This window comes from Dipodomys ordii, unplaced genomic scaffold (assembly GCF_000151885.1).
Source record: "Dipodomys ordii isolate 6190 unplaced genomic scaffold, Dord_2.0 Scaffold17, whole genome shotgun sequence".
Taxonomy (NCBI): Eukaryota; Metazoa; Chordata; class Mammalia; order Rodentia; family Heteromyidae; genus Dipodomys; species Dipodomys ordii.
The window spans coordinates 314,263-386,351 of record NW_012267233.1 but is presented as its reverse complement, the minus strand read 5'-3'; positions in this window follow the sequence as shown (position 1 = coordinate 386,351).

Sequence of the window (72,089 nt, the reverse complement as noted above, 5' to 3'; positions counted from 1 at the left end):
TGAATCCAAGTTTCAAATGTTCCATGGAGAATGTTGAAAGAGGTGACATTGATCAAGAGGCATTATATTCATAAACTGCTTTGGTAAATGACAACTCCTTTGTACAACTACTTGAAGACTAAAAGAAAAACAAGTGTTCCATAGAGTCTACCTTCCTTTTTCCCTACTTCCTTCCTTCTTTCTTTCTTTCATTCCCTTCTTCCATACTTTCCTTCCCTCCCACTTATTCCTTCCTTTCTTCCTTCCTTCCTTCCTTCCTACCTTCACTCTTTCCTGCCTACCTTCACTCTTTACTTCCTTCCCTCTTTCCTTCCTTTCTTTCCTTCCTCCCACCCTTCCTTTCTTCTCTCTTATTTTTATTCTTTCTTTATTCCTTCTTTCCATCTTTCTTTATGTCTTTCTTCTTCATTTCTTTCTTCCTTTCTAATCTTTTTTTAAAAAATACACATGGGCTGATGCATCATGTGTCAATTGGAGCTCCTGGGTGGTCTTCATCTCTGCAGCATATTTTTGGCAAGGAATCAGAGGAGATGTTTGTCTTCCTCTGAAATATTGTCCTCATTATCATTAAGTTTTGGTTCATAATTCCATGCTGCTCTAAAAATAGTGAGTTTAATGATTTTCAACTAGATCCTAGGCCTTAAAGCATTGGAGTGGAGAAAATGAGGTCAAAAGCTGAAAATTGTTAGATGAGTAAGGATTATTTGCAGTTTTAGATGCCAAAATGTAAGTTAGGAAAGTTATAAAAGTGATGTAGGGGTAAACACACTCTTTAAACAGTCTTCTGTGTTGTTTGACGTTAAAATATTGAGTCATTTTAGCATGAGAGATTTATTTTAGCACAATGGACTCACTAGTCTATTGATCACAATTAAGTTGTACAGATGTTCAATTACCAAAAGCTCATGTTAGATTTAATTAATTATATACCTTCAAATTTCTAGGTTCTAACAAGGAATATATTTCAGGAGACCTTGTGAATCCAATGGAAGCATATGTGTGAGCATACTCTCAGGAGAACATATGTGTACATGTGTTTAGGAGTTTGCCATCATCTTGAAAATGGAGATGTTGGTTTCATTAGAATTCTGTCTTGGTGTTCACGCAGTGGGCTTATCCTTGGTGCGTGTAGGACTATTTGAAAGGATTGGCATACATTCAGCCACATAGACACAGATAACTGACAAAAGAATAAGCATCATTTGCTATTTTCTCTCCAAACATTGCTTACTAGTTAACTACAGAGTGATTGGAAGCTGTTAGCTTCTGGAAGGAAGCCACTCTCCACATTCTCCTTGTGTTTTGTGTCAAGAGAGCAGAAGCATTACAACCATTGACTCCCTTGCTCTCTGGGTGCTGGTATGTTTTGATTCATGAAATCTTTAGATCAGAGAATGAGAAATGTCAGTGTGCTTATCCCCTGGCTACCTTCTGCCAGCAAACCTCTCTGACGTGTCTGTACATCCACAGGCTTCTAGTAAAAAGAGGCTTTTTGCAATCTTGGTGCTAAGGGGAGCAGCTCCTTATGGCTATTGCTAGGGTTTGAGTGTTTTGCCATCTCTCATGGTTTCCTTTACCTTGTACAGGTCTATAACATGACTTTTCATTAAACTTTGTTCAGTTACTCCTTAGGCTATGCCTTGTGTTCTTTTCTATGACACTAGTGGATACAGAAGCTCTCGTGATAATATCAGCTTTAGATCCTGGGGTATATAGCACAGCTTTTAATAATTCAGCAACGTTCAACAATTGCGTAGTGAGGAACTACTATGTGGCAGATACTATGTTAGTTGTTAGTTACTCCAGTGGCAAGTGAACTGACTCAACAATTAAGATAGGAACTATTTTAGATATTTTTAATACAGACATATGATACTCACCTACTAATGAATGTGAATCTCTATAGAAGCAAACCAAGACTGCAATTTTAATAAACACATTATATGATGCTGTATTTACTAAAGTATAACAATGATCTTGTGACAAAAGTAAAAAGGTTCAAAAGTTAAAAAGAGGGAGAGAGAGATAGAATGTCTGCCAATCAAGCCCAAGGCCCTGAGTATAAACCTCAGAACCTCACCCCCCCCCCAAAAAAAGATTACAAGGTTGGACTTTGATAAATGTCCATTGAATGAATACATGCAGGCATGATTTTAAAAGGGTACTTAAAGCAGAGAGAAAGAGTTTATTAACAGTGATTCACCGTGTTTAGGCGACTAGAGTTACTGCTTTTTTACGGGGCAACCTAAGTTGAGAATACAAGATTCTTTACAAACTGTATTAATTATTTTTTGACAACTGTGCTCTGTCGTGTTAACTCATAGCCCCCTCGTTTATACTCTGTAGCAGCAAACCCAGCTGCTGGGTTTCCCCAGCAGAGCAGAGCCCTGGGCAATTGTTCCAATTTGCTCCAGTCTAGACTCTGGAGATAGCTCTGTCTGGAAAGAGAAGTACGGACATTCATAGTTCAAAGCTAATTAAGTCAGCAAGATAAACAAGGTAAGTCCCCTGAGTATAAGGGGAATTTCTTGAGCCTCAAGAAATTCACAAATTAGAGATTGAGAGCATCGATGATATATCTGAGACTTTTAAGTGTATGTTTGATCCTTGCCAAGAATATGCGAAGCTTTCAGATAAGAAGTATGCCAATGCCTGTCGATGACAGCCACACAATCATCTAATTAAGTCCTTATTAAATGAAATATTGATTACTTTTTTCAGTCTTAGACTTCAGTTTTAGATACCACTGCTGATTTTTTGCCCAAACAGGAACTCCTTTTTAAAAGCAGTCCTGAGTAAGATCTGTGAACTAACTACTCATGTCCAATTGCACAACGAGACATGAGACATAGAATTGTACCTCATACACATATATATGTGTGTACTCATGTGTATATGCACACCTTTAAATCAAAATGCATCTCTTATCAGGTCTCTCAATTACAAAGGCACACGAGCATGCATCTCTTATCATGTCTCTTGATTACAAAAGCATATGAGCAAATGAAGAAGGCAATATATTTGCAGCTCATAGAATCCTAGCGTAAACTTAATGTGCTTCGAGTCAAATTTTAGTTCATTTAAAAAGATAAGCCATCTCATATCTTCATCTTATTCTAGATGAATAAAGGCAATTCTACTTTTAGATAACAAAGCAGAAAAATGAATAACAAGGTAGCTATATAAAAACTACTCATTGTGTGAGATTCATTTGAGCAGTTTCTGTAGATTATTACATGGGATACATTATAAAATTAGGCAGAAATCAGTGATAGTTGATGACTCTGCAGTCTGCTCTTCTATGTAGTATACATTATTCAGTAGACACTGTGACTTACAGTGTCATTAGACAAAAAGTAAATTTTGCTCAATGTTAAATGCACATGCAGTATGAAACAGTATTGCAGGAGTAGAGGGTCAGGCTGTGGACCATTCTGCCTTATTTTTACAACTACAGTCTACTCTGCAAGGTTCATATTTCTTAACCTCATTTTTGACAGAGTTTATTTTCTCATTCAGAATATCATAAGAGCAAAATTATGTAATTTTTTTCACTGAAGTCATGGAGAAATTTAGCTCTTCCTGCTGTGCTTCAGGACTCCAGCTTCAAAGTCTCCATAGGAAAGACTGTCTTAGAGGACACGGGTCATCCAAAGGCTTATGAAAGCATAAGATTATGTAACACGGACTTTATATTGCAAGGTAGACTCCTCCTCTAATTTTATAAGCAAAACTAAAAAGCCAAGGCTTTGGAAGACTGCAATATCAAGGACAAACCTAAGCAACAATAATGGCTAACATTTACCCAGTACTTGATATACTCTAAGTACTGCACAGATTTTACTTCATTTAATCTTAATAAGCACTGTGAAATACACATCTCTACTGTCTTTTTTTAAAAGGAAATCAAGCTACAGTAATATAGCCAAAATCACAAATGCAGACCAAAAGTCTAAATCCCTTCATCTAGAGGATGAAAACCAAATTGAAGTGTCCGTGTGTGTGTGTGTGTGTGTGTGTGTGTGTGTGTGTGTGTGTCCAGTTGTTGTGAACATTTGCTGCGTCTTAGCTACTGACATCTATTATCTGCCCCTTGGTAGTAGCCAACTGGTTTCCCTCTTGGGAATAGTCCTAGAAAAAATACTTAAAATGACCATTGCTAGAAAAGTAGGCATTGTATTCTTGTCTAACCAATTAGATTCAGAATTCTGACAGAGCCAGAGACAAGGACAATTTGAGGAGTAACTAGATAGAAAACTCAAATCTTTTATCCTATTGCACTTGTACCTGAAACAGTTAAGGCTGAAGCTCTTGTAACTACTTTGGTTTTTTACAGTCACTGAAATTTTGTGTTAATGTTGAGAAGGGGCAGAGCTAAGGAAAAAAGACAAATTCTAGGTACTACAATGTTGTGTGGATTCCTGAATAGCACGACACTCAAGTCAACTGAATTTTCCAGTTATATACTCCTGTTTATGTTCAAGACTGTATGAACTGGTATAAAATAGAATTCAAATGAGCCAGGTATGGAGGGATGTTACTATAATCCCCGTTTTATGGGAAACTGAAACAGAAAGATCACTTGTCCCTTAGAGTTCAAGGCTAGCTTAGACATAAGGTATCACCTGACCAAAACATACACAACAAAAACACTTTAAGTTAGTGTTAATGATTGGATAAGTATTGATCTGACAAACCACAACCTGATAGAACTGTTAGAAACACATACTTTGAAGACAAGTTGAAGTAGCTCAGACATATTAGATTGTCATCTTTATCTGAAATTACATTGAATACATTGGCTACCAATCTTACCATATCTAAAAGATAAATTCCAATAACTGCTGTGAATAATAGTAATATCTTTGGAAATTTGTGCTGTGTTATCAGTTTTTGTAGTACTTAGGTAGTAATACTGAATGTACAGTGTTATGATGCCCTATCTATATTGGAATGTAGCTTTGCTAGAATTGATTACCTGTTTACCTGATTACCCACTGTGTTTATACAGCACAAATAAAATAGGATTCTCATATAACACTGAATGAAATGTTCAAGCAAAATAGATACATGAGATAAATCTGAAAACAAAGCATTGAAACTCATAAAATATTTGTATTATACTGACTTTCTAGTCTATATTATCCAATATATCCACTGACAAAGTTTACAACAATAAAACTACAAGGAAGCAAAATAACTTCATCATACTGTAAGAAAAATAAAATCAAATAATATTAGATATGACTTTAATATTTTTATCCAACTCTGGCTTCTATAACAGAACAATTGCAAGATTAATGACAATAAAAAGAGTAATAGTAAAACAATTGCAATTATAGAACATAAAAGTAATATTTATTTTTAATATTTTTAGAAGAGTTTTGCCCTAAAACAAGGAAAAGTGATCATTGTAAGTGGTCTTGGGCCTTAGTTTGTTATCCAATTCTCGGTGATGTTTTCCTTAATTTATAGATTTTGAGCAAAGCATCAGAAATCATACGGTTAACATGTTCTAAGCCTAGATTTGTGGTGGAGGCTTGGTTCCTTCACTAGCAAACCAGAGAGCCTAACAATTTTGGAGCATGTTTCATGATCCTGTGTGGCATACACCTCTACTCAAACGCTTTCTGATAGCTTTCTGCAGTGTTAAACACCAAACCAAAGCCATCACTATAACTCAAGAACAATCCTACCACTACCCTCACTTACCTCTAAGTTAGTTTATTATTCCTCTCACTTTTTTTCAGTCCATATAAGCCATTGGTATTCTTGCAAGCCATTAAGTATGAAAAGCTATTACTTTCTCAACACCTTTACTTACTCTCCTCCCTTCCTGGAACCCTCTTCCCATGAATGTCCCATAACTGCCTCCCTCATCACATTCACTTTCTTTACTTAGAAGTCAGTTTCTCCACGAGGCCTTCTCTGGGCACTCAATTTAACATATTAATCACTATTCTACATTTCATATTCATTTCTATTTTATTTCTATTTGGTGTATATCAGTATATATCTATATATACTGATATGCAATATATATATATAGGTATATATATATATATATATATAGAGAGAGAGAGAGAGAGAGAGAGAGAGAGTGTTTCCTTTACTTGATTTTCTGCCTCCCTAACTCAGTCACAAAGTTCCTAAGTGTAGGGTTTTTGTTTTGTTGGTTTATTGCTATATACTTGATAGGTCCACATAAATAGATGCTTGATTAATTATGATTTGTTATATAATTCATTTGATTTGTTATATCATTCAGGCATAGTTCCTTAGATTGAAATGTTGTAACCAAAAATGATTTACAATGAAAATAAGATCTATTATAATGTCACTATTGTACCTCTCAGCCTACCCTCTTGGAATATTTTATCTTTCCACTCAATTTTTTTTCTTGGCACCCATGATACTAGGGATTTTTTAAATTTTATTTATAAAATCTATTTCATATCACCATCTGCTAAGTTTTATTCAGCTTTCCAGAACAAGCTAGTGCTCAACTAGCTGCCAGTTGACTCTGAGTGATTAAATGTTCCATTCGTCAAATATTTACTGAACACCTACTATGTATAAAGTCATAGAAAATAGAAAGCAATTCAACACCAATCATAACCTTTCTCTCATTAATGTCAAAATCTTATGGAGAAAGGGGCTATTATAATATTCAAGTGGGAGATTACAATAATGTTAAAAGAGAGAAAGAGAAAAACAACAGAGAAATCGTGAGAGCTAATTGATAGGTATTCCTGGTGGAATGTATGTGAGAAATTAGACAAAAGAAATCCAGAATGCTTTCAAATATGCTGACTTAAAAATAGGCTAGTGACAGTGCCATTCAGTAGGGTGAAAAGGTGAAGGAAGAATCATGTTTCAGAGGATAAATATGTTATTCAAGATGGCAGTGGAAGTTTAAAATACAAGTCTAGAACTCAGTGTCACGTGTATACTCATGACTCGCATGTACACCATGACTTCTCTGTATACACATACATATACATTTCTCCAGAAAACAAATGGCATTATAAGCCACGGAAATGTATCATGTTTTGGAAAAATTACAGGAAAAAATGAGCACAGAGGAGTGAGATTGCAGAGGTCAACAAGGGCAATTATAAAGATACAATCAAGCCAGACATTGCCTGTGGCTCACACCTGAAATCTTAGCTACTCAGAAGGCTGACATCGCAAGATCACAGTTCAAAGCCAGCCCAGGCAGGAATGTCCATGAAACTCTTATGTCCAATAAACCACCAGAAAACCGGAAGTGGTGCTTGGCTCAAGTGGTAGAGTGCTAGCCTTGAGCTGAAGAACCTAGTGACAGCTTCTAGACCCAGAGTTCAAGACCTAGGACCAACTTAAAAAAAAAGAAAAAAGATACAATCAATATGAAGTAAGCAAAAAAAAGAGAGAATGAACTATTTTAAGAGATGAAAGAAAAAGAGTAAGATGTAGAGTTAAATGAGGTGGATTTCATGGCTGTAGGCAATCCCAGAGTCTCACTATATTCTTGTAGAGGATGAGGGTTGAAGTCATATGGAGAAAACTGAATTCTCAATCAGGACATCATGCACAGTGACAACTCTTAGGATATTTGCCAATTAAAGGGACAAAGACAGAGTTCCTGTAAGTGTTGGTGAGGGCATGCCAGTCTTTTTTCCTGCCTTTTTTTTTTTTTTCGTCAGTCATAGGGCTTGAACTCTGGGCCAGGGTGCTGTCCCTCAGCTCTTTAGCTCAAGGAGAGCGCTCTACTGCTTGAGCCATAGCACCACTTCCAGCTTTTTCTGTTTATGTGGTGCTGAGGAATCGAACTCAAGGCCTCATGCATGTGAGGCAAGCACTCTACCACTGAGCCACCTTCCCAGGTAGGCAGGTAGGAAGCCAAGGATCCTGAGTATCAGCCAGTGTCCTCAATTGTGAGCTGATTTGGTGATTGAAAAGAAATCTATTATAGAGTACATGGCAGCTCAGAGTCCATGAAATATCTAGAAAGGAAATTCAGGTTTTAGCTCCCCAAAGCCAAAACTACTTTCAGAACTCCACTGACACTTTAGACCCCAGAAATTTGTCCATGTATCCTCCATCATTATTCTTACTACTGATTAAGAGAATAAGAATGTTTTCCCTTACTTCTTCTTATGGTAAGATCTCCTTGTTAACATCTGGACCTAGGGTATCTGGTGGTAAAGGCTGTGTCTTAGTTTGAGGATGCTGACAAATCTCACACGCCTAGTTTCATAAGAGGAAGAAGCTTTCCTTTACTTCTTGTAATGTTCCATAAAATGAAAATTAGATTAATTGAGAAGCATCTGGTAAATATGGTCTAGGATGGGTAAATTATACTAATTAAAAAAAAATCTAAAGGCAAGCATAGTGGCTTATACTTGTAATCCCATCACTTGAGAGGCTCAAAGAGGAGGGTTGTGGGGTTGAGCCCTATATAAGTAAGAGCTGTCTTAAAAGAAAATCTCAATAATAAAAATTTGTTCAAAATTATTTGTTAACTCGTATTATCACATAATATAAAACATGAAAGTTGAGCCGGGTGCCGATGGCTCACCCCTGTAATCCTAGCTATGCAGGAGGCTGAGTTCTGAGGATCATGGTTCAAAGCCAGTCCAGAGAGGAAAGTCCATGAGACTCTTATCTCCAATAAAGCACCCAGAAAACTGGAAGTGGTGCTGTGGCTCAAGTGGTAGAGTGCTAGCCTTGAGCTGAAGAGCTGAGGGACAGTGCCCAGACCCAGAGTTCAAGCCCCATGACTGACAAAAACAAACAAAAAACAAAAACAGAAAACAAAAACATGAAAGTCATCTAGCTTCAAGAATCAGTGAAAGAGGATATATCAAATACTTCAGCACAATTTCAGACATCATAAGTTGTAATGCTAAAGGTATTTCTAAAAATAAGTTATTCCAAATCCTAAACACAATCCAAGAAAAACTCATGATTGGCATAGCTGTTTCCTAACTACTCTGTGCTCAGTTTCAGCTCATCAGGAGCTGAATTCTTTAATCATTGTTTCTGAAACATTGCAATGTTAATTTCCAAAATACTCAATCACTCTCGCCAGTTCCAGTGGCTCCAACTTGTAAACTTAGCTACACTGGAGGCTGGGGCCCTGAGTAGAGTAAAGTTCCAAGACAGTTTAAGCAGTAAAGTTCAGGAAACTCCATCTCAAAATAATCAGCCGAAAGCTGGGCTGGAAGCATGGCTCAAGTTAGAGTGCCAGCCAAGCAAGCAAAGTAAGCAAACATGAAATCATGAATCCGTATTGGCTTGGGAATGAGAAGAAAAAGAAAGATATTTAAAAAAAAAAGAACCACTCTAGAAAATTTCCACAGAACTTATCTAAAGAGAAATAAAAATAAGAATATGAAACTATGTATGAAACTATATATGTATGTATGTATACAATTTTAGGTAATTGCCATATTAATCCTTTTAGTCTAATATCTGTTCAATGATAAATGCTAAAAACATATTTTCACTCTGTGTATATCATTGATTTGAGTGTCTTTTAAAAAATACTTATCTCTTGAATTTTAGCTTGTTCCCAGTTTTTTTTTTAATGTAACTGCAAACATTGTTTGTCATGAACATTCTTGTAGAGCTTTTCCAACTTATGTGGTTATCTCCTTAGGGCAAAATTATTGCTGGGGTACAGGGGTACATACATTCCACACTCTGATTCATATTACCAAAATTGTCTCCAGGAATCAAATACTGATTATATCTTTGCCAGCCTGGCATGAAAGTGCCCCTGAGAACTAGAACTATTTCGAAGAGAGTTGGTGGAAAAGGGCAGGACTATATAATTTTATACCTTCTGAAGTAGCTAACCTTGATCCTCTAGGATTGCCAAGGATCTATAATCAACTTGACATTTACTATTCCTCTCCAATTTTTTTCTCCCTGTGTGTGGGAGGAGAGTAACAGAAACGATGGCTGACGGGGGAATAGATCCCTCATCCAGCATGGACAGCCCTGGGTCCCATCCCAAGAACCATAAAAAGAAAGTTATCAGGCAGTAACTCTAGATTTTCTTTTAGTTTTAAGGTTAAAAAGTTCCTGCTCTCTCCTTGAGCCTCGTTTGTCATCTTTATACGTACTGTGTGACAAAACCTTGTAGAATGTAGCTCTGTGAAAGAGCAGCTAGCCTTATCTCTTCCATCCTCATCTAAGGTGATGGAAATCAAGAGGCATTTAGGAGTAAGCTCAAGGTCACATCTTCAGTTTAATGATCATGAGTACCAGAACTAAAGTCTGTCTCCTATTCTGAATTTTCTGGAGAAAATAAAATAACGTTTTCTAGGTTTGATTAAGTCCTATCAGTGAAATTCTTTCTTTTGTTAAGCACTTAGGGAAACTGATGATCTCTTTGGTAGTTCCTTTGCTATCTTTTGAAAGGTTAACAAATTAAGAGCAGTCTATTGACACACATAGTTCTCTTGATAATTGCTCCTAAATAGAATTCTTATAAAGCTCTTATAAAGCAAATGAATTTAAACACACTATGAAAATGTGCGACTAAGCCTTTGATAAATATTTCCATAAAGAAATCAGCATTATATAATTTGCTAATTTGGCTTTTGTATTCTGGACATTTTTACTTCAGATAATAATACATTGTGAGGATTGGTTTTGCTGCTACCTTAACTAGTGTTTTTTTAACCAAGTATTCACTGATACATATTTTAATGCCTAATAGGGCTTAAGTGCTACCCAACATGTCACACTTTAGTAGAAAAAACGCTTCCTGTAAGGTAACATTTCATAGAACTTTGTGATCAAAAATTCATTTTCACATAGTATAGAAGACCACTTCTAGACAAAGATGAAATAAATACTTTCTTTTCTTGTGGCAACCTTAATTTAAATTTTCCACTTCCATCTTCCACTTATTTGTTATGAAAAACATGGTGGTATTTCCTCAACTTCCTGTATTCATTTTAGGGAAAAAGCCCACATTCACTCCTCACTTAAAAACATACTTTTTAAACTAGACAAGTATCATCAACAATCACAAGGAATCACCTAAGCTTAACTTGAAGTTTTTTTTTTTTTTCAAATCCATCAACCAAATTCTCTTCACATTTTAGAGTATTACTTATTGAGGATGAAATACACATTTGGTTCCTTGCCTGAGTTTCTCCAATCCCAGATTCTGTGAGGTTTTGCTTTTTCTTTATCATGTCATTTATTTCTTCCCCTTTTCCTTCTCTATTGTTTACCGCATGCCTACTAGGTTTTCTCCATTGCTTTTTTTCCCTCTTAATAACATTTTGATATTTACATAAGAAATATTTAAGGAAGTCCTTTAGTCCAGTTGTTCTTCTATCAAAATCTCCAGTGATTATACAATTGTTAATTCAGAGGTGATGATTAGCAAGTGTGAATTTTTGCACTTGTATAACTACCACATAGGAAATCAGACTTGACACTTGATATTTTCTCTCTAACATTTGGGATGAAGTTTCATCTCATGAACCTAAATCCAGTATGTGTCCAAGGCTTTCCACAGAAATCTTTCCAGTCCTTTCCTCAGAAAGTCCTCATGGGCTGATAATCCCTACCACACTAGTCCAAAAAAATACTTGTCTCTTTCTACCTCTATGATTTTCCTCATGGAATCCTTTAAGGCTAAAATATTTACCTACTTTTTTTCCATTAATATGATTTTAGAAAAGTTCCGATTAATTCCTACAATACACTGTAACAGACTCTACACTTAAGTCTATAGGCCTCTTGGTTCATGTAACATTTGGCAATTAACTGCATCATAGCCTTAACATTTCTTGGTATCTAATCATAGAAAATCATTCAACTTCATATTTCTTTGTGTTTTGAATCATTGAGTGAGTTGTTAGATTCCAGCTCATATATTTTTCTCCAAATTTTAGGGTAGCATAAAAGCTCATAAATACAAGACAATATTCTCAGTAACTTTTGCTCATTGTCAAGGGAGAAAAATTGGTAAATGAAACTATCAGCAACAGAAGATAATTCTGTAGTAGTCAGATATACAAAGAAAATAATAAAGTGATCAATACAACTAAAGTTATAGTAGTAGTAGGAATAATGCATGCTTAGAGGTTGCAAGCAGAGAGAGAGGTCACCCTGATAAAGATATTATGACCTTTAGAAAAGATATCCTATCTGGAGTTTATTAGCAAGAACATGATATACACTATAACAGAGAGATAAATTACACCAAGTCTCCTTTCCTTTGGAGATGTATTATCCAACTAACTGCCTGTCCTCTGTTTAGCTTTATAAAGCCAAATGAGATCATCCATATTCAGGCTTGTTCAACTCTACTTTCTCAAGTAGCAATCAAACAGCTGTCTTCAGTTGCAACGTTGTGACTCATAATACATTCATCCCAAAATGCCCTTGTGCATCTTGTGGACCATATCATCACTATAATAATAGTAACACTTAGGCATTGTGTACAGTCCTTTTCATCTTCAAAGCTTATTCCAATTCTATAATGCACTGAAAATATGACAAGTTGAAAAGGTATGGAGGGAATTTTTTTTATTGTTCTAGGAAAACCAGTGTTGCATGATGCAAGCCTGAATATGGTCGGCAAATTCCTGAGAGTGTCCACAAGTTATCAGCATACATACAAAATCAAAGTTCAAAGCCAGAAGTTGAGAAAGCCTCTTCCTTTGACATAAATAAAATAGAAATCTTCGCTATTAGAAAAATACCTGCTGATGTTATGGTGCTAGTCTGTGGAGTGATCCTACTAAGTTACTAACCCCAGTTTTCTCATTGGATTTAAGGAATACATTATTTGTAATATCTGTGCAATTTTGCATAATAATCTTCTTGCAAACAGCTTTTTATATTCAATCTAGAATGTTAATCTTAGTTACAAAATTTTCCTAGTGGTTAGCAGATTCCATTGCACACCCACGTGTGTAATGATCTTGTTCCTGTAGCTTGATTCACACATTGCTTTGCATCTTCAATGTAGCTTCTTCATTATTTTAATTGTTTTTAACCATTCAGAAAAAACAGAAGTGTCCCAGATTTCTGAAGTTGGATCCCCTGGGACAGGGGGGAATCCTATTTTCTTTTTTGGACTTCAGTAATTTTAGGAACCAACATATTTACTATTAATTTCTGTTATCTACCAGCCCACTCAATTTTGTGTCAGGTACATAAATTGCTCATCATTATTTTACTGGTCAAACCAAAATAGTGACTAAGAGTTCTACTATTCCATTTGTTGGAACTAATATACAACAAGAATTGCTGTAATAAAATATTTTCATGGGTCATTGTCTGCTCCAAATCCTGGTAGACAGTGAGGATTGCAATGCCATCTACCCAGCACTAGAAAGGAAAAAAATGTGTGCCATATTGACCTGTATTCTAGTAGTGTTGTTGTGGTCCAAAAGATGACTTCTCAGTAGTTTATTTTCCTCCTGATTATTTTCTTTGCACTGGTGAGGGGACAAAGGGCCAAAATACATCTTTCCTTGTACTATTTTGTGTTTATGCAGGAGGTTGGGAACAATTTCCCCTTGAGAATACTTCCTGACCTTTCTACAGACCCTCAGCAACCTTAATCTGGGTCATGACCCAAGGAAGAACACCAGTGATCTATGACAACGCTGAAGGAACTTTTGTGTCCAACAGAGAATAGTGTATTTTCAACAGAAATTCGTTTTTTCTTCATTGATTTGTGTCATTATTTCTGTAGCCATTTACACCTTTTCAGGAATATTTACATTTTAGCCTATTTCTTAGTGTTGACAACTTAATACAATGTCGCCCATCTGCAATCTGCATTCACAGGGCTGCCTTTCACTAATTTTTAAGAGCTTAAAAAAACCAAACAAACTTGTAATCCCTTTAAATATCTTTGTAACAAATACAAGTCATTTAGCATTTACTTTGTATTTTGGCCTCTATTGGTTCCATATCATTTTCCTTATGGGTTAACTATTCAGCAGTGTTATTGGTGAACGAAAATTAGTACCAGACTGAAATATGAATGTGGTATGAATTTTTTGAACAGTGCTATGTTTTGCCTAGATCTAATTTACTCTTATGTTAATTGTTTTCTGTCTTTAGATCTTGTTTATTTTCCTCCTGTTCATATTATTTGTATACTTTAATGACAATTATATCTGTAATAACTTCTCATTTTTGAAATATCCTGAAATCTATCAATTTTAGATTCAGGATTAAAGAATAATGAGTAAAATAAAGGGCAATGAGGTACATGAACATATTCTTTCTTTTATATATAGTTTTTGCATTCCTGGAGATTAGAATAAGGGGCACGATTTACCCTTTGGCAAGTCCAAATCTCTATTGTATGGAGATGTATTACATGAGCATTACCATATTTTGTTCTTATGTTTTAGTCATATTACATATAGCAACTTTTGCTATATGTGGAATCTTCCTATGAACACTGCAGTATGGTAATTAAATTATCTCTCTTCAACTTCAGCAAGCATTGAAATGTATATAATGAATATGTAAAGTCATGTTAGTTAAATCTGTTATATTTTGCATATGTTCAAAGTTATTCCTTGATTTTATCAGGCTATAGTGCAGTTTATTAAATACTTATGGTGTAGTAATTTTTGAAACACATCATAGAACTGCTTTCTCTTAAATTTGAAAGAAAACCTTTATATCTTTTGAAATCCTAAATTAAGTTTCCTCCATATTTTCAAAGTCACTCTGCTCTATGAAATATGTGTTAAAGTGCTCGCATTTGAGACCTTCCTTTTTTTTTGCACAGAGTTTTTTGATTTGAATATACATACATTTTAAACATTTCATCATTAACTGGCATAAATTTTCTGAATGTGGAGTCCAAACTTTTATAGATATGCTTCTTATAAAGCCATGACTTCCCACATAGGATGAATTTGAATAGTTTATGGAAATTGAGAGTAAACACATATATTTCATTTTATCAAGAGTCATGAAAACAGTCAGGAGCTGTGGCTGTACTACTTTGGTTGACTGAGAATCATTACTTTCTCAGCAATAAACTTTTAGCAAAGAAAAGGCTCTGAGAACTATTAACTAGTGGCTTATTTCTGAGACTTGCAATTCATATTTAACTAAATCAGTAAAGAGAAAATGATGCAGTTTGCATAACTATGCTATTTAAACATGTCTCTTTTATAACAATAAATTAAGCAGCTATGTATATTTATTTATTTAAGATTTCATATGCTGTCCCTATGCCAAAACAAAAAGCTAAAATAAAAATCTTTTGCTTTTTTCAGAGATATCTTTTATGTTAATATCTGAAAGCATTTTTATAAAGATCAAAACTACTACATTTAATACAATTTCTCTAAATATTTAGATATTCCTTAAGATATTTTAAAAGTGCTTTTTCTCCTTTTTCCTTCACTTTTTTTTAATCCAAGAGTACTCAGTGGTTGTTAGAAATACTGAGAATCAAATAATCATGGAATTGAAAGGAACTTAAAAATCTTGACCATTTGCCTATGCAATGTAAGAATTCCCAATGTTCTACTCAGTTTCTGTCTGCTCCCTCCCAGTGACAGGAAAATGATCGATGGGCGGATTCATTTTTTGGTATTTCTAATTGAAAGAACTCTAATCATGATTTCTCACCACATCCACCAATTGTTCCTGGCTGTGGATTCTAAATCTGCTCAAAGCACTATTCTGAACCACACACTTCTCCTTATATCACAAAAGACATTACTTCTGATGTCTTTGCTATGGCATAATATTTAAAGGATCTTCTTTGGACAAGCTCTAGTGTGACAATACCCTTCAAATGTTGATGAGCTCTCAAAATGAAAACAAGTGGCTAGATAAGCTCTAATCAGTTGTAAGGCCAATAATATTTATTTACTTTACTTTAAATAAATAGAACCCTAAAATATTGACATGACTTCATACCTGTCGCACAATTGATCAATATTGAACATCTTGGCAATTCAAAACCACGAACTATTTTCACATGGCCCTGGACAAATACATTTTCACTGACCTTAAACCAGGAATTAAATTTATCACCTAAAATGCCATATACTTCATGTTATATGATTATGTGATGATTCCTGACAGCCTAGTTAATAGTGATTGGTAATGAGAATCAGAAAGTAGGTTGGTTTGGCAGTTTTGTTTCAAGTTACCTCTTGAAGATTCACAACAATTACTGCATTTTTCCCCATTTAAACATACATGTACTTAAAAACATAATCTTGCATTAGATTGGGGTTGACAAGTTAGCTAGCTACAGCTGATGCAATTTGCTTTTTTCCTTTTTAGAGAATTGGGACTTTTTCACATCTCTAATTTTTTTGGCTGCTTTCCTATTGTTCATGATTTCTTCAAGGTTACTGACAGGGGTTTCATCATCTCCTCTGTGAGTCCTTTCAGCACTCTGGGATGTTACTCAGGAGATTTGAACTCATTTGAGGTGCTAGGTACTTTCTATTATCTTCTCATCTATTCTGGAATTCAATTCCCACTTAACGATGTTTGTTCTAACCTCACTAGTTTGAAGATCCTGTTCCTTGATAGAAGAGTTGGGAGAGAAAAAAAATACAGTTGAATAGTTCTGCTTACTTTTGTCTAACATTGCAACATCTTTCCTAAGCAATGAATATAACCCTTGTTCATGCTCTAAAACCAAACCAGTAGTATGAGCAAGAACAATAAAAGCCTATTTTTAATTTTTAGCTTTTTGGTCATTAATCACTAGAAGTTTTAATAATGAGAATTAGTTTACTAGTTATAATTTCTTATACTGTGTCAACTGGCGATTGCCCTAAAACAGAATTTTTACAGAGCCAGCATATGGGAAAATCTTGCTGAGACTTAAATTCCATGGATTCTGTCAAAGTGATAGGAGGATCACTAGCATTAGAGATGATTTTCTTTTCTTTTAGTTCTACAGTTGGATTTGTTACCACAAAATCACGAGACAGATTAGTTTCCAAAGTGAAGCATACAACTCTATTCCAAAGTCAATTCAAGCTTTAGTAGTAAATATGCTCATTTTTGTGGCTTAATTTTTTAATTACTCTGCAGTTAAGAAGAGTGTTGTCTCCTAAATCATTTATGTAGAAGTTCTTTTGTCATAGAAGTTCAATGATATGATATTGATAACATGAGTCTCTGAAAGAGGGGAGCTGGCCTTCTAGCTTATTTATTTTACAGGAAAGAAAAATGTTTTGAGGTACTAAACCTTTTGCATCTTGTATGTATATTTTTCTAATTTGAGGCGGGGAAGGGAAATAGCAAAATTCTGAAATAAGGATACAGGATGACCCATTGTAACAATGAGATGAACAAGACACTATGGTGAAAAGAACTTTACAACTTTGCAGAGTGGGGGTAGTTGGAAGGTAACAATGCTTGATATTACCTTACTCATTACCTTACTCATCTAACTGTAACCCCTCTGTGTGTGTGTATATATATATATATATATATATATATATATATATATATATATGTATAAAGAGGTTATAGGATAGTTTGCATTTTCTTTTTTAGTCCTTAGGAGATAATATGAATTTATGCCTTAACATATGGTTAAAGAGTTTTATTTACACAGGCTTCTCTATACTAAATACATGTCAATATGTACACATTTATATATTACTTTCTATCTAAAGGAAACATTAATTAGCAGCTATGCATACAAATAGACACTTTCATTAGCTCATTTTAAGCCATACATAAAAACATTTTGAGTTGTTCTATAAAACTGTTTGAAAGAAATGTGACATCTGCCAAAATTATATATTTCAGACAAATTAGTTGAAAAGTTTGAACTGCTTAAAGATAAGTTAAAATATATGCACATGTTAGCATATTAAAACTAGAGAAATATTAATATTTTGAAAGAGTTTCTGTTAATATTTTTAAGAGAGCACAAATTATTGAGGTTTATTTGATAAGAATTACTCTAAAACTAGAAATACATGCAAATATGAAGTGACATTTCAAAATTACAAGTTTAAAAGAACACTTTATAAATTGTCCTGTATGACAGAATTAAATTACTAGTGATATCAGCAGGCATAGTTATAAGACCACATCTCTAGAAAGATAATAAAATACTTTTTTAAAAAAATCAAGAGGTCTGGGAAGATTTACACAAACATTGATAGATATCTTCCTGGGATATGTGTAAGGGGTTATCACCAAACACCCGGAAACACAACTAAACATTCACCAACAGCTCAAGGGATTTAAACCCCTTACTTGCAAATCCAATCTTCAAGACCAGGCTCAAACTAAGTAGTCTGTCAAACATGACTTATACCACCCTTGCTCTTTTACTGCCCTTTGTGATTCTACTTCAGTGTGTTGTTATTTACTTCTCTTTTTACTCTCTGCTTGCTTACAGACTTTTTGCATACTTAGTCAAATTGTTGATGCTACAATGGTAGACTTTAATCAACTTGGTTTATCTCTGACAACTGTAGCTGTCAGGGAGAAATTTTTCTTGTTTTAACTCACCTTTTGCAAGCCACTATCTTTTGGTGACAATTTGTTGGAATGAGACGATCCCAAGTGTACATTAGTACATTGTGTCATGGTAACAAACACCAGGCTAATTCTTTGTAGGTCCTCTCATGCTTAATGCCATTGGACACAAGGCTCACTTTGCTTACTTGTGCGAGCAAAGCCTGTGTCTCCTTCGTTTACCACTGGGTTCAGCTCAGTGCTGCATAGCACACATTAGGTACACAAAAAGTATGTATTGAATATCCAATAAGGCAATTGTTCAGTTAAAAAATGTATCATTACAAGGACTTGCTGTGTTATTGCAATAGCATCATTGCTTTATCAACCTAATGGAAAAAAATGTACTAACTATATGAACAATTTAAATGTTCTTATTCTGATCTGTACAGCCAGCTTTCTGTCTCTTTTTATTCTGTCTATTCCTTAAAATATAAAATGGTGAGGGCTGGGAAGGACTATGTGTGCACCAGATAAACAAAATTTCTGGCTTAAAAATTTGTGAAGCTGAAATCCTCCTTTAGGACTCAAAATATCATATATTTGCAATTTTCCGGAAGTACTATTCTTTTTCCCCAGATATTCTGCTTCTCCAGATACTTTGAAAGTGAGAAAGTGGTTTTTAAATGGCTCTTAACTTACTACAACATTCATGGTGTGTCATCTCACAGACATAGGGAGGAGTAAATCATTTCATCTTCCATATGGCAGGATCAGTCTCTTTATATATGGAGTTTAACTGAAATACACACACACACACACACACACACACCATATACTTTTCAATTACAGTTATTTTTATATATGAGCTATAGATATATGTGTATATATGTGTATATGGATAGAATCCCTTTTTAAAAAATTCATTAACTTCACAAACATGGTTAGTCCCATTGTAAAGATGATAAACATGAAATTAAGAAAAAAATATGGCTTAGCTAGTCAATGCTATGCATGGATTTTGACCTTGGATTTGTCTGACTCCAAAGCCCATACTTGTAAGATCACTCTATTTACAATGAATCCTGAACTACTGTCAGCCACTCTGCCAGGAAATTAACCTTCAAAGTGTGATTTGTTCCCCAGGGGATCTTAAGGCTACCTTGCTACAATGCACCTGGATTCTACAGGTGCTCATCTTAGAAAAGTCTACTGAAACCTGATACAATTTCCAATGCCAGAGAGAAAATTAAATACTGGTTAAAAACCTACTGACATTGACTGCATTCTTGACTTAGACTCAGTAATGATTTCTATTTCACTTGTAAAAGTAATGTGAGCTATCCAACAGAAGACTGTAAGCTGGAATCTCAAGATATTAATATTCCTGCTTTCAGAGTGAACTGATTGCCAAATTCAGTAGACATAAATCTTCGGGGAACCCTGCGGCATTGGAATTTGTTGTACACTCGTGAAAGGCTCATTTCCCTGGGTTCTACACGTCCTGATGTCCTTCGTACCTAGGACTATTTTATTTTATTTTTCTCTTCCAACCACTGCTGTTCTCAGGAATTCTGAATCCCCATTTTTTTATTTACTCATGTCTCTTATCATCATTTATCAACCAAAAGTATGCTAATGGCCGGGCGCCGGTGGGTGATGCCTGCAATCCTAGCTACTCAGAAGGCTGAAATCTGAGGTTCATGGTTCAAAGCCAGATTGGGCAGAAAAAAATCCATGAGACTCTTATCTCCAATAAACTACTAGAAAACCGGAAGTGGCGCTGTAGCTCAAGTGGTAGAGCGCTGGCCTTGAGCTGAAGAGCTGAGGGACAGCACCCAGGCCCAGACTTTAAGCCTCACGACTGACCAAAAACAAAAAAAGTATGCTAACAACTTCCATATCTTTACATATTTCCTCATCCTTCCTGCGATCTTCAGATGTGTAAATGTAAATACTTTCCCCTTGTGTTCCCCAGAGTGATCTCATATTTTTCGTGTATTCAAGTTAAAGTTGCCATCTCCCACACCTTCTTTGTTATTTGTTCCTTGCTTTACCTTGTATTTCTAAAGCATGGGATCTCAGATTTTTTTGTTTAAGTTTCTGAGAAAATAAAAGTTAGGTCTTTACCTGTTGCTTATCTGTATGCCCCTCAAATAAAAGAGCTATAACAGCGCCTCTCATTAGTTCAGGCCCTTCCTTCACCATTTCACCTATTTTACCTACATTCAGGAGAAGTCAGTCTTTTTTTTTTTAAAGTTTATTGGGCATATGAATATTTTGATAAAAAAGAGGTCCTGGTTTAGTAATTGGGGGAAGTGGTGTGAGGGTGGGGGTCTTAGATTCTGCTCCCAGAAATTGGCAGTACTACTGAATGTAAACCACATTTTGAAGTCGTGTCTCCCCTCCAGGTTCTCTCTCTTGTGGCAGCCTCCCTTTACTTTGATTGTAGAATGAGCTAGAGAATGTATTTGTCCTCTGATTAAAGACTTTCTGTTCCAAACACTGGAGAAATTCATGTTTCATCATATGGTTTCCCAGGACCTTTGAATCCAAGCCCCCATTCATCTCTCCCCCTCTCCCTCCATGCACCTCATGCATTTTCAGTGATACAAAAGTCATCCTGTGGCCTCTTTCTCCAAAAGGCCTTCTCAGATGTGCATTTACCTCCTTTTATTGCCTCTATGCTCTTAGACATTTATTTCTACCGGTTTATTTCTTGTTGATTTTAGAATAACCTCCGATAGGTGAAGGAGCATGTCTTCATTACCATCTTTGTTTATATTCAACATTTGTGTACTGTGTTACAATGAACATATTCCACCTTTCTACTTTCTCCTTTAAAAAGCACATTTGCCTCTTTTTTTCTTTATCTTTTATTGTGAAAATACTGCACAGAGGGGTTACAATTACATGGGCAAGATAATGAGTACATTTCTTATCAAGCATTATAGCTTCCACCTTTGTTTCCCCTTCCAATCCCTTCCCATCCTCCACCCGCCTCCCCCCAGCCAATCCTTCCTCCCCTTCCCTCCCCCCCACCAAAGTTGTAAAGTTGGTTTTCAACATAAGGACTTGTACATCTCATTGTTGCAATGGGTCCACCTGTATCCCTATTTAAATGATTTGTTTTTCCCCTTCCCCTCCACAAATTATACCCCTTGAAGGAAAAATTTGAATATGCCATCATATTTTTGTGGGAAAACTACAGAATAAGCTTGATGAATTGGATTATTTTCAGAAACAGTGGCAGAGAATGATTCAAGAAATTAATTAGAAACTTTCTGTCTTTGTAGCACATTTTACTCATGGATCTGAGATAAATATTCCGCTTTTTTTCTTTTATCATTTAAGGATGTAGAAAACTATATGATATTACATTATGGGAATATTACTTTTATAAACAAATTTATAATGATAACTACTAATAATTATTAATAGAAAAAGACCAAGCCATAATGATAAGCACATAGAAGGTATGCTAATTAATAATAGAATTAACTGAAAAAGACTGAGGTATAAAAGCAAAACAACACAATAAGAATATACTATTATATATAGTATAATAATATATAGCAATCTTTACCATATATCACACTGTTGTTTCTTTCAAAAGTGCTATTAATTTAAAGTTATATGATCTTATTTTCAATATGCAGACATCTTATTGGAAAAAACATAATAAATTCAGCTGAAACAATCTTATGTCAGCTATAATCATGGAGGAGGTGAAAAAAATAGTTTAGATTTCATTCTGGTTGTGTTCAGATGACTTATTAAAATGTGCAGGTAGGGAAATGCTCCTATTGGTAGATCAGCAGTCACATATTTTGCCCTGTTCTGGCAGCATACCAAAGAAAATCCGTGATTGATGACTTGTGGAAAGATTAGAAGAAGGAAAAATATATGCTACACTTGCTTCTCTACAGACAGACTGAATTTCCCTCCCCCCCTTTTTTTAAAGCAAAAAATCATTTTTAAAGCTATTCACATGTAGAGAAATTCAGTTGATTTTAAAGCCTTCTCTCATGAGAAAATGTAAGAGGTAAATAATAACTTAGTTTATGAACAAATGGCTCTTAATAAATAATGGTAATATCCAATTTCCTTCCCTCTCTAAGTTAATGAATTTCTGAGCTTTTCTAAAAGGAAGTGATACTCTTAGCAGAAGTATTAAACGTGCTTCATATACAATCCCATGCATTTTTTTATTGAATGGTAGTTTATACTGCTTTCTGACTTGCCAGTACTTTTAACTTATTCATTTTGTTTTATTACAATAATAAAAATGCATTATATAATTTGCTCTTGCAATTTAAGAATTTGCTTCAACTTTTTTCCCCCAGGTGAAACAGTCCTTAATTCTCTCCACTCTACATTCTTTTGAGTGGGTAAGGGCTAACCCCAGCCTCTCCTCGCAAAAATGAAAACAAAAACAACAAAAAAACAAAACAAAGCAAAAATAAAAAAAAACCACCCCAGATCTTTTCTATTTTAAATCAAGTCTTGTTTTTCTTTTCCTTTTCTTTTGTCAGATGGCATGTTTTCTTTGAAAGATTTGAACTGCTTTGTAGAATTCAAATAAGCTCAATTGACCTACTTTAAAGTTTTACAAAGGAAAACATCTTAGTGACAGTGCCTTTAAAACAAATTGTTCAGGTGGAGTTTAGATTTTGATACATGGCAGGGTTGTAATATTGTTGAAGGACACTCAACTGAGTGTATTTGTATTTACTTTGGGCTTTTTGGAGGTGGAAAATAATGTTACTTTCTAGCCAAAAGAAATTAATATAAAGTTGCTATTGAAGGGACACTGGAAAAGCTAGATTTATTGCAAAACATTCTTAGCTTAGTGTAGAAATGGTAAGTGCTAGGGAGAGGTAAGAGTTTGCAGACATGCAAAGAAGTTACTTAGACTCAGCCTCCTCACTTCAAAACCATATGTCAGTTCCTTCTAGAAACGATCCCCTTTGGTGACATGTTCGCCTACTGTGCTTTGGTGGAAGAGAGTTTAATTAAAGTACATTTGTATCTCTATGGCATCTTTTATTCACAGATGTTTATGAAATATTCTTAAGAGACAAAAGTACTCAACAAAGTGAAACGAGGAAGAGGGAGAAAAGAAAAGAGTTCTTAGAAAATTGCTTGTACTAAGATTTATTTCAGGAAATTTCAGTAACAGAAAAATTCCTCAGTAATAAAAAGTTTTCTATAAGTTGCCTCATTAAATTTACTTGTCAAAGAAACATTTAATCAACATTTTGTGTAAGGCTCTCGTAGGGTCTGTTTTTTTTTTTGTGTGTGTGTTTTAAAGGGTTAAACTTATTCTAAACTTATTCTTCACTCAAAAATGGAATAAGGTCCAGTGTCATGAAAAGATAAATTGAAAGTTAAATGTTTTCCAGGCGTCGTCTTTCTCTTAAAATTACAGAACAATCAAAATATTGCTGACACTGGAGCATTTGCTCTCTGAAGAAATAACTTATAATGAAAAAAACACACAAGTGTATAACAATTCTAAAACATGCCCCAGCGTATCTAGTTTTGTATGTGTTTAAACTACTGAAAGTAATATAATTGATGAATATTTATTTAAAATAGCATACATGTATAATAAAATACATTCCTCTTACATATAAGAACAAAGCTGTGATAAAAGTATTATATTAAAAAAATCCTATATTTCTATTTCAAAACTATGTCATTATTCAACCTTAATTATTTACCACCCCAGGTCCCAATTATTCTCTTCCTTGCTTTATTCCATTTTCTCCTGAACATTGGAAAGAACTATGACACAAATATGTAAAGATGTTTTCCTTATTGATACAAACAGGAACATTAAAAGTCTTGGTCAGTGTTAGGTGCAATCCCTACCTGGAGCCACCCTCACATTAACATATTACTGATTACATGATAATTTTATGACATATTCCTGGCATAAAGAAGTAGATAGAGAAATAAAACTTTACAGAATATCACCAGAATATTACATACAAACCCTTGGAAAATTTTAGCAACAATGATGATAATGATAGTAATCACTATATAAGGGTAACCATTGCAGAGTATCCTAATTGCAAGAAATATTTACTTATATTCTAATATGTAGAAAATAATACCAATTTTCTCTTGGAGATCCAGAATCAAGACATAAAACATGAAATAGACATATACAAACAATTGATACTTTTTAAAGTTTAGAAAAATTATTTTATATTTATAGTTTAAGTTGTATTTTTTGATAGTTTACATATCTTACTCTTATGTTCATGGAAATTTGATTTGGGATTTTTTTTCTTCTCAAATCACTGGCTAAAAGTTTTGACCTTTTAAGAAAAATCCAACATACAGCTTGAATTGACTAAACCCAAATAAGAATTGCCTTGGTAGTCTATTGGAGCAAAATCATTACAATTGTATAAGGTGGCTTAGAGAAAAAAATGTTTTTTCCACTTTGCATAGAAACATGAACATCCTGTTTACTAGAGTGTTTGCCTCTGAAATACATGTTTGATAAGAGACCGGTAAGCTACCTATTAAGCAATGACCTTGACGTAATTAAGAGATACAATAAATGCTTTTTAAAGCCCTCAAAAAGAATCTGACTAGTTTCTTTTTAAATGATAGCTTTTGTATACTGCAGAATTTACTGTTTTTAGGGACATTTTCATTGGAGTCAAGTTTCAAAATTTGTCCTAAGGGCTTAAAATATAGTTGTGAAATGGTAAAATTGATTGGGAATTGCTCAAGTATAAAACTTGGAAGAAAACCTTCATCAGAATAATACTTTAAAACGTGTGATCTATGAGGCCCCAAATGTGAACACAGTTCTTTTTTCTTACGATGATTTTTTTAAACACAGAAATGAAATGTCATGATTCTGTGAACTGAAAATTCTTTGATGTTTCCATTAACTTGTCCTAAAATTTAATAAGGAAAAATTCCCTTTGCTAGCTCCATAAAGGAAACATACCACAGATAAAAATCTGACTCATAGGATGCTCTGAGTATATTTGTCTATATTTCAATTGTGGTAAAATTTTATCAGGAAAAGTAATTCTTCAGTAAAGAATTTTCAGTTTCTTTTTATTTTCTTGTGGTTGTATTATAAACATTCAAGTGAATGTAATAATCAAAGTGATACTATCCAACTGTTTCAGGGAGAGAGGGGCAATTTATCAGCCCTAAATTGTAAGTTAACATTGATTTTATTGTTGTTAAAAAGATATGATATAACGCTTTTACATATTCTTAGTTTTTATCAGGAAAAAATCTTTCAGCATAGAAATTATCTGGTGCTTATTTTCTTTGTCAATATGCTACATACTTCCATAAATAAATAATATTCTTTTTGATCTCTAACAATTCACACACCTAGTCTCAAAGTACTAAATCAAACTGGCCAGAATGTTTTGGAAAAAGCATCTAAACTAGTTTGGAGAGCCCTGCTTCCGAAGCGTGAGTGTGACATGATCTTTTGGTGGGAACAGCTCAAGGTGCTCTCACCAAACAGGAGTTGAGAAAAAAAATGGACTAGGGAGATTAATGTTTGATTAACATTTAACTCTAGTTAGGAAGTTTGCCCAAACAACCAGGCACAGAATAATTCCCTTTACACTTTCCAAAAGTGCCCATCGCTTTGAAAAGCTTGCCACTGCAATGGCACTGCCTTTCAATAGTGTTGGCTACTCAGAATGATGGGGGCACTCTTTGTTTGTCAGTTCATTAATTTATTTAAGATGTGTGTATGGTCAAATTCATGAAGGTAATAAATCTCTTTTGTAGAGACAGATAATTACTTAAACATGGCAAGACACAATAACATAGGCTTTAATACAAAGCAAGCTTAGCATATGCATGATAGGAAACAATAGAATCCAAGTATTAATAGCAAATAAAAAACAGTTCTCAATTACATAATCATCTAAGAGAACACATTTAGAAGTTGGGCATTTGATATTTTCTCTCTCTAACAAGCTTGCCTTATTGCTAGATACTTTCCCACATAAAATTCCACTAATGCCACTGTATTCAGGCCCCTAGGGAGCCCTTTCGCCTCTTGAAAATATTTTGGGGTTTCACAAAAATCGTTTGCCTGTCTCACTGGATTGAACCTCAAAGACTCCTTTGACGCAAGTGTTATTTTGACCACGTGAACATGGTTTCCATTTTTTAACTAGATTAAAACATGCATGAACAAACTGCTCATTGAACTTTAATGTTGCTTTGTTGCTTTGATGGTTTACAGATTTCTCTTTCATAGATGCTTCCCCCCCATACATTCTAAAAGTGAAATGATACATTGTAATTTGAATGATAATTTTGTTTTGATGATTTAATTGATAGCAGACAAGAGAGATCCAATCCTTGCTTTTCCATTTATGTTTTTCCCCCTGCTGAACAGATGAGACAACTAAGAGTTTCATAAACATCTGTAAATAATTATGGGATGTTACACTAAACTGCATTTCCTTTACCTTCACCCGGGCTTTTCTTGAGGAGCTACATGGTAATCCTGGTTCAGACAAAGAGCAACTTCTTCTTGTCACTCAGAAATCCTTTACATTTCGTTAGTTTAGGTGATGATTAAAGGCAACATGCCCACATTCATTTTCATGACTCCAGAGCAAGTTTTCCTGCATCTTTTACTGTTATCATTCCATCAGTATTTGCATCCATTGCTTCTTAACTCAGAAGAACATTGCAATGGGCTGTTCTGTACGCTTTCCCTTTCTCTCTCTCTCTCTCTCTTGCTTTCTCCTTCTCTCTCTTCCTTCTCTCCCTCTCTCTATCTCTATTTCTTTTTCTTCTTTCTCAACTAAAATACTCAACTCTCCTGGGTTCTCCACAACTGTTTTTGCAAAAACCCTCATGCAACATGTTGGGGTGAAAAATCAGTACATGGCTTTGTCTGCTTGCTTAATCTGTGGCAGTATCATATTTTAGAAGATTTGTTTATCTTTGTGTGGACATGTTTTTTCTTAAAGGAAGCAGTGCTGGCTGTTCAAACTCATTCTACCTCTGCTTCTTCTAAAAAGTGATTCATTTCTGTTTAGCAGCTATTAAAAAGATTAGATGACAGCGCAAATGGACTCTGACATTCAATGTGAAACGTCTTCAATGAGTGAAGAAAAAAAAATTCTGCTACTAGAATGTCTCTGTTGGCTTCAGTCCTAACAGGAGCTTAGCAGGAAGAAAATTTCTATCAGCAAACTGAAAAACAAATCAAAACATTTCCATTGAGTGCTGTTTGGTTATTCTAACACATAAAAGGTCAAAGATTGGGAAGCTACTATATATTTATTTTGACCTACTGCCTTGACTTTTCAGTGCTGTTTTCTATTTATGGAAGGTTGTAACTGTGGTTGTAGACTTGGGAAGTTCTTACAGTGTTCCCTAGATAAACTGTTTTTCTATAAATCCTCTCTCTATTCTCCTCCCATTCAACTCCCAACATCAGGGAAGTTTGTAATTTTAGTAGTTGATTGCAATTACCCACTAAAAAGTTTAAAACTGGAGGGTTTTTTTTTGTTAAATCATTAAGTCATTTATAGGAAGCAGAAACAGAAGTGGAACACAACTTTAACTTAACTATTTTCTCTTTTGAAAAGCTTTTTTTAAAATTTTTGCACTTTTTTTGAAGTATAATTTGCATATTACATACATATATAATACACAATATGTTTCACAAGACAGTCATATGGTCAGTACTAGGGTCCAGAAAGAGAACACTGAAGTCCTTCTCAGATGCCCTGTATGTCTCTTTTTTGGCCAATTTAATAGCTATCCTGAATTTTAACCATTTTAATTATGTTTTATATAGGACTTAGGGAACTTATTATAAAGTGAATGTCCATTTAACACTCATGACCAAGTCAAGTGTTACCCCTAAACTGCTCCATATGCTCCTTCCTGATCATAGCCATTCCCTCCCCTCATGAACCTGTAATCAAATCTTTTTTTAGTTTTCCTGGTTTCACCATGAGAGCACCCGTCCTTGGACATTTAGAGTATATTTCATTTCAGTAGCTTGGATAGTTCTCTGCATTTTCATATACATATATAAAATATTGATTTGTGTTTACTTGCTATTGCCAAATGTTGACACTAACATTGCATACTGAAAACCTTCCTCTTAAAAAGCTTGCTAGAGACAAATGTTAAAATATGTTAGTCAATGATCTGGAAGAAGGAACAAATCAGTAACTAACAGTCTCATTCTACTCCCGAGGAGGCAAGGGAATTGAAGCAGCAGGGAGGAAAAATTAACTAACTGGGTTCTCCCCGGAGGCCAAATTTTTGATTACTGACAGATTTGCATTTTGCCTGTTTGTACCTTACCTGGAATATGAATGAACAGAGAACCCCAGTCTCCAGACCTGACAGTCCCCTTTACTTTGTAAAGAACACTTATTCATCACCTCATTAAATAGAAGAAAATGAACAACATGCAAATGACGTAGATGAGAAGACAGTAGGGGTGGTCGTCTATTAATTCTAAGTTAGGGGAAGAGAATGTCCCATCAGAGGATTCTGAAATCTTCATGGCCTTTGAGAGTGTTTTTATTTTTTTTCTTTTGTCATTAGCATTTCAGTTACAAATGGCTCTGAGTCACAGGGGGCAGTGCATATAATTGGAAATTGAGGAGAACCAACCAAACAAACAAACAAAAATCACACAGGCAAAGTCACAGGGCAGAAGAAACAGCCCTCCTTACCAAGAGCATTCCCTTGCACAGTATTTCTTTTGGCAAAGTTTAGACATGTCTTTCTAGTTAACAAATGTATTCTGCTGTCAGCTCCTTTTAAGAATTATACTCTGAGCTTCATGCCAAATAACCTCTTTAAATATTAATAAATAACTCAAGGTATCTTAGAGAGTCTGTGCTTGAGGAATTATGCTAATACTTTCAATGGAACTGACAGAGGGAATCCCCCTTTAGATGGCTGCTCCCAGGAGCACACTTTTCTGAACACAGCCTCCTCACTGGTGCTCTCCCATTAGAAGTGGAATGAGAAGGAAGTCGATGGATTTTATTCATATGGACTGTGTTGTACTACCTAATGCAGGCCCCTCTTAAGCTATGTAGTTTCATTGTCAGGATTCTCTATTGTTAATATAAACCAGGCAGTTCTGTTCCCAACTGTACAACCAACAGCTTGATGTCTGCTACATAGACAAAGGAGAAGAAAGAGGAGTATGTAGAGATTTAAAATAACGCAAAGGATCTACTTCTGCTTCTTGTATCCATGAGGTAGGCTAGTATCCCAGTATCATGGAATGAGTCTTGGACTGTTTGCAGGCCACAGGAATTATTTGTATGTGGTTATTTTTAAAGTGTTATTTTAGTTAGGTGATTTCTTTGTGTAGCCTATCCCTCCTTAATTTGTATCAGCTAAGGCAAAAAAATGGTATTTCTTCTTGGTTATCTTTAAAATACTCAAAAACTCTCTCTTCAGTAGCTCACCTTCACACTTTGACTCAATCCAAGAGATAGAAACAACTCTGTTAGATATGCATAAATCACAATTCACGATGTCAGCAGAGCTGTGGTAATTTTTAAGAAGGATACAAGATACAGGAGAATGATCTAATGAGTAACCCTTTGGCTTAGCTTTCTTCATCGGAAGTGGGTAAAATGAATATTGTTTTTAGTTCTCTTTCCTCAAGCACAGTATCAAGCAAGAGCCTCAATATACCTTGCTTAGTTATACACATCACATTCATCAAAAGCAAGTTAAAATAGAAATTTACTGCAATTTATTTGCATTAATCTTTCTTTGTGAAATTGATGTCTTTAAAAGAAAACAGACACATGAAATTTTATTTTGCACAGAATTGGGATTCTAGAATATGTACAGTATTATAAAAGATTAGAAAATTATTATTCTGTAATGGAAATATATAATTAAAATATTTGGATGAAATATGTGTATATAGTCATTATTTGTAATAGTTATTGTTATAAGATCTGTTCCTATTCACTGAAAGTTTCTGATGCTAAATGTGAGTTGCTAGATTTATTCTTTTTTCCCTCACACTAACCATCCTGCCTCCAATTCTTTGGACACAAATTAGGTATCCAACAACTTAATTCAGTCTTGACTTTAAACAAGATAGAATCAGATGCCACAGGTTAAGGGCTCATCCATTTCTCTTGCTAGTTATATACACAGTTGGAGTCCATTGGTATCCATTTCTCTTGCCAGTTATATACCCAGTTGTAGTCATCCAACCAACCATAAAGTGAGGGTTCTCATGGCTTCCTCTTTGAGTTTAAAATTTTCTGGTATAGCTCACAGAATTTAATTAAGCCAGCATGTTTCTAACTACTCCAATCTAATTATAGGTGGTATAAAGGATCCAGCTGGATAACCATGTAGAGGTGCATGGGATGGTGTCTTAAAAAACTCCTAAATATAGTAGCTTCATTAAGTAGTTTTAGCAATTGAGTTTCTCTATGTCATGTAGATGTATTCAATCTCACCCCTCTAAATCTCATCTTTTAGCTTTATGAAGTTTCTATCTGAATATGATTGAATAAAACAATAGCCCTGGGTGATCAATTTAACTTTCAACTCCTCATCTTTTTCCATGGTTCATTCCATTGAAGTTCTAACCCTTCAACCATATAGTTCGTTCTTTAGCAAACAGCTTTCATCCAAAATTATCTTGGGGCCCAGAAAAAAAGACATTTCATTAAGATAAACTCATTAAGATAAACTCACTCCTATTATTCAGGAAACTCCAAGGTTTAAGAAGCTCTAATGCAAAACCAACATATATCTATATCTATCTAATCTATCTGTCTTTCTATCTATCTATCTTTCTTTCTTTCTTTCCTTCTTTCTTTCTTATTGCATCACACTATCACAATTATGTTGTGTAACATTGCAATGAAGTCTGAATTAGGGTACACTGAAGCATTGTTCCTAAGGGAAATACAGGGTTGGATTCCTATATGACATTTTTATTAAACTAACACAAGTTATACACTAAATATTTCTCCTTTTGTGTTTTTTTTCTCTTTGGAGACACTATGTTTAAAACGTTATTGTTATTTATATTGAGCTAATGGCCAACAATTTATGCTCAAACTTGTTCTAATTCTTATCCAACATGTATGTTATTTCCTTTTCTTTGTTTTTCTTTAAGATATTATAACATAGGGTGATAATGACTTGTTGAACTTTAGCTCTTCATTTAAGGTGATTTTATACAGTGAAATTACCTACACAAAGCACAAAAGTATGAAAAAGTCACACTAAGTGCACCATGTAAATGATAGTGTTTACTGTGTAGAGACTGTTACAAGAAGACACAGAATCCCCTCATTTGACCTCAGTTGAAGATGTGTACATCAAGGAGCTTGAATTTTTTTGTGATCAGTATTAGGTTTTAGAATTTATACACAGACATATACACATAATAATTTTTTCATATTTATATAACATATTTCATATCAGGAACTCATTAATTAGTAGTTACTAGAATTCATGTTGTTTAAAATTAACTTTGAAGAGTTACACAAAGAAGTTGTACAAAGCAGTCTAGCAATACAAAGTTGAAAATGTACTGTTTCCCAAAGTTTTTTTGTGGGCTGGAATCTTGCTTCTCCATGTGGTAGTGTTGACATGACAAGACTCTTAACATAGTTAAGAGCCTGAGAAAAATTAATTAGGTCATGAGGGCTCTCCTCTCATAAATGGATTAATGTTATCTCCTGGAATTTTGTCAGGTTGGATGGAGTGGATTTGTTTCTGTGAGGGTAGGTATGTTACAGAAAGGAGGACCTGGCTTCTCCCCAGTCTTTTCTTTCTGTCTTGCCATGCATGTGATCTCTCTCTACCTCTTGCAAGCATTCCTGTCATGATGTTTTCCTCCAGGTTGGGATGCGGCCAGGAAGCCCACCCTGGAGGCCTGGCCAATGGAGCCATCTAATCTTGGTCTTTCAGCCTAATTGTCACTGGCCTATTCAGTGATTATCTCTATTGTACACCATTTCTTCCTCTACATTTTATGCTATTTGAAAACAGAGTTAATTTTTATTTATTAACCTATAGAGAATATTTCTTGGCCTAGTCAAGAACTTACTTACCCAAGGAATGGGTAAGTTAATGTATAAGTGAATTACATAATTTTTTCAAAATTTAATTTAATTTTTTCAAATTGTATTGCATTGTAAGGGTGATGTACAGAGGGGTTACAGTTACATAAGTAAGATAATGAGTACATTTCTTGTCCAACACTGTTACCCTCTTCCTCTCTTTTTTCCCTACATTTTCTAAAAGCTTACTTTCTCTGGTGGCTTCTTTTCCTTCTTCTTGGGACACACTGTGGGGCAGATTGTAGAACTATTAATGACAAAGTTAACACCAGGACTAACACCCCTGCACTGCCAATTTTTGACAATGATAGCTTTGAATAGTTATATGACTTCTCTGTAGTTTCCTCATCTGAATGAGATCTTAGAATTAAGCACTGTTGTAAGGAATTTTTAAATTATTTTTATCGTTATTAAAAGCTGATGTAGAAAGAGGCTACAGTTACATAAGTCAGGTAATGAGTACATTTCCTTCTGGACAATGTCACCCCTTCTCCCAGTTTTTCCTTCCCATCCCCATCCACAAGTTGTATTGTTGTAAGTATTAAAAGAAATATTATTATATGAAATTATCACCTTCATGCTAAGTTCTCAAGATATACTTGGATATTTTAAAGAATCCCAATGTGTCTATGGATATATTAAACTCTGTGAACTATATGGTTGGATTAAACTTTCAAAATCTAGTTCTGCATATTTTTATCGATGTCCAAAATTGTCTTTTATTCTTTTACTGGTCATTCTGTGTCCTTCTCAACATCATCTCATTGTCTTTGAGATCTCTTAGGGCTCTTGAATGTGTCTTCTGTCTTCCATCTACCACCAAACTCAACTTTCTCTGTTCTCACATTAATGGCAGCTCAAATATTGTTTGTTCACATTGTAGCTACAGCTCCTTAAAGAATTCATGATCAAAAAAATGTTTAAGATGGAATTCAAATGAGTGATTGTTAAAATTTTTCTTCATCAAAATATTTATGGTCCTTTGCAGATGCTACTATATCAGTTTATCATGCTCTGTCTCTTTATACAATGTTTAGATTATGATACAGCTAAATAGGATTCTGTATGAACTTGAATCTGGTGATATTTTATTAGTATTTTCCTCATACACTAGTGTATTTTTTGTCTTGTATTTCTTTGTGTATTTATGTCATCTTCCATGCAGAATGCATGCATTTCCAGGGATTACATTGTAATTGTTTGACTTCTGTTTCTGCCAAGTAATCTATCTTGTCCATGGTCACTGATCAGTAGCTATTTGTTGAGTTGAGTCAAATTCATACCGTGGGCCACCATCCTCACATTATTGTTAGTGAGGAAATACTTTTAATTACAAATTAAGAAAGAAAAAAAATAAATTTAGTTATGTAACATGAGACTTTTAAACTAAACTAAAAGCATAAAACAAAAACAGAAAAAAAATCTTATCTCTACCACTGGCATAGTCTCACAGGACAATAGAAATAGCTTCATGGGCATACAATTCAGTTTGTCTTGTCTCTCCACAGGTCTTCATAGTTATATATTTCATGCTTGTTTCATGGTACAATATTATTCAGACAACTAAAACATTGTACCTAGCAACAAAAAATATTAATTAAGAATTCATCATTGATTTAACTGTTAGACTGTCATATAATGACAGATAATCTCAGTTTCTCTGAATCACCCACAAATAATACTAATGAAAAAATTATTATCAGACACTACTTTGAGGAGTATGTATATCCTATGTTTGGTCCTCAGTTATATAAAGCTGTGAGGTGTGGAAGCACAAAGGTTTACACAAAAGCTTATCTGATAGTCAAAGACATTCATATGGTAAGTGGCTGAGATCTGACCTAGTCTACCTTGCTTACCCTGAACTTCTTCTATTCTCCACCCATGTTTCCATAAGAAGACCGAGCAAAAATGATGAGAAGAGGAAGGAAGCCGGGAAGGAGAAGAAAGATAGTAAAACCATTGAAAAGAAGATGGAAAATTCTAGAATATTCTAAGAAGTATGTGTATAGAACAGAATATTTTTTAATTTTCAGTGAGTTTTATTTTATTTTAATTTTTTATTGTGAAAATGCTGTAGAGAGGGGTTACAATTACATAGGCAAGGTAAGGAGTGCATTTCTTATCAATCATTGTTGCCTCCTCCTTTGTTTCCCCTTACCATCTCCCTTCCATTCCCCCCCCCCTTCCCCACGCCAAAATTGTAAAGCTCATTTTTGACATAACAACTTGTACATCTCATTGTTGCAACGGGTCTACCTGTATTCCTATTTAAACAATATTTTTTTCCTTCCCCTCCCCAAATTATACCAACATCAAATACAGTGAAGACAGGGGTTATACCATGGGAGAGGGACATACAAAACAACAAATAATCTTATAAATGTGTTAGAAACCATAGCCAGAAAGGAAAACAACATTTGAATCCTTATCTTAGGGTTCATTTTGCTTAACATCAACTTATCTGACCATTTCTGCTTGTCTCAGACATATACTAGTTATTGCAAATAAGGGAAACCATGGGACCTATGTTTCTTTGGGTTACTTCACTTAATATAATTTTTTCCATGTTTTTCCATTTCCTAACAAATGGGGCAATGTCATTCTTTCTGATGGAGGCATAGAATTCCATTGTGTATATATACCACATTTTCTTGATCCATTCATCTACAGAGGGGCATCTGGGTTGGTTCCATATCTTAGCTATGGTAAATAATGCTTCAATAAACATAGTTGTGCTGGTAGCTTTAGTATGGTCTTGTTTGTGATCATTTGGGTGATCCAATTTCTTCCTCCCAAATAGCTAGAATTATGTGTTACCATTATATTTGGCTTAGTCTGGGAAATTGCGAAGCAACTATACCCTATTCATCACACAGAGTTTCATTTCAGGGTTAAAACTTTTACCATCTTTTTGGTTTTGGTTGTGGTACTTTAACTCAAAGCCAGGAACTGTCCTTGAGCTTTTTTGCTCAAAGCTAGCACTGTACCCCTTTAAGACACAGTTTCCCTTCTAAAATTTCCATCTTAAGGAGAAGAAAATAAAAGGTGCTATAGACTAAAAATTCCCTCAAATTTAAACATTAATATCCTATTCCATATGCAATAGAACCTTTGGGAAGTAATTAGATGATTAGGGAAGTGCCCGGGGGGGAGTGAATGCTCCTGAAAAATGAACCCCATAGAGTTCTCTTGCTCTCCCTTCTTTAAGTGAGAATACAAGGAGTTAGTACTTTGCATCCCAGCACAAGGCACTCTCTAGAACCCAACCATGCTGAAGTCCTGATCTCAAACTTCCAGCCTTCGGGATTGGGAGGAAAAACTTCTATTGTTTGTTGATCCCTCCCCTTCCCACATCTACGGTACTTTGTTATCATACCCTGAATGAAGATATAACAAGAAGAATTCAACTATGTGGTATTATTTTTTTAAAAAAAAGGTTTGCAAGTCTTTCCATTCCCTAACAAACGGGGCAATGTCATTCCATTGTGTAGATATACTATATCTACAGAGGGACATCTGGGTTGGTTCCATATCTTAGCTATGGTAAATAAGGCTGCAATAAACATAGTTGTGCTGGTAGCTTTAGTATGGTCTTGTTTGTGATCATTTGGGTAAATATCCAAAAGTGGGATTGCTGGGTCATAGGGGCGCTCTATATGGAGTCTTTTGAGGAACCTCCATCCTACTTTCCAAAGTCGTTGAACAAATTTACACTCCCACCAACAATGCAGTAAGGATCCCTTCTGTCCACATCCCCTCCAGCATCTGTTGTTTAATTAGTGTTCTTGATTTTAGCCATTCTAACTGGGGTGAGGTGGCATCTCAATGCTGTTTTGATTTGTGTTTCTTTTATGACTAGGGATGTTGAGAATTTCTTCATATGTCTATTGGCCATCCTTTTTTCCTCTTCAGAGAAGTTTCTCTTTAAGTCTTTAGCCCACTTATTTATCTGGCAGTTGTTTGTTTGAGGATTTGTGGTTGGGGATTTAGTTTTTTGAGTTCCAGGTGTATTTTAGATATGAGACCCTTGTCCGTTGTATGGCTAGTGAAGATCTTTTGAAGATCTTCTCCCAATCCAAGGGCTTTCTGTTGATCTTGCTAGCTATGTCCTTTGCCATTCAGAAACTCTGCAATTTCATGTAATCCCGTCCAACCTTCTTTTGATTTGTTGTGTTTCTGAGTCTCTTTTAAAATTCTTTTTTTGTTCCCATCAATTGACTTTGCAAAAATTGACTTTGCAAAAATTTCATTCAAAATCCAGGAGGAAAGAATAAATTCCCAAAACTTAAATTCCAAACCAAAATCTATAATAATCAATATAAAGAATCAGTTTGAGCATCTTTAATTTAAAGATTCAGGCATTCAATAGAACTCAGTTTTAGATCAGTTACTTCTAAAGGCTGAAAGCACAAGGAGAAAATAGATTTTCTTGTTGAAAATTGTCTTTTATAACTCAATCTTCATTTTGGCATACAATGGAAATTATTTCAATGAAAAAAGTAACTGAATACATAATTTATCCCCATAAGGGAAATAAAAGTCTTTTACTGATTGTTTGTATTTAAAAAAATGCAAGTAAAATACACAAGATGAGGGTGAAAATAAATTACCTCCAGTTTCATGGCAATACTTACATATATGTTAGAAACATATTTTCTGTCTTTTTATTAAAAACAATTGGATCATCCCATTCGTGCTGTCTCATGCTGATTTTTGGATCACTCAAGAGAGTCCTTGGTGGATGGAGTTTAATATCTGGCACCTGCATTCTTTCAGCTCCTTATACATTGAATCAAAAAAAGTGGAGCCCAAATAAAACCACGTGTTGCATATGACATGTGAATCGAACTTGAATTTGGTTGTCATGAAAATGGCTATTCATATAACAAATTGCTGTATATTAAATATAAAAGCACCAGGCAAACTGATAGATACAATCTGATGCAGATACTCTGAAATTACAATCAAAGCTATCACAGAGGCATTATAGTACTGTAGTGTACTCTGTCACCTAATGTGTTCATCAGAATAGCTGATGAACTGATCTACAAATGTAAAAATTTGTCCAGTTGGTTTGAGATTTGTAGTTTGAAAGGAGAAATACTTTGATAAAGAAACCTGATATTTTTTAATGCTTATTTCAAAACTTTAAGTATACTCAGATAATGATGGCTCTTTGGTGGTATATTTATGCAGGCTAGGAAGAGCATTAGGGATGAAGAGACTATCTTAGTAATAGCAGGATTAGAAAAAAAATATCTATCAAAACCAAGTCAAAAAAAGATCAACAGAAGTCAATTTATTTAAATTAATTTGAGAACTTTAATTACCATCTGTAAAGCTTTTATCAGTTTATCATAAAGACAAAGAAATCCTAGTTAATTGCCTATAAAAATCAAAATAGTTTTAAGAAAATATAAATTTTTATGCATCACTCTTTTTTTAGTATAATACATTACAGATTATTAAAAAGACAGGACTGGGACATGGTAGCTTTTGCCTTGTAATTCTAGCTTCTGAGGAGGTTGAGATCTGAAGAGAGTGGCTTGAAGCTAGCTAAGGCACAGAAGTCCTTGAGACTCTTATTTCTAATTAACCACTGGGGGAAAGAAGACAGCAATGGACCTGTGGCTCAAGTGGTAGAACGCTAGCCTTCAGCACAAAAGCTCATAAACACTCTCAGGACAGGCATACACAAAAAAGATAAAACTGAGGGAGAGTGCTTACTTAACCTATGTAGAGTCTTGATTTTAATCCCTAGCACTGAATAAAAGTAATAAAAAGAAAATTGCAAAAAAATCTTGCTGATCCAATAAATACATCCTTAAAACAACAAAAATAATGAACAAACACACGTGCTATCAGAACTTTTACAAATTAAATAAATATTGAATAAGTAAGACATACTTTATTTATAAACCAGTCCGACATTATATTTTGATGTGTTTATTTAAGAAGTTTTAAATTATGAATTATAAGATCTTGTGGAAGGAAAGGAATAAGCATAGTACATATAAAATGTGTAAATATTTGGGGTCAACTTTTAAATAATTAACTGAAGTAATAAATGAATTACATTGTATTCTAATTGTCTCCAACTTTGAATCTGTCAGTGCCTGTGACATTTGTCCCAGTTCTTGCTGAGCATTTTAACAGATGAACCATTTTGTCACCCTGAAGAGGAAAGAACAATATCTTCCTATGCCTTAAGGTCCAAATATTCTTTAAGGCCAAATTCCTGGATCTCTATGCTGTGAAGTGGCCGCAAAGGGGCAAAGCCAGCTCTAGAAGAACCAGATCCTGCCACTCTTCCCTGAATGAGCTAGTGTGTCACCGAGGTATTGGTCCAGGATCAAGCCCTCTCATATTCTTGAACAGGAAATCACTTCTTTCTTCTTTTTCATACATAGTTGGCCTTGTATCAGCCAAACAAAACATACACCTGAACACCTTCAAAATGAATTCAAACAGAAACTTTTTTTTCTAAATTCCTTAGTGTCAATTTTATAAAATTATTTGAACAATAATACCAATTTTCTGCTTATTTTCTGACAGCCTTTGCCTAGCTTTGCACGCATTTATGCAATCTCTCTATTGAGAGTTTATTTTCCCCATGCGTTAGCACTTTTAGGTTAAAGATGTCTTCTACAAATCCTCAGAGCACTCAGCCCTATCACTTCTATGAAGCACACGTCTGAATCGACCCTTTAGCAAAATTCAATGCTTTTGATTACTTTCCTTCTCTAAATTCTCTTTTCTGTGAGTTCCTTTCTTTATTTTCCTTCTATGACTTCCTTATTTTCCATGGTAACCTTTTTGTCCACTATGACTCTTTTTTCAGTCTCCTTTTCTTGCTCTGCTTCTTGTCTTAGCTTTAGATTCTGGATTTCATCAGAGCCGTGTCCCATGGCTGCTTTTCCTGCTCTATTATACACTCTCCATAGGCATTCTCATGTATTCACATGGCTTCAATTACCATCCATAAAGGCAAATCCGAAATTCATATCTCCAGCTCTGATCTCTTTCCTGAGCCGCTGACCATGTTTTCAAATGCTTAGTTGTCATCAACAATTGAGCATCTCACAGGCAACTTGAGAGCAAAATGCTCTTAGTGAACTCATCTGAATTTCCCTGAATTTGTCTTCCTCTAGTTTCATTGAAAGCCATCCTCTATCCTCTATCCAGTTGCCCAAGATAGAAATCTAGGACTCCATCTCTGTTCACATATCTTAGCTAATAGTCAGTTCCAACTAGGGCTATGTTTTATGATCTAGAATGTAGCTAGTTTTCTCAGTCATTCAAATGACTACTTATGTAATTGCATTAACCTCACAAAAATGTTTCTGATTGGCAGCGTCCTCTTCAAATTATACTCCATTCTCTAGCTTGATAGTGATCTTTCTCAGATGCTACTATATAATATCCTTTTCAGTTCCCCAAGGCACTTTAGATTAAACCCCCAATTCATATCCTGCCTCATATAAATTCATAGTATATGGTCCTCTATAAACCTCCAAACTAGTATCTTAGACGGTTGGACTTTGTGCTTCTTACTCCTCAAGTACTCCAATATCTTCTAGGATTCAAAACTTCAGACAATTGTGGTGTGGCTCCCTTGTCTAAAATGTTCTCTGTTTTGCTTCTTTCTATCCTCTAACTTAATATTAAAACTTACAACCTATTCATCACTTCTTTGTTTACATGTGACTTCCTGTGAGAATGTTTTATTTTTGATTCCTAGATCAGGTAGTATTGTTACAAAGACCCACTGCTACTTTCCCTATCACCACCACGCTCCTTTACCTTTTGTAGTATCTTTTGCAGATGCAATTTTGTGGTCAATGTGACTCTTCTCTAGTTAAAGATCTTGTAGTTCTTATTCATCAATGCCTTCTGCATGTTAGACACAATTTCTGCTGCATATATTATAATCAAAAACTATATGCATGACATATGAAGAAATAAGTGTTCATTGGGTAAATGGTTGTATTTCTCAGTATGGATTATGACACTCAGTTTTTAAATGACTACTCAATATCATTTTAAAGTACCAAGAAAACAATCAGTTATATTTTTATTTGTGTTTTTACAAGTGTGTTAATGTTGCTGCTTTACTGGCATTAATTCCAGAATCAGTAACATAACTCATATGCTTAAAGGAAAGTGGAAATTTTTAAGGTGGTTTAATTTGCTTATTACTGATGGACAAATGCTTGGAGAGATGTATTAGTGCACAAATAACTTCATTATCTTTAACTGCTTAGATGAAAGAAATCATTTGTTCAGATAAAAAGGAATATTAAAGGCATGCATTTAGTTCTATTGTAAATATTAACAAGAATTGCTTTAAGCAACTCAGGAAAGAAGTCTGGTTCACTTCTTTGACTTTTCTGAAGCATTATAATATTAGAGTTTCAGGAAATAGAGTCATTTTTCAATAGTATGTATTCATATATGAATAAATAAAATTTGTTACACCTATCAACCAAAAATTTAGTGTGGCAGAGTATATCATATAACCTTATTTGTTTATGCATTTTCACCATCTTTATCATGAATGGAATTTAGATATTTTTATTTGATAACCAGCAAAAATGTAAATCCATCAAAACAGGAATTTTATTCGGAATGAAGGTCAGGCTAGCTCATTTATACATCAAATGGGGGAAAAAGAGATAAGCTGTGTTTTAAGTTCCAAATACTTTTCAAATATTATATACTTTCACCTTTCTGAAATCATGGAAACATTTTACATACAATTTGTGGAATCTGGCTCATTAAAATCTAAGTTTACAAGGTCAATAAAAATCATATGGGGTTTGTTTTTTTTTTGTTGTTGTTGTTTTAGTGGTCGTGGGGCTTGAACTCTGGGCTGGGCACTGTCCCTCAGCTCTTCAGCTCAAGGCGAGTGCTCTACCACTTGAGCTACAATGCCACTTCCAAGGTCAATAAAAATCAAGCCAAATTTATCTGCTTGGTAGCCAGAGATTTATATTTGGAAGTGTACTCTTTAATAGGTAAACATCAGATCAGGAAGGTAGGTGCTTAGATTTTTATTGAACAATCGTACTTTCAATTTTAATATTTTCTACTTATATTTTCTTCACAAATGTTCAAATTTCATAAAATCTGATTTAGAGCATGGCTCTCTCTTAATCATATTTGAGGTACAATTTTTATCCTTCCTTCTCTTCCTCTCCCTTGCCCTTCCTTTTTTCTCTTTACTTTTCCTTTGCCAAGATAAAGAATAGGCTATACTTTTGGTAGAAATTAAACAAAAAGAAACTAGAGCCAAGAATAACACCAACACATAAACTTTAAACAAAAAAGCAGTAAGCCAATTACATGCACCTGAAAAATCCCAATTTTGTTCATGATATCTGTACATCATCCTACTTCTCAAGACATTTAAAGATGAATGATCAACTTTCAAGCTTTGGGAATGCAACTGATGTAGATGCCAGGCCTTAAGAGCAAAATAGCAGAATTCAGATTGCAACCATGCAAGTTTCTATAGAGACTTCATATTTAAAAATGTAACCTGAGTGGCAGACTGACTCTATGACATATTAAATGATTTTAGTTCTCTTTTTACACAGCATATTTAAATAAATACCATTATGCCATGAACTCAGTTCTATCTCTTTCTAACTCAAGGTTGGAGGCATTCAAGTTTACATATTGGAGACTATTTTACATCCTACTCACCAATAGATTAGAGCAAGAATGAGTTATATTTTATAAAATATTTAGAGTATAAAGCCAAATATCAGTTTAACTGTGGAAAATATCATGTGGCTACAGACAAGGATTGGAGAGAGGTATGTTAGTCAGGTGTGTCAGGAAAGGACTAGATTCACCAGTGTGACTCAGAAAATGTCACCTGTCTATATCACCATGTACAAGCAAGTATTTTAGCAGCAAATCTTGCCTTTGATGATCATTTATGAATATAGCACATTTCCTTTCAAGGAAATTTGTGAAACTGAGATCCCATAATTTGTCTTGGTTAGTAATATGTACTTGTCAGAAGCTACAGCCTGCTTTTCCTACCTTGTCCCTCTGAGTCAAGAAACAGATATTTGCAGAGGCAAGGCCTATCTTGATGATAAACTTGGTTTTATAGATTAATATGCAAGGACCAGAAAGACTCAGTGATCAGATGCAGGTAATTTCATATATATATATATATATATGAAATATGTGTGTATATTATATATAATATTATATATATTATATATAAATAATATACACACACATACATGTAGAAGTAGAAATTGAAGGCTCTGTCTCAGAAGAGGTCCCCAAATTCGCCTCTATCACCCTAAACAGTTGTCTACTCTTTTGTTTTCAAGTCTGTGACATTTCTAAAACTCAGAATAAAAGCACACTTGCCAGCATTATATTTTGCTGGAGGGAAACACTAAAAATGCATCCATCAACTGCTTACTGTTACTATTACTTAATAGAATTAATAGATTTTTAATACACAAAATGAGGAAAACACACAATAAAAATTAAAGGGAGTGTTCTAAATTAAATAAAGTTGACTTTATAGAAATCCTACTCTATTGTCTTTGTTTTGCTCCTGTTGTTTTTAGCCAACAAACACTTCATCATAGTGTGGTATTCATCCTTCCTATTGTAGCCTAATTTATGAGCTTCATCTCCATTACAATGAAGCAGAAAATTCTTTCATAAGAATAAACTTAAACAGCAGGTTAAGATGGTTGTAAAATTGAAGTCTCTTCACTCCCTTCTCTTTTCCCTATTCAATTCTGATAAGTAGATTTCACAGATAGTGCATTGTTATTTAGAAAGCAGAATATCTTCCTTAGTGTAAACAGTTCAGTGAAAAGTTAGGTACTATTATATATTTGCAATTAGATTAGTACAAATTGACAAATGCTTCTGGTATAAAAAAAGACCAGATGTTTTATACAAAATAGAATGCAAAAGTCACATCAACAATGACATGTTATTAAAGAAATTTTGCATGCTTAATTTTTTGAAAATGTATGAGAAATTTTTTATATTTATATTAATTGTACAAAAGGGCTTCACTGGCTATATCCACACAAGTGTGTTACATACATGCTGTGATCAAATTTACCCCTTCATTATCCTGTCTTATCCATACCTCCTTCTTTTTGAAAAATAAGTTTGGTAGGCTTCATCATTGGATTTTCTTATGTATATAGATAGTACTTTGAAGAATATGACAAGACGTTTGTGGCTAACATGGGTGACTCTCATTTCTATTAGACGGTGCTGTTCTGTCAGAACTAGTACTGTGTCTGAGCACTTACTTCACCTCCTCAGAGGTGACATATGACTGAGGGTCTTGGCTCGCAAAATGTCCTTAGCCTAACATCAGAGCCCAAACTTGACATCTGTTGTGGTGAGGATTTGATGTGTTGTTCAGGAGATATCTCTTTCCTCAGTAAATAATCTTCAGCCAATTGTAATTCTTGCTACTCCTGTACAACAATCCAGAGGGGGTAAACAGTGGAAGCACAAGGTTCTTTGAAATGCCAGGAGCATCAAAATAAATTCAGGTTCTTATCCATATAGTCTTCCAAAGTAGATTCTGTCTTCCCTTTAGAATACAAATAGGGAGATGTACCTTCATCCTGGAAGCCTTTATTGCATTGTCCACATTAATAAACAGAGCACACAGACAGAGACCTGAAAAAGCAAACAGAGAAAGAATGTACATCCAAAAACCTTCAGGGTGTTTAACGACATTAAAATCTATATTTACCATTTCCTTATATTAAAGGCATTATTGGTGACAACAAAGTGAGAGATTTTTCCCTATAATATGAGAGTGACTACAGAGACTCTTCTTTTCTCTAAACCCTGATAAGCCCAACCTTTTTTCAATTAGTGGAGCCTACTGACATTAATGTACAACAGTAGACTACTTTTTCCTTAACATGTAATCTTGTTTGCTAGCTGGGTCTCAGGCTATAGTTTTATAGGTTGGATAGCTAGTCTATGGCATCACAGAATTATCCAGCACAGTGTTTGATGATGGCCTTACCCTCCCTTCCAGGTAGACTGAAGCTGAGTACAAAGTGAGACTGTCTGCATGTATTGTTTAAAATGACTCCAGTGACTCATTAGTCCATGGCCTCTGTCCAGTTAGACTGCTAATCTCATGGTTGGCAAAGACTATTTTTTTTGTTTTATGTTTTGGAAAGCTTCAAAGAAATAGTTGTAGACATTCATCTCATGGGAAGAAGGAAACAAAAGAAAGAAAGGAAGAAAGGAAGATAGAGAAGAAGGAAGGAAGGGAGGAAGGAAGGAAAAAAGAAAGAAAGAAATAAAGGAAGGAAGGAAAGAAAGAAGGAAGGAAGGAAGGAAGGAAAGAAACAAAGAAGTTCCAGGCTACCATTCACATTTGGATTACTATCATAGTCTCTTGTTTGGATTCTCTTCCATCCTAAACAAACAATCTATCCTGTGCATGGCTGTCAGATGAATTTAATCTTGCTATGGTATTCAAACCTACAGCATATCTTAATGTAAAAGGAAAAACGCATGTGGTATCATCTCTATGTGACATCAGAGATGCATATATAAACTCATTACTCATACTCAGTCTTTCCTGCAGCTAGAACCTCTCCCTGTTTTAGTGGTGCTGGGATTCAACAAAGGACCTTGTGCTCTAGGCAAGGGCCCTGCCACACCTCTATCCTCTTTAATTATTTCTTATGCTTCTGAACATCCTACTTCTGTGAGTCTCCTCTTTTACTCTCCACTGTGTGATTGACCATAGCTGCTGCTCAGAGATTATGCTACTGTGCTAACCATCTCCATCTGTCATGTTCCTTTCTTCAGTCATCCAGTAATCACTCTTTTCACTAATTGAACTCATCACTAGTTCATCTAAAACTCTGGAATCCTTCTCTCATTGCCCTGTATCTTTAAGTCTTTACTTCTTGGCTGAACTATAAATACTTGCATATGACATGTGAAAAGATTCACAGTTCTAGGTTCTGTGTTAAAGAAGAAAAAGGTTTGTAGTCATTTGGATAAATGCCCAGGAATAAGATTGCTAATAATAGGGAAGCTCTGTTTAGTCTTTTGAGGACCTCCAGTCTGCTTTTTAGAGTGGTTGAACAAGTTTACATACCAGGCCACACTAAAGCCACCAGTACAGCCATGTTCACTGCAACATTGTTTACCAAAACTAAGATATTGAATCTATATAGATGTCCCTCAGTGGAAAAATGGTTCAAGAAAATGTGGTATGTATACACAATGGAATTCTGTGCTTCCATCAGAAAGAATGGCATTGCCCCATTTGTGAAGAAATGGAAAGACTTGGAAAAAATTTTATGAAGTGAAGTAAGCCAGGCCCAAATAAACATAGGTTGCAGAGTTTTCCTCATTTGTAATAATTAGAATGTGCCTATAAATCTACAAGTAAACCCAATAGATATTAAAAGACAAAAAAATTACATGATTAGTTCAACAAGACTCTAAATATTCACACTGTGAGACCAAAGGAGGATATTCTTAGGAGAGCATCACAAGGGCTCAATAGCTATGTGCATATGATTATATAAAATGATATTTATTGAAATAAACTTCAAGAAATGGAAACGAAAGGTTTTTTATTGTACTGTTTGCAGTTCTTTTATTCTTTTTCTTTTTTCCTTGTTTTTCCCCCTTTTGTTGCAGTTTTTATTTCTGTATCTTTTGTCTTGTATGTAAGTTTATCTGATTTGGGGAGGGGAAGGAGCATCACAGAAATGGTGGGACAAAGGCTGAAACAATTTAGCAGTGATACTCACTAGACACTATGTTGGAAATGAACTGTACAACTTGAGGAATGGGGGGTTGGGAGGGGAAAAACTAGGAGGAAATGAGGAAGGAGTAACTGTTCAAAAGAAATATAATCTAGTTGGTGAGGTGGCAAAGGGAAGGGATAGTAGGAGAAAAACCAAGGAGTGGCTAACAATACTTGACAAGAAATGTATTCATTACCTTACTCATATAACTGTAACCCCTCTGTATGACATCTTTACAATAAAATAAAAATATAAAAAATAATAAAAAAGAATGTACTCATTACCTGACTCAGCTAACTGTAACCTCTCTGTATTTCACCTTTATATTTAAAAAAGGAAAGCAGGATATTGTTGCTATATTTCTAGTGCTAAGACTTAACTTCAATAAGACAGTTTTGTTGTTTTATAAAACACTGATTGTGTTGCTAATGGATTAAATAAGATGTCCTCAAGGGAAATTCTGAAAGAGGGATGAATGGAAGTAGGAGGACATTGCTCAGGAAGCATGAAGTAAAATGAATATAGAATACACAGGGGGGAATGTGTGGAAAATGAAGGAGATTGGTATGCTTAGAAAATTCAGATAACAAATTCATTTGAATACTAGCTTTCATTGCACTTTTAACATTATAGGCCCTTAAGAATAGAGCAATGACATTTAGTTATTATATGTAGGTAAAAACACCTAACATTATTATCCTTTGGTTTAAAAGCTTTGGAAAGTTTTTTTTTTATCTCCTACAGGAACAGCTCTACATGATGTAACCAAAATCCTTCTCTAGATTTATGTCTCATCTCACTTCTATATTAGACTCTGTATCCTAGATAGAAACACACACACACACACACACACACACACACACACTTTATATTCTTTTCTTTATTTTTGAGCACAACCATCTCTTTCTTTTTGGAATAGTTTTATTATGATTTTTATTTTTATTCTTTGTTTTAAGACATCCAAATGATGCTTTGAGTCCTGACTTGTACTTACCTCCATAGATTAAAAATGTCCCCTAAATCTCTGTGCATTATCAAGGGTGTTTGAATACAAAGTGATATTTTTTTCTTGACCAAAAAAAATTCCTTCAAAAAATGGAAGATTTTCAATTCTTTACAGAGAAACTAAAACTGTGAGGAGTCCTGTCAATTTCTGTTCTTAGTAACTATTTATTATTTGGGGGAATATGTTATGTACAAAGAAAGTCTTATTCTGAGTGCTTACTGGTATTTATAGATGAAATTCCTGTCTATGCACTAATAAATATATTTACTCATTTTAAAATTATTTTATCAAATACAATAATATACCTCAAATAAAATACTATTTATATCTATAAAATAAGATGTTATATAAATTTAAATATAAGTATGCAAACATATATTAATTTATACATATATTTATGGTCAGACAATGCAGTATTAAAGACCTGAAAAAAGTAAATTCATTGTTTACAGTTTACTTTGGAGAGAAACAAAGGAGATCAGCTATAAACAGGTAAATTCATCCTTCTTGGTGAATGTTATGGCTAATTTTGTCAACTTGGTTGGTCCATGATGTGCAACTAGTTGGTAAAATCATAGTTGGATATTTTCATGAAGATATTTCTGATGATCATTGTATTTAAATAGAATTTTGAATCTAGGAAATAACCTCCTGATTGTAGTTGGACCTCATCCTATCAGTTGAGGAACCCGGAGATATCATTATCTCTCTATTTAAAGACTTAAGTGAGTCCATTAGATTACAGGATCATTCTATTATGTAAAACCCTAAAATGGATACTTGTTAAAAATGGAAGCTCCATTCCCAGCTCTAAATTTACTTTCCCTTAAGTAAATGCTGGATCCTATTAATTTATTTCTATAAAATTTTGTAGCAAAAATTAAATGTGAAATATTTATAAGTGAATTGAAATTCAGGCCTGGGTCAGGCTTATTATAAAATATAGTATGTGATATGGTGAATAGAAAAGGCAAGGAGCCCAGATATCAGAAATAAATACAATATTCTTTTTCAGTGTGTCATAGAGAGACACCAATACAAATGAAAAGAAACATGGCAAAGCATTCTTTCAGGTTCAAGGATATTAGAAGCAGAGACTAATGAAAGGTAGTACAAGTTTCAGGGATCTGTCTCTAGGGGTAGAATGAGACTACTTTAATGTTCTCCTTTAAACGAAGATATAGGAAAATCCCAGACAAGTAATATTTAATAAGTTAAATACAAGCAATAGATGTTGTTTTTGTCTTATTATTCTGAGAAGGATATTCAGAAACAGGACCCAGTAGGTAAGTTCCAATAACTCTGATTCATTATATACAATGTATTGAATTTTTGGATAGAATATTCAGTAGAGAATGATAATAAAATTTTATGGTAGTTTATGTACCAAACACTGTTCCATGTACTTGAAATGTAATTATGCATTTAATTCTGACAATTCTAGAAAATAAGTACCATTTTTATACACATTTAAGAAAAGTGCTGATTTTCTGATTTTCTGTGGTACTAACACAGAAAAGTGAACTAACTTATCCAAAATTAACATGTCTGCCTGGAAACAATCTGGACTCAATGCTTTTGCTCTTAGTTACTAGCACATGTTAGGTCTCCTAAATGTAATTGTGAAAAAGTAGAATGAATTCACCACTGTCTTTAAAAAAAAACAATATTCTTGAAAAAAACCTAGGAATGATAAATAGGGTAACAAGTTTAACCATATGAAAAGCAGATTTACAAGTTAAAAATATTAAATACTGATAATCTCATATGGCTTGACCCATTGCTATTAGCCTAGTGGTTGGGTCTGTGTGTGGTTTACCCCCTCCAAAGCACATGCAGAAATTTGAATCCCACAGTAATTGTACTCAGAGGTAGTGACAACTTCAAGGGCTGTTTTGACAGGAATGCTGCACCCTCATAAAAAGATCAATGCCACCAGGGGAGAATAGGTTGATTCTTGTAAGAATGACTTCTCTGTCTCTCAGGACTGGCTCAGCACCACAAGAACAAACTATTATAAAGTGAGGTTCCTCCTGTGTTTCCTACTTTCCCTTCCATGGTCTGTTATGCTATGAAGCAGCTCAAGACTTTACTAGAGGAAGCTGCCAAATTTTGGATTTCTTGACTCCAGAATCTGAGCTACATAATCTTCTTTATTAGATTATTCAGTCTCAGTGTTTTAGTAATAAAAAAGGAACTAAGGCAGCTAGTAACAACAAAATTCATTCATCTCTTCACTATGCTTCCTTTATCATTTAATTTTAATTTATTTTAGGTTTCCAAAAGGCATTGTATATTTTTAATGATCCTTGCTTTATTGATACTGTTTTTAAAGAAAGACCTCAACTTCCTGTAGCACAGTTTTTCATACCTTGATATTTTAGAAAATCAACTAATTCCAAGGAACTTTTAAGGGTAAATATTAACATCTTGAACTTGAAATTATTAAAAATATTACTACAAATAAATATCTAATAGAAAGGAAATAGGATTTGTTTAAAATATCACTAGCTCAATAAATTATTATTTATTCTTTAGTTAGCCAGCACACTTAGAATAAAACCCAGAATTAATAAATGTCTAATAATGTATTATGTGTAATACATTTTGAATTATAAATATTCTAAGCAGAAAAATCTAATCAATTGAATTATCTTGCAACCAATAGTAGTACCTCCCATATTAAACTCAAATGTTAGAGTAGTCTTCCAAATTAATATATATTTTGCCCATACCTTGTGTTAAATTTCTTTCTTTTTATAATCTGAAATCTGGAATAATGTCTTCACGATTTTTTATATGCGTAGAATGATCTATTTGCCGAGTGTCTGTCAAAACTCCATGCTCTTGTGTTCTTGTTCATATGGTCCAAATTTTTAAAACACTTTTCAAATACCTGTATTTTAGAAATGAACTCTGTCCCTTCAATTCTCACCATATTTTGCACTTTGACAGAAGCACTTAGATTATTTTATCTTGTTTGTTAGTGTGCATGCTTTTCATGGGCACTAATGTCTGTTTTCACATGTTATTTCCATTGACTGAAACTTTGAAACATTGAATATACCTTGTCCTTCCCAAGCGGTCTTTTATTTAGATTAGTTACAAAAAAAAGAGTTTAAATTGGTTTATCTTCTGTCACTTGGGATATTTTCAGCAATAGTAGCAAAACCCTCCATTCAAACTGGTTTTTGCAGCAAAGAGAACCATCAATCATCTCACCCACACAGAATCACCTACAGAACAAACTTCCGCATGGAGGCGGAAGATGTGCAAGGTGACTATCATGGACCCAGGTTGTCTTGATCCACAAGCTCGGTCAGCTTCAGCGTTTCAGCTTTCTCTTGGGACTGTTTCGTGGGTATATGTGGCATATCCAAATTAAAAAACAAATACCTGAAGAAAGGAAAAAAGACAAAACAGTCCCTTCTTTGGCAGAAGTAAGAAAATTTAGGAGAGCGGTAGCAGACCTCACAGCAGAGCTTCCCATGGCTCCATTTCCCTGTTAAATGCACGATCAAGAACGCTACGGACTGGACAGTTTATAACAAAAGCATGTGAATATTTTTTTCACTGTTTTGAAGGTTGGATAGTCCATGATCAGGGTACTTGCATATAACAAAAGAACTTAGGATACTTCACAAGGCAGAATAGCAATGAAGCAGAATAAACTTTCTCTTCTATATTTATGTTCATCTATTCGTGAAGGCAGAGCCTCACCTTCTAACATGCTTGAATGGCAAGTTAAATTTCCAACGCATGAAATTCTGGAAACATAATTTAACTAGAGAATTCTGCCTTTGGGCCTATCTACTTGCAGCTAATGTCCATGCACTCAAATAGCTTTAAAAGTGTTAGGTCATCATAATATTAACTCCAAAGTCTGAAATCCAGGTCCAGCCTAAATCAAATATAGGTGAAACTGAAGCAATCTCTTCAGTCACAAACACACTTTCTTTTGCTATTAATACATTAAATAATGCATTAATATATGGGAAGGTTATAGTCAAATTTTTCTTCCAAAGCTACAAAGCCATATCTAATCCCTGTGGAATAATTCAGGTAGGGTACTGAATTAAGTTTATTTCTTGAAGTAGTAAATACATCTGATGTTTGGTGAGAAAAGCTTCATTAATTTCACAAACTCTGTAAAGGTGAGCATGGTTTACAGTTAGTGAGAAAAGAAGGATCTGGCTAAAAAGCAAAAAGGAATAAACTCTGCATCATATGTAGCTTTATATACTTTTCATTTCTTTCTTTCTGGAGATTTTTAGTGTCATTTTAAATTCAACGTAAATGTATTGGGGAAAGGAATAGGATTTAGATAAAAAGATCAGTAGGCCATATAGAAAACTAAAATCTAGAAAAGAGATGATGTCTAAGGCTGAGCACCTGCAGCAGTAGAAATTCACTTATGTGGATGAATTAAAACATTCCTAATATGTAGAAACAAAAGGAATTTATTATCACAAAGGTTTAGAAGAAGGAGATTTGCAGGAAGATTTTAAGGTTCTCTGCTGACAGCCATGTGTGGAACAGAATTGGCATTCTCTGAGGAAGTTGAACACTAAAGAAAAAAAACCTGAGGAACAGGAATATTGAAGAAGATGGAGATGTTATTAAACCTATTATTTGAAACATGCAAGTAGACCTTTCAGGTAGGCTGTCATTTATACAGATCTGAAGTTTTGAAGAGTAGGCTTCCCAAAAGAGAACTCAAAGTCATAAGAGTGTAAGAAAACACTTAGGGAATATGCAGAAATAAGATCCAGACTTGGGCACATGAAATGAGAGGTACAAGAAAATTAATTGAAAAAAAGAAAATGCAGGGAAGTGGTTTGAGAAGTAGAGAACAATTGGAAGCATACCATGTCCCAAATGCAAAAGTGGAAAATTTCTTATGGTAAAGAAAAAAAGAGCAAAGAGAAGAAGGAAAGACAGACAGGAAGGGTATACACAAGAGTAAAGGGAAAAAGGAAAACATTGGCAGTCTTCAAAACTAAAAATCCACTGACAATACTTGAACCAAGAACGTAAGGCAAAGGACAGCAATCTCCACTCCAATGCCTTTGGACAGTCTTCTGCTCAACTTGGCATTACCTAAAGCTGTAAAATATTTAGAAACTGATCATTAGACAGGCTATGGAGGTTTTTTGTGCCAGTCTGTCTGCTTGCCTTTTATCTGATCTCTGCACCCAGTTCTGCGTTAGAACATGTACGAGTCAAAATGTCCATTATTATCGCAAATAATGAGTTAGATGACTCATGAAACCTGTGTCTTCAAAGTCAGAATTCCAGAAGCAGAATAAAAATTTCCATCATCTGAATGTCTGGCATTATGTGGACAGAGATCAACTTCAAGGGATGGGAAGCTAATGATGGGATTCCAAGGACTGGGCATAAAGAAGGGGAGGAGAATTTTGAAGACTTGCGAAATCTTTCCATTAATGACAACTTCATGGGCTATGTGTGGCTTGAATAAATATAAAAATAAACCCTGGCATATAGATTATTTTTTTCCAGAAGTAGATTGATATGTTTGAACTTCAAAGGCTATATCAATTACACCAATAGAAATGAAATTGAAATCATTTCATTGGACAGAATCTGGTTGTCAGCCCCTGGTTGTCAGCCTTCCCTACTTCTCTTTTTACTTTTATACATTTTTTTCTTAGTATCATTGAGCTGTACAGCGGGATTTCATTTTGTCATGTCTATATATGCAGACAAGCTTCTTTGGTCAGGCTCATCTACTCTGTCTATCATTTTTCCTCATTTCCCCAACCCCTTCCCAGTGCAATTCCAACAAGCTTCATTATTCCATTTTCAAACATGAACACAAAGTATTTTGTCCATTAATCATCTTCTTCTCAGTAGTCCCTACTTCTTTCACTGTGTCCACACCCTAGACAGGACTTGTTTCACATCTCTGTTCTTTGTTTTTTCTAGTATATGTGTTTCACTGTGTTATTTAATATATGCAAATATATTGCTTTAATCAAGTGACCTCATGTATATCTTGCTTTCCTCATCTCTACTACCCTTATTATTCAATAGCTTCCCTTTTGCTCTCTTCATTTACAGATGCAATATATCTTGAAATTGTTCCTCCACTAACATTTTCTCTGGCCCTAAATATTTTCTACATTCTTTTATTTTTCAAGTATAACTTTTTTTGAGAAGGCATCTTACTGTATAGCCAGGACTGGTCTTGAACTTGTGATTCTCCTACCTCAGCCTCTCAATTATTGCCACCTGTTCACTTCTACTTTCACCAGGGATAGGTAAAGTTTTAGAAATCTTATTTCCCATCCACAAAGCCAAAGGCAAAGAGATTAGGTTAAAAGATTACAGTGCACTGAATGTGACCTACTTTGGAAACTGGGAATAATATAGCTCTTCAATATTAAAACTTCAGGGTCAGTTCACATCTCCAATCTATGACGTGAACTGAGTTAGATAAATTTTGAACCACAAGATTCTTTCCTCAGTTGTACAATGGTAATTTTATTAGTGAGTGCTTGAATATAAATGAGTTGTTGAGGAATCAAGCACATTGATGCACAAAACTGTTTGCATTAAGTGTTGCTACTGCAATTATCATTATCAATTGCACAGTTCATTATACATTGTAAGAGTGGGGCAGGATTCTGAGGTTCTCATCTCTGTTACCCCAATTTCACTCTGCATTTACTCTCCCAAGCTGGAGAGGTAATTGAGGCAAAGTGCTTCTTCATGGGAAGAACCCACTGACAGGTGTATTTTTCTCATTCATAGTCCTGTCACTAATTAATTGCTTTGCTCAGTATTGCTTTGGGGAAAATAGTATTGTTCAGTTTTCTCTGGTCCTAACCTGTGTAAGTCTCCCTAATCAAAAGGAGCCCTTACAGTCCAATGCAGATCACTGAAATTCTACATTCAGCTTTTTGGGTCAGCACCCCAGTTTGATATGAGCTGCGCACTGACTTCATCATATCTTGAGCTTACTAAGAGGTGCAGTGGGTTTTGTAGGCAAATAATGAAAGTGCCCTCTTTATTTTTGTCTTCCTAGACTCCATAGAGATATCATCCTTTTTCCCATAGAATTTGCAAGTTTTATCTTCCATTTATCTATCCAATGTGTCACCTCATTTATTTGACAATTAACCTGAAGTCAAGTATCGGATGTGCATATTTAAAGTCAGCTAATAATTCTGTGTAGCCAGCCATCATGCAATTAGCTAATGGAAAATCTATTTTGAAAGAAATATTGATGCATATAATTTATCCACCTAGAAATCAGTCAATTTAAACAGATCATGTTTTCCCCAATTTTTTTTAAAACCTGGAATGTGGTTTTGCTTTCTTTGCTGATTTCACATCATTTGAGCTTTGTAACAACTAAAGGAATTAGTAGCTGTTACTTTTCATTTCTACTTTGTGGGTGACAAATCAGAGAATACAAAAACAACATACTTTCCAAGAAAACATATATGATAATTAACAAATGTATGCTTGAATGCATATCATCTTGTTCCAGGACTAAAGTGTATTCTATACCAGACATTTAGGTCTCTGTATTAGTATGTTGATGAGTCACTGTTATGTTCAAAAACAAAGACAAAACTACAACTTTCTATTACTGACAAAGCCCTATATAGACTGTACTATAAGATTTTCTGTCTTCATGCCTATATTCTGTCTAAGTTCTGTTCTATAGTTGCAATGTGCCATGCTATAATTATTAACATTCCAATATTGATTCCTGCCTGAAAGCTTTAGAACTAGTCACAGCTAACTATAGTTGCATTGCAAATCACCTGCAAAGTTTATGGTACAGAACAATTTTATTGTGTTCTTGAGCTCCTTGGATCAGAAATCTGTGCAGAGTACCACAGGGACAGCTTGTTTATGTTACACCATATCCGTGTGAACCCTCAGCTAGCATGACTCAAAGGATGAAGGTGACTCTCCCATTGGCAATGGTATTGTCTTGAGGCACCTTTATGCATATGGTCTTTGGTTGATGCTGGCAATGGGCTGAGAACTCATTTTAAGCTCCAGGCTGGAATACCCTGCTTTGTTCACCAGTTGATCTGACCTTGATCACAAGGTAGAAACTGGATAATAAAAGCAGCTATTTCAAAGCAAAGAGTTGAGTTGCAACTTTATGACCTAGTCCCAAAGGTCATAGCATCACCTTTGCTCGTGGGGTATTAACAAAGATCTGCCCAGAGTCAAGGGAGAAGCATCAATGGCACATTAGAAGTAGAGCGTATTGGATGGAATATACTATTCTGTACAGCTTTAGAAAACACACTCTGCCGCACAATTGTTATTTATTCTGTCTAAATAGTTTTTCCTATATTCTTTATGTTAATAGCTCCTTGACATTATCCCACTGTTTGCTCAAATGTCCTTCTGTGTGACAGCCATGATATGACCCTCCTCACTTCCTAGCTTTCATTATGTCCTTGCTTAGCATATTGTTTACTGTCTGCAATTTTCCTTCCCTTTCTTCCCCCCTGTCTTCTGCAATTCCCTGTTCTTCCCCCTTCTTCATTCTGCCCTCTGTCCCTCTATCCATCTATCTATCTATCCATCTATCTATCTATCCATCTATCTATCTATCTATCTATCTATCTATCTATCTATCTATCTATCTATCTATCTATCTATCTATCATCTGCCTGCCTGCCTGCCTGCCTGCCTGTCTGCCTGTCTGTCTGTCTGTCTGTCTACTTATCTACCTACCAAACCACCTACCTACCTACCTATCATCCATCTGTTTTCCTAGTTTTAATTGATTGATCTCCCTAGATCTATTTATCCAACTATTTCTCCAAACTACCTACCTACCTCCTATATCTTTTACTTTTGTATTTCAGTAAAATTAAGCTCCATACAAAGGATTTTGAGGTGGGTAAAACCACACTATAACATAAAATAACAGATGTATTTACCCTTTTCCCCAAATCTTTAGAATGTACAACACTAACAGTAGGTCTTAATGTGAGGTAAGAACTATGGGTGTTAATTTTGTGTCAATGTAGGTTCATCTACTATAACAATCTTCTATCACTCTGGGAGATGTTGAAAACTGAGAAAGGCATAGTTGCAAGGGGTATAAGGGCCAATCTTTATGTTTTCTGTTTAATTTTCCACAAACATAATTGATCTAAAACTGAAGTCCATTTAAATAAAATATGTTTCAGGATGCTAAGATTCCATCTTGTTTGATCTCTGTTCTAGAACAGAGAACATAATCAGAAATATACTCATTACCTTGCTCATGTAACTGTAACCCTTCTGTACAGTATTTCACAAAAAAACTTATTAAAAAAGAAAAATCTAATGAACCACAAATGCATGAATAAATTTCCAGGAATTACATAGTCCAGAAATGAACCCCTTGTGTACTCAGTAGAGAAAGGGGCTAAAAGGAAGGTCTACTAGGGTTGATAGATGGGGACAAAACAAAACAAAACATAAAACTATGGTGACTCCATGAGTTTTGTCTTCCTGGGGAACTATGATCCTTAGAATTCCCAAAGAGACATCGTATTTGACCTTGCAGAATATATGAAGTGTGCCATGAGACTCCATTGCATTGCTTAAACTTGATAATGCAAACTTCATGTAAATGAACCTTCCTTTAACCACTAATTTTAATGCGACAATTACTAATTCTCAGTAATGCCTTTCCCTTCCTTTGATTTTTGTTCCTACTTCATGATCAAACTGGCGTTTGAGAATGTCACCTCAAATTTTTCTTGGTCTGGTATCAGGAGTTGATATTACTGTTTGTAATAACCAGGCTTGTGGTATCACTTTAGAGCTGAGCTGTACTTGAAAAGAGACAACCTATTCCTCTTTCCCAAGCAGAGTCATCCTCAATCTTTAATAATGATGTACAAATTTCCCTCCAAGACATTGCCATAGATTTAAATCTAAATGATACCTCCTGAATTACCAATTCCCATCCCAGACCTCTCTATTAAAGACAAGATTTATATATCTAATTAGTAACTGGACATTTTCATTTTGACGACTCACTAGAACTTGACATAACCAAAATTTATTTTATCATTGACCATGAAAAATCTTCTCCTTATCTTATTTTCTCTGTTAGTGAATGAGCTCAATGTGAGAGGGAAGTTTTTCCCTGAGACTAATGAAACCTGAATCTCGGCACCCCATTCTTGCAAACCTTCTTTTGATGCCCAGATCTGGTATTATTATTATTATTATTTTACCACTAGTATGCTGTTCATTTTCTACAGACAATAAAAGATGAGTATTCTCGCAAAGCATAGTTTAATTTTTATAGTTTAATTTTTATAGGTTAATCTTTATAGTTTAATAGCATAGTTTAATTTTTATCAACTAAGCTGATTTTTTTTAAGAAAACTGGCCATTCTAAAAAACATTTGCCTTGAAGAAAGGCTATGGATGTTCAGAGCTGGTGGTCTCCTCCTCCTCCTCCTCTTCCTCCTCCTCCTCCTCCTCCTCTCCTCTCCTCCTCCTCCTTCTTCTCCTCTTCTCCCCCCCTCCTCCTTCCTCCTCCTCCTCCTCCTGCTTCTTTTTCCTTTTTTACCAGTAGTGTTCTATTCATTTTCTGCAAACAATAAAAGGTGAACCTTCCTGTAAAGCATATGACATAACTTTAATTGTTATCAACTAAGCTGATTTTTTTCAGAAAACTGGCCATTCTAAATAACATTTGCCTTGAAGAAGGGTTATGGATTACTATTTTAAAATAAAATACTTCACATTCATTAATGTTTTACAGAGCTTAACTTTACTGTGACTGGTAAGTCCACTGAGTAGCTAGACACATGTTCTTTAAATTTTGTCAGAATAAAGTTCTGGTCAGATCAATACAATTTTACAATACATCTGATGTGTGTTTTCTTAGTGGTATCTTGGTTCTACCTGCTGCTATATTTACTTTTTATTTATAGACAGTAAAGAAGTTTCTTTCTGTATACGACTGTACTAAGTAGACTTTAACTTATTTCTCAAAAGGTACATCTGGCTACATTTGGCTTAGGAATTAAACTTGGATTTGAGGAAAAAATTGCTGTCCTGCCAGGAATGTGTGAATTAATATTCATACAACCGAATATTGGGCAAAGCCTTGGTTGGTGTATTTCTCGAGGAATCTATGTAGATGAAGCTGTTCATCCAATTCATCCAGTCCAGTAGCTTAACAAAGACCCTTAAATTATGCTAACATGTTGGAAATCAAGTACAGTACATGATTTACTTTTTTTTAAGTTGCTTTTCAGAACATTGGTTTTGTCCTATATTTAGAGTATTGATAGAAACCTCTGTAAACAAATTCTGATGTGCTTCTCTCTATGTATAATCAGTCTAACACTAATCACTATGTTAGATTCAGGGTTATTTAGATTTCCTCGATGGCTTCTCAGGTAGGCATTTTTTCTAGTCTACAGGATAGGAAATTTGAATGTGATGGTTTGTTCTTAGGGAATGATTGTGGCTGAAATACTGATCTCAGAGATGAAATGGCAGAGATGAAATGGTGTAAATCTTGCTGGTCTACATTTACACTGATTTTAGTCAGTCCTGGATGGTGAATACTCTAACCAGTGACTGCTTTCCTAGTCTCACCCATCCATTCACTCACAATTAAGCAATATCTATTTGTCCTCGTATGCTTGTTGCTCCTCAAGCTATTAAAGAGAACACAATGTAAACGTTCCCATGGATATTTGATTCTATTAAAATATGCTGACTCCTGTAAATGATATTCTTCAGTAAGATAGTCACCCAAGTGTTTGTACCAGGAAAACTGTCTCCTGACAAATGTGTTGATCCTTTGAATATAATGTACATCATTGATTCCCAGGAAGCCTGCAGCCAAATTGGTCTGCTCTTAGCTCTTTATTAGAAATACAGAGTATAATTTCTGTGTTCTATTTCATTTCAGAAATCATTTCATGTCCCTGTCCTAATTTTCCATTTATTTGATTTTATAATCTACTTGCCACTGCTTTGTGTATATCTTAGCAAGAGTCAAAAATCTGTGTGAAGGGTAATATTGACATTAAAACATAAAATCCTGCAAATACAAATGTACACATTATGTCATTCTTCATCTTTCCCATCATTTAGCTTCATCATCAAAAGCAACTTTGTAAAGCCACAGTCATCATATCATGGCTTCCCCAATATGTCCTTCATAACCATGCTTGTTGAGCTACTTCATTGGAGCTAGATCCCCACCTCCCAAAATGTATGTCTTTGCTTTGCAGGCTGATTTGTGGATACCACTACATGTGCTGGTCTCTCTCACCCCTGAGCTTTTGAATTCATCCACTGTTGCTAGTTTTCAAGAGCCCATTCTGTCCACACCCTCTCACCTGACTTACTCCCGTTCACCCCATGTTGTCTTCTCTTGGAAGCCTTTCCCAATGCCTCAGGCTTAGTTAGGTGCCCCTCCTTGGTGTTGCCATAGTACCCTTTGCTTAAGTCTACCCTCTACTTATCACTGTATTATTAGTGCTAATTTGCCTGTTCTTGTCTGTCCCTAGACTGTGACCTTCTTTAGGGAGGAACTTTCTTTCATCTGCATGTCCCCAGGGCTTACAGTATCCCGCAGAAAGTGTTTGATGCACTTTTGCTGGGTGACTCAGGAAGAGGGAGATTTCCATAAGTTGCTTTCAGAGCTGATTCAATGCCTTATGAAGTCTTAGTTCTTTTGTACAACCACTTAAAGATAATAAAAAATAAGAAACGTTGTATTTGTACTTTTCACTCAATAATGATGGCTTAGCATCCCTTATTATGCCTCCTCCTGGAAACTGATTTAAAAAAAGAAGACCCTACTTTCTCCCTTCTCTACAAATAAGTCTTCTCTTCCAGGTATATATGGTGTTTTATTTTCTCAAGTAATGGTCATACTGATTAGTATAATAAGTCCAGTACACAACAGATGATCAATAAGTCTTAATTTTGTCAGGTATATATACTGACCACCTGGATAAATACAATTTTTTTTTCTATATAGGATAGACAGTTTTATGGTATGCTGGTTTGGTTGTTGTTGTATGCTGAGAAATCTCTCCATTACTACAACTACTGTTGTTAATGATTGACACTTTTGTGTTAAGGATTAAGAATAAAGACTACAGGGATGGTGTAACATTGAGTTGCCTTCCTGGGTAAAAATATCTGATTATTTCTATGGTATAGTAATGGAAGAGTGCCCCTGGGGATGGGGAACAGGTTTCAGAAATGGAGAGGATGAATCTGAAATAGCACAAGCACACTAAGATAGCGGAGGTCAACGATGAAACCAAACTGTACCACCTCCTTTGTGTGCAACAGGCTGTGCTAAGTCAATGCAACACTACTTCCTTCTTGCCCTGCCTTGTCTTTTCTCTCACAATATTTACTAAGGATTTATCATGCATCAGGCACCTTGGAGATGGAGGGGGTAGAGTGGAGAAAAAAAATAAACACATTAGTTTAGTGGTTTTTTTTAAACAAGTTGCAGCCTAGCATGGAAGACTGGTGCAATAAGAAATAACACAAATGATGGCCACAAAAGGAGAATTTTCAGGAATACAGGCAAAGAGTGGATCTAATTCGTTACCAAGACTTCTTTGGTTCCATGACTAGCTGTTTAAGGTTTTATATTCACATGGTAGTTATTTAAATAGGGGTCCTTGGAAAGTTCTTGTGCTCTATAGAAGGTTGGAGCTATGCAAACAACTCTTGTAATGATTGAAATGCCTTGGCTCCTCTGCAGTTTCCTCAAGTTCTGTCTAGACTCAACCATTATTCATTGACTGGGAGTGTCAAAATGTCTCATGTTATTGAATTGCCTGGCTAAACACGCCAAAGTGCTAGATTTCAGAGAATCTCTTTTTCAGAGGGAAGAATAAGGGAAGATTTATGTGAGAATATAAAATTTATATTGAATTATTCATTCTATCAAGTTATCTGAGAACAATATGTCCAAATCATATGTAATGTTCTGAGCATTTACTAAACCACTCAGTATACAGACATACCCATAGATATTTATTTATATATGTATGCACACACACACACACACACACACACACACACACACACACACACACACATATATATATATATATATTTTAAGTTAGGGTGATAATTTAAAACACAGTTTGGCCTTAAACTTACAATTGTCTTGATTCAGCCTCTCAAAGGTTGTAATTATAGGCAAGTACCACAATACCTACAACATCGAAATGTTAAGGTCACTAACCCAGAACATGATCATGTTAAGCTCAGTCCTGGAAATCTCAATGTGATCAAACTAATGATTGAAATCTAGAAGCTTGATAAAATTGATATTAGTTTAAGAATTTTTATGAATCATCTGTAGGTGTATAAAACTGGTTTATCAAGAATTGAATACTTTTTGTTGTCTTTTGTTGAAGACATGTTCAGTCTGAGGCAAGGTTAGAGCTATCTGAATAGAGGAAGCATAAGTTTTTGTTATGGTTACCAACTCATTATCCTAACAACAGTTACCTTCAGAAAACTGGGACTAAAAATGTTTTTTTATTATTAGGACTATGTCTTTAATGGCAGAAGAAAATGATTTGGCGAATTAAGTTAATTCTAATAATAAAGATATAAGTGGCTAAGTAGATGAAGATAAATTATTTAATAAACATTACAGAAAATAATGTTGTTTGACTACAATTTTTTTCAAAAAAAGAAATACTAGACTGGGCATAGTATCTGGGTTTTAGCACATCTATTATGTAAAGAAGAAATTTCTTATCTACAAGTTATGAAATGTTATATGTATATATAAACTATCAAGAAAGTTGCCTACTATCTTGATAGGTAAATGTAAGTTTTTTTTTCAAGTGTGTAAAAACAGAAGACAATCTGATGAATAAGACCAGCTGAAGAAAAACAACAAATGTCATTTGTTTTTTATGGTCAATTAGCATTGGTTGAGTTCACAGAAGAGAAGGGAAAAGGAGATTTGAGTGTGGTTGGAGTTTTACAATAAATGGCTGACAGAATAGTGAATTTCGAGCAGGAGACATTTGTAAAAATGCTTATTGGTTTGAGACTAATTTGTTAAACTGAAGCAGGTTTAATTTTTTTGTTTTTGAAAGTAATGGGAAAAAATGTAGGAAGGAAATGTAAGGTGATGGCAGGCTACAGAGATTAATATTCCCAAATAATAAAAGGCAATAATTTATTTTCAGGACAGTCATCAGGTAAATTAAGAATGAAACAGCCTTAAACCTGTTTGAAATCAGGTAGAATTCCAGATGAATAATCAACCAACATCTACTTATTTATACATGATATTGTATCTTATAGTCCTGATTCTCCTTAAAAGCATCATTAAAAGTTCCATTTCCTAAACCATAATATGTCACATACTTTATTGAAAAAATTCTTCAAAACAATTCTATGGAAATACATTATGGCCCTTAATTCTTAAGATGAGCCAGTGAAATGAAAGCTTCACATTCAACGAATGAAGAAAGCAAATAACTGAGAGGTTTTGCAAAAGCTCAGAATTATAGCGCAAGGACTTGAGGTGAAGCCTCCCTTGACTCCAGAGCCTGTGGCTTTTATCTCAAGGCTAATTTCAATCACATAGAAGTGCAGTTCACTTGCAGGACAACCATTACCCCAAACCCAAACCAAAGCTGGAAGTTTTATCCCTGAGCTCCAAACCATCAGTTCAAATCAATTCTTCTAAGCATTTTTTTTTGTTTTATAAAATGAGGCAATAAAATCTCAGAGAACAACACAGAAAATGATATGTCCAGGTACCATGGAGGAAGTGAAAGTGTTGGGGTTTTTGATGTCAAGGGTTTAGGCAGGACTCAGAAGTGAACACGGAAATCATGGAATGATTAGTCATTGACTTCTCCCCCTACTGCACTTTTCACTTCTCTAATTCAGGGGTGAGCCATGCAGCAGCCACAGTCTTCTCCAGCTTTGTTCCTCTCCGCTGGTGGTCAGAAAACCTTTATTTCACTTCTTACAATCTCAGTTTCTTCCGCAGTAGAATGGGGCTAATAAAATCTCCTCCAGAAGACGGGTGTATGGATGAAAGGTGAAGATGTGTACAAAGTAGTTTGTGCAGTGCCTGGCACAGAATTAACGCTCAATAAACAGTAGTGATTATTCGTCATTTTGGGAAAACTACCATTGTTCCTAAAAGGAAAGAACGGCTCAAAGAGAACAATGAAATCAGAGTGAATTTCCTGTTCTCGGCCTTTTAAGCCTTTCATCAAAGGCAACACAATGCAGCAGAGACTCTGAGAACAAGCCCAAGATTGAAGCCTCCTTCTCTGATTAATGCAGCGCTTTGAGCATGAGCAAATAACATGAAGAAGGTTAAATTCATGCATGGCTTGACTTGAACCAAAGTGGCCAGAGATTGTCACAGGCTCTGTGAGGCTGAAGAATTCCAAGGAATTGGTTAACCTCTGAAAAATATCCTGAAACAAATTTCAGGACAAAATGTCTTTACGGAATTAAGTTTGGCATTGTGATGACACCAGTAACATATAAAGTTACCTGACATTTCAGCTTTTCTGATTTGGGCATTATTCTTTTATTTCTTTAAGAAGTTTCTTTCCATATCTGGGAAACTAACAACAGAAGTAGAATACATTGTCATACCCACCACCTTAGATTTATATAACTAATTACAGGAGATCAGGATTTCGCACAGTCACAGAGTCTTTCTGTTCTACTCTAGGCACATATGCGACAATCACATATTACTTTGGAAATCAACAAATACACACAAATTCTCTATTTTTCTTTATTCTCACATAACAGGGAAGGAAAATAAGACCCAGAGAAGTTACATACTTTTTTAAAAGCACCTTGCAAAATGGCAAAGTATTCATTTGAGCTTAATCTTGAACTTCAGTTTAGCTATTCTTGTGTGATATCACAGAGGCTGAGTGGAGACTTTATTAGTGCTTTACACTTTATAAATTCTTCTATGTGCATAATCCAGTTTGTTGCTTGAATCAGCCTATACATTGTCTCATTCATTAACTCAGCCCATCAATCATCTCTTATGTAGCAGAAACTTATTTGAGCAACGAGAGTAGAATGGATAACATGGGAAAGACCTTGCCTGATGGAATTTGGATGCTGTAGCAGTAAACTATAAACTAATGAGTAAAATAAAAAGTAGCATCAGATAAAGAGGAATGAATCAAGAAAAGAAAGTAAGAGAATAACAGACGTAGATAGGGAGTGATTTTTAATCACATGGAGCTGTATGGTCCTTTCAAGTTGAGTGAAGTGAGCAGCAATCAAGAACAAAGTATAACTTTCCAAGAAAGGGTATGAAGACTCTCAAGTGTGTGCTGCAGGAATCACAATGTGGCCAGCCAAGAGTATGACTGGGCTGAGTACAAGGCTATGACTTTGTAGAGACAGGCACAATGTTGAGACATGTAGGGCTTTGTCATAGTGTGCATGACTCTTTCAGATATCTCACTGGGTTGGAAACAACTCAAGCATGGTAAATATAAGCCCTAGAAAATTTCTTTTCACTGCCAATTCTCTTCCAATCCTCGATAAAAAATCTCCAAACCTCTTCCACTTTCTCAGCTCCTCTGACATAATTCAGAGCCAGCAGCAGCTTCAGTATTGCAACTACGTAAATGGTTTGCCTAGCTATCTCATGAAGTGAGTGGCTATGCGCATTCTATTTGGATGTATGGCTGCCAGACAGGAGTGAATAGGTTTTTTTTTTTTGTCGGTCGTGGGGCTTGAACTCTGGGCTTGGGCACTGTCCCTGCGCTCTGCAGCTCAAGGCGAGTGCTCTACCACTTGAGCCACAGTGTCACTTCCGGGTTTCCTAGTGGTTTATTGGAGATAAGAGTCTCTCAGAGTTTCCTGCACAGGCTGGCTTTGAACCGTGATCCTCAGATCTCAGCCTCCGAAGTAGCTAGGATTACAGGTGTGAGCCACCAGCACCCAGCTTAGGAGCGAATAGTTTTAAAGAGCAAAGTGTAGGGCCCCAAATTTGATAATGCTGAGGATTTTCTAAGCTACCAATAGCTTGAAAAAAAAGTAGAAAAATAGGAAAATGAACACATTTATCAACGATTAAGGTAAAATATACAGAATTTTATATTGACTTATTGGCAATCAGGTTTGTGTGAGCACTTACTTGATTGTTTTTAATTAATGTTTAATAACCAGGCAGGAAATCGAAGAAGCAGTATTAAAATGGGAACATCCATTTGTCCCATAAATTTTATGTTGACCTGCTGTGCATTTCTTTTAACTCTTGTTTCATTCTTTGTAAAGGAAGTGTTAGAGTAACATAGTCCTTCTCTATCAGCCAGAAACTGTGATATCAATAAAGAGTACATAGAATAATGTTAAATAAGTGTCAAGGTGTAATAACCTGGACATTTCAAACTTGGACATTTAAAGAATCCAGCTATCAGTGTAGACACACATCTGAGAAGAGAAACTAAAAGGATGACTATAGGAATATAGGAGGAAATTATTCCAAATTCTCATGAAGTAAATGACATGAAACTTGAATTTTTCTTTTTTAATTATTATATTTAAGTAGTTATACAACAGAGTTGCCAGGTAACAAAGCAGTTTATGAACACAATGCATTTCGATCAATGTCATCTCTATCAACATGCTCACCCATCACTCCTATACCTACTTCCCCTCTCATGTTTCTTAATTTTATAGGATATATATTGGACTCTTGACTACAATGTCACCCTCTTCTCTTCATTTACCCACACCTTTCCCTTAGACACCACTCCATCCCCTCTGAAACACTTGTTTCCTTGTGTGTGTGTGTGTGTGTGTGTGAGTGTGTGTGTGTGTGTGTGTTTGGTTGACCTTTGTCTTTGTCATTCTAAACAATTCTAGGCCTCCCTTGAATCTACCTTATTTTAGTTAACGTGTTTGTATACAGTTGCATAACATGCAAACTTAAACTCTACTACAAAGCTATAGTAAAGAAACAGCTTAGTACCAACACAAAAACCGGCCAGGACCAATTACACAGAATAGGGTCTCAGAAATAACCCCACAGAACTATAGCCATTTAATAGTCAATTGAGGAACTGCACACATAGCCCAGAAGAATGAGAGCCTCTTCAATAAATAGTGCTGGGAAAACTAGGTTTCCTCATGATATCAATATTGATACCATGATATCGATAGGAATACCTACTCTTATTTTGACAATCATCCCAACTTCTTATTTTATTTTATTATTAAAATTGTCCCTGAAAATAGTAAGTGCTCATTCATTTAAACTCTTTATCTTGTAAGACGCAATAAACAAGAAGTGATTCTAAATAAGGTGGTCTTTATGGTTGTATGTGAGTTACAAAAGGAACATAGTCATTTTTCTCTTCCTTTCTTTATTCTTGCTACTAGCCCTGTGACTTAGGTATACCAGGCTAGGAGTTGTTGAATACTGCTATTAACCCTAGGTTTTCAGAGCTATTTTACAGGCATATCTTGATTTGATTTTGAAAGACCTCTCCCAATCAGGTGGCAGAGACATTCTTCCCATTCAAAGGTCAGATTACCAAGTCATGGAGAGGCCATGTACCACAAACCTATTTTCATCCTGGTGTGTTAAATGCAAATAAGCTATTCAGTTAAAATTTGCATATAAAATAAGCAATGGAGTAGGAAAAAGTAGTCCCTGACTATAAAATAGTAACAACATGCAGGAGTTATTAAGCACTTATTGTGTATCAAGCAGTTTCCATTTGCTTTACTCTGGACTTTATCCTTTGTTTGTCAATGTCTTTACCATAGACTGGGACACCAATTAAAGCTATTAACAGAAAATTTATGCAATGTATTTTGGCATTGAAATATACCTGAAAGAATTGAAAACTAAAATTTACAGAAAATTTGATTATTCTTAGACTTTTTTCTTTGTCAATGTACATAGAGATTATTTCAGTAGTGCCACTCATTTTTCTGTTCAATAATCAATTCACTAGCCACCAAGACTCAGATTTACTATTTAACCAGGTTAAAATTTTTCCCTCATAAATTTTGTGTGCAAACTGCACTATTTAACCCAGGTATTTGTTATTTTAATGCAAAGCATTGGTGGCATGCAAAGGACTAATGTATGACAAAGTACCACCTCGTTTGGCTTTTTAGTATTTCCCACATCGAATTTCTTCTTAATTTTTAGCAAGCAAAAATAAATCCAACCAGCCAGGATAAGACATGCAGTGTAAAATAGAAATTATCAGAACATTCTGGTGTCACGTTTCATACCTGTAATTTTAGCTACTTGAGAGACTAAGCTCAAGTGCATCAGGATTTGTTGTGAACCTGGACGAAAAGTTTATGAGACATGCATCTCAACTCATAGGTGGGTGTGGTGGCAAGTGACTGTTATCCCAAGGACAGTAGAGAATATGCAATAGAAGACTGTGGCTTAGTAGGCAAGAGCAAGATCATATTAGAAAATAAACAGCAGAAAAATAGTTGGAGGTATGACTCAGTGGTAGAACACCTACCTAGAAAGCACCTACCTAGTTCAAACTCCAAAATCTCAAAAAAAAAAATCAAAGCAAAAGAAAGACTGAGAATAACCACACATGCTATGTATGATGGATATATAGGGGGAGAATAGCATTATGGGTAAATACAAGTTGCTGGAGAACAAATACACACTTTCTATGTCTTCCTAGGCACCGATCTGGATTGTATTTCCCGGCCTCCCTTCACTCAGATGTGGCTAGATGCCTGAGATTATTCCAGTGGTATATAACAGAAGGAACTTGTGCTTCAATTCTCCTATCTATCCTGATGACTGGGATGGAAAAGACTTGGGATGGAGAAGACCATGGCAATTTGGAGGCAATTCATGTACTGAAAATGAGAGTGGTTGTATTAAGCAGTTTCTCTGAATGAATCTTCATGTAGTCACATTGGGAATGAAATCTCCACATGAGTCCATTTAATATGAGAAAATAGGCTGCTTTATCACTTTGCTGATTCTTGGCAAATTAATTGCAACTGTAGGTTAACCCTCTGATATATTTGTAGATTAGTCATTATTTTAAGAAAAAGTAAATGGGATAAAGCTAGGCCATTAGAAGGTGGCATATAGAAACATTCTTCATAAAAGCAAAGAACACTAAAGGCATCAAAATACCAAAAACCAAATTAAAATACAAAAGATATTTTAGTTATACTTATGGAAAAGAAAAACTGATAGTGATAAATTTTAGTTAAAATACATGGCGTAATGATGACATGTGTTTGAGTTTATCTCTCTGACTAATGTGTATCAAAGACATAGTCAAATTAACATTCATTGATACCACGGAAACTTCCAACGATTGGCAAAATAGTAATAATAACATTTGAAAGAGACATGTAGGAGCAACACTTGGTATTAATTTCAATTTAACAAACATTTTCAATTTAGTCTAAAAAGAGGACTATGTGCTACTCCCCTGCCATAATAATAGACTGTCTGTCTCCAAGCTAGCAAATTTTTAGTTTTCATTATGCTCCTTTTGTTTTATTTTATTTCTTTCCATGTTTAAAAAAATCTCCAAAGGTTGGTATTACAGACAGATATTCCTATATGCAAAAATTGAATGGCTTTACTATCAGAGATAATCCTCTCAATTTTATGTTTAACTTTACATATGTTTATATTTAATGATTACTGGTTTATTTTATAAGCAGGTTTTCTCTACTTAATGCATATAAATTACTTACACTGAATTGACACAAAATTCAATTCTAGCCATGAACACAAACATAGATTTTATCCAGAAGAATAACATCATTCAAATATTAACCAGATTTCTGGAACACATTTCACATTAGTTCATCAATATGTGCTTGAAAGCTGATGAAGGGAAGATAATGCATCCAAACAAATAATATGTTAAAATAAAAAGCCCCAAATACAAGCTTTCTTTGGGGAATTATTACAATATCAGCCAGGGCAAACATGTTTGAACATTTCTAAACATAGAATTAAAAACACCCCCTAATTCACTGGAGGGAAGAGAAATCCCAACATAGTAATATAGGTACCAAAACACAAGCATCAACGACTTGGTGACTGAAGCCATGGAAGCAGTTGATAGGAAATATCCACAATGGGCTTTATGTCCTGCCACTCAGACACAGTAAATCATCACCTTTAGGAGCAGAACACATTCCCACTGGATGTGTCCTCCCTTGTAAGAAATAATGAACACTAATCAGTTCTGCTGTCTGAGACCATGCACAAGACAAAACATTAGGGAAACTGTGTGTGTATGTGTGTGTGCGTGTGTGTGCGTATCAATGAACCTTATAAAACTAAGACACACACATTATAAACTTCAGACTGAGTTATTGCCTTGTTCCCATGTCTTTCAAAAGGCCACAAATAAAGGTAAAGAGTGGAGTTATTGACATTTCCTCACAAAATATCAAATCAAAATTGTAGTAAAATAAAAATCCATATCAGATTATGAAAGTCAATATGAAGACAGGAAACTGTAGTATAGAATTTAAAAATAATGACACACAAAAAAGAAAATATCTGAGGAAACCAAACTCTAAGTGATATGTTATTAAATGTGGTAATAATGACTCATAAGAGGCTCAATACAATGGCCCTTTGCTTTTATCTTTTATTTTAGTACCTAATCTTGATTGGGCATAGATTCCAAAACTGGGATTTAGGAAGAATTGTGTTCATGTATCCGTCTGAACTCTAGCTGTACTAAACCACTGACATATTGATAATAGAGATTAAGGGAATCTTAGATACAGATCTAACCTGTTCATGATTAAGAACAAAAAGTATGAAACCCAAACAAAGAAACTGACCTGCCTAAGGCCAACACAACCAGTTCTGACAGAACTAACTGGAAAGGCAGCTTAGCCCAGTGGTCTTTCTTTTGTATCCTTTTTACATCATAAAAGCCCACTTCTAACAATAGATCAAGGGATCTAGGACATTTACACTTTTCATATTCCTCCTGATATTGTCATTTTAATAAAAATAGAAGTAATAGCAGTTGCTTGCGCGTTTTTGAGCATCTACCATAGAACTTAATCATAGACCAATTCTGTTATGTAATTTCATGATACAGGTAACCACATTTTACTTATGAGAAAAACTATGGCACAAGAGATTAGTTCACTAGTGTAAAACCTTAAGGTAGAGCTGATTTATATAACAAGAGTTTTCATAGTCCCAAGTCTGTATTCTTTAATTTATCTATTATTGCATCTTCTGGTCCTTTTGTGTTTTCTGAGATATGTGAAGACATACAAAGTGCAGCTGGTCATAGAAAATCATCCAAAAACTAACAAAAAATGCATTCTTCTGATCATGATTATTAAAGATCTCATTTCTAAAACATCTATCCCAAGAAGAATCATGAACAGTTTCCTATAGAAAGAGAAGATGCATTAATTTTAGTTTTTCAAGTAATGACAAACCAGTCATCAAAGAGAAAAAGGCTGGTGAAAATTTTATGACCTGGTAAAAATCTCCACAGACCAGCGATTGTACTATCCTCACTGACACAGATTATGTCAGCTTCCCAGATGGTTTAAGAAAAAAAAGAAAAAAGAGGAAAAAAAACTTTATGTCTATATGAGATCAAAACACCAAGACTGAATTTAACCCAGATGCTTGGCACTGTGTAAACACAACCTGTGTCATATCTTCCACTTTCTGTCCGGAGGCAGCAAAGGAAGGGTGGTAACTACCCACAGTTGTTAATGAAGAATATTTCCAGACAAGCTGGCATTGAAGCTGTAGGTTTTTCCCCTCCCTCCCCTGTTTAAATTCCTCAAATGCATCAGACCTCATTGGGCTCAGGCAGACATACTCTGTTAGGAGTTGAAGGAAGTTTTGCACATTTCCTCTCTGACATGTGGACAAGCAGACGCTCAATCGCAGGCCTTCGACTGCTCACTGGCTTTCTTTGTCTTCATTCACACATAAGCCCTTGCCAAATTCCCACTGAAAATGCCACTGCAGAGCCTGAAAAGTTTTTGAAATGACTCTCGTAGCTTTCAATCTCTTCGACAGAAAGAAAAAGCTTAAGACAGTGTAACAAAAAAAATGAAGCAGGGTACACTGTCAGTATAAGCATCATGAAAGCACTTAAAGAGATGATAGGTTAAGTGAAACTGAATCAGAGGCATACTGATTTGGCAGGAATCTTGTTCACAAAATGTTGGAGTGGTTGTAGGTGATGCCAAGTTAAACAGGATGATGGACTTGACACAATACATGTTTTTAACACTCATGGGTCCTTGGTTCAAGGCCACCCACCTCCAGGTGGCAGGAAGTGGGGGCAGCTGGCCTATCTCTGAAGATATAAAGGGACTTCCTGTTCAAATGGGCAGATATCTTAGGGAGGGGTAGAGAAAGAGGAAGGGAGAGGGAGACAGGGAAGGAGATGGCATAGTGGAAGGGAAGGGGGAAGGAGTGGGAGAGGGAGAGAGAAAGGAAAGGAAAAAAAGGAAGAAAGGGAGGGAAGGAAGGAGAGAGAGACAGAGAGAGAAATAGAGAGAGAGCAAGAGAGAGAGAGAGAGAGGGAGAGAGAGAGAGAAAGAGACAGAGTCAGAGACAGAGACAGAGACAGAGAGAGACACTGGTGTTCCATGATCCATAAGAAAGCATCACTTTACTCCTGGGTTGGAGAGCTGAGAAATCTTTTTTATGATCTCAGATTGTTT